Here is a 72089-nt window from a genome sequence, read left to right as displayed (position 1 = left end):
GGGAGATGTCAGTCAGCATATCAGACCGCTGTGCATGGAGGGAGGGGTAATGAAGCCCTGCCCTCTCAGCTCTCCTGGGGACAGACAGACGCAGTGGCTCGCTCGGCTCTGCAGCACCCGTATGGGGATGATGCTCTGTCCTCATCAGAGACATACTGTACTGTACTACACCTATGGAGGATGCTCTATCCTGATGACACCCACTGCTATCATGCCCTGCTGTATGGACATGCTCTAATCCTGACCAGACAGACTATACACACTCATCAGTGCTCATCACCACTCGTCTGTAAGGCTCTATCCCCGATGACACACTGGTATTAGATGAGTGCAGCTGTTAGATGAGTATGGGTCATTATTAGCACCCATTTCATGCCCTGTCCTGATCAGGGACATAGGCTACACTTAGGGGAGTGCTCTGTCCTACTCAGACACATCCAGCCCCTGTGATCAGGAGCACCCATATGGGGAGGCTCTGTCCTACTCAGACACATCCAGCCCCTGTGATCAGAAGCACCCATATGGGGAGGCTCTGTCCTACTCAGACACATCCAGCCTCTGTGATCAGGAGCACCCATATGGGGAGGCTCTGTCCTACTCAGACACATCCAGCCTCTGTGATCAGGAGCACCCATATGGGGAGGCTCTGTCCTACTCAGACACATCCAGCCCCTGTGATCAGAAGCACCCATATGGGGAGGCTCTGTCCTACTCAGACACATCCAGCCCCTGTGATCAGTGGGACTCTGATGTGCTGCCTGGGTCACATTCAGGAGGCTGATTCGTTACTTTATTGGAAGCACATCCTATCATTAGACCTGCGGCAGAGCAGAGCAGAGACAGGCGTGTGCAGCAAATAAACAGGCTGGCGACGTGCGTACGGCCCAGTGCTCCCTGCCTGGCATACCTGCTCTTTAACTCAAGCCCTCAAATTACCCACTGCTCAAATAGTGCACCTTTCTCAGGCAGAGTCGGAAAAACAAAATAATGTGTAGTTTGGGAGGTGTCATTGAAGGGTGCTTGAGAGGGCTGGTATTGAATGCAGAGTGAGAATGTTTAATCTTGCCGGGGGAACAGCTGCACTCATCTAATATTGTTGCCTCCTAATCTGGAAAGAGATGAGGTGAAACCAGGTGAAGTACACCGTCAGAATAGAGAAACACTGATCATCAAAATAAACACAGTCACGCCATTGTAGGAGAGAAAACACAGTAGGCATGCTCTTTTCTCTGTAGGGGTCTTAAAACTCTATATATTTGTTATATGCAATTTGAAATACAACTAGCTGTTTGAACAGAATTTTAGTTTGGGCCATTCTATGTTGGTACTGTACAATACATCCAGTTCCTTCATTTCATAAAAAGCAGGCCAGTACAGTTTCTGCTACTTTACCGTGTGGCTCTGACTATGCTTGAAACTTGTGATCAGTCATATAGAGAGTCACACAGGTAGGAGCTGAATTGAGACCGACTGTTTATGTTTGTAAGGAGTCTACAAAAGTGACAATGTTTTCCCTGTATGACCTGGTTATCATCCTAGCGGTACATTTCAGCAGGTATTAGGCAGCAACAGACTGGGAAGGCAACAATTCATGAAATCCACCACCTCCCCCTCCATGAGATGTGTGCATAAACTCCTTGAAGCACACCTTTAGACGTCATGGCTGGTCTGTTTGAAGTATCTCAGAAAGTAGTGAAGGGGCTTTTCCTCTTCTTGTAGCGAAACTGGCAGAGTTTGTCGTAATGGGCCTTTTTTGTTACCTCAGAGTGCCATGACAATCAGACTGTTCCTTAGGGGGACGAGAGTGCTGCGTGAATGGAGAGGAGAACATAAGCGCTGTGTTGCCTAGGTAACGTGGAACAGGACACCGCAGTGAGAGTAGGCGGAGAGGATTGGACAGGTACTGGTGTAACAAGAGTGTGGTTACCTGTACTGCTGTAGCTCAGCAGGAGGGTGTTAAAGGCTCTGTCTCTGCCCTTTCCTTTGGCTACAGTTAAGATGTAATCCACTTATTACACAAAGTGAGAACAGTTGCAGTGTATTCTGTCCATGCCTTGTGTGGGTTGAAAACCCTGCTTGTGTAGCTTGTGGGGGACTGCTGAGTATTCCCCATGCCGTACAAACAGCTTAATTCTCTGTTGTGCTGTTGGTATTTTCCTTGATATATGCGTGACCTCCCCCAAATGAAGAACAGCACGCAGAGGCCTGCAGTTGACTTCGAAGAACATCCTGGATTTATGTGCGCTTTGCACGCCTGTCAGCATTGTGAAAGCTTTGTTGTGGTAGTTTGATGAAGACTGTTTTAAGTAGATGAATTTGATGTCTTCTTTTCTTTCTGCCAATTACACCATGTTCAGTACAATGAAAAGCAAACTATTTAAAGTAGGCTACATTCCAAAGCAATTCTTAGCATTGCATCGGTGGTATTTCAGAGTAGCTTTAAATCAGTTGAGTGTCTGTTCCTGCTTCACTTAACTTGGGATGCCACTGGTGACACGATGGCTAGTTCTGGCCCACTGAAAACCTGATGAGGGGTATTTGCATGTAAGACACATATGGGAGATGAAGAGAGGGAGAGGAAGAAAGAGATATGTTTAGGTGTTTATGTTCTTGCATCTGTAGTAAGGGTCTATGATGTTGAGTAGAGCTCAGCGGCGTGATGAAGGCACTGTCAAAGGAATGTCCCACGTCGTGCTGGAGCTCCTTAAGAGCAGCTGTCCCAAAATCCGACAGATCATCCCTGTGCTCTAAAGATATTGGGGTCAACTCCACACCCTCTCCCCACAGAGGGTGGGCTAGGGGGCTTTCTGACATGGTGCCAGGGCTGGGCCTCCTCTACAGTGTCTCCTGGCTGGATGCACTGCTTGCCAGGGATTAAAGCCATTCCGAAGCTGCAAATGTTGCTCCTCTGACTTTTACTGACAGCAGCATGTGCACCTCATGGCCTTTGATGTAGCTCAAAGTACATCAGTGGAAGTGTTAGATACATGGATCATTTCTCATCTAACACTGAAGATTTTTTCATGAACTGGCTTTTGTTGCTGGTAAAGTGGCTTTTTACCTACTGTAACTTTGTGCAATGTAGCAAATGACTTTTCAGACATACCCCCATGGATACCCCCATTCCAAATGTTGGACTTGATATCCTCTTGTACTCATATGTCATAGTGTCATCATATTGAGTGGCAACAGTTTGAATGTCAGCTGATGTCATCTGCGAGTGCTCTGGCTTTGGATCGACATAGATCATCTCTTTATGTTTACAGAGCGTTAGAGTCTGACTTCTATGTTGGCTTAAGATATAGTACTCCTTGTCAAGACACAGTTGATTTAGTTTTTACACAGGGCTGAACACAAGGCTATCTGAGGCAGAAGGACAGCCAACAATGCTGCCTGAGTCGGATATTCGCAGACACCGTATCCTCACAAGACGCTGCGTCAGAGAGAAGGTTCTGACGTGCACACTTCTCTTTATCCGGTGATGAAGGTCAAGGATCCTCGTGGACATGTATAGACAGCTGTAAGACCTCAGATCGGGTAGACTACTTGACTTGTAGCTGTTTATTTGTCATGAATTCTAAGTGGATTGTTGTCATAAGGCCTAAATGTTGTTTTGTTTGCATCATTAAACCACACGCGATGTTACGACTGGATATTTTATCAGTTGCATCTTGTGTTTGCGGTTAATGCTTTCACTGCAAATAGCCTTGCGAAAACAATCTTACGGTTGTGTTCATTCTGATGCCCTTGTGACATTGTGTCTCAGACTAATCTGTTTGCTTTGTCACTAATTCTTTTTGAACTGTTGCGTTTTTGGTTTGCACCTCTGAGTTGTTGGTTTGGAGACGTGAACGGAATGTTAAGAGAAGAGGAACAAGGGATGGAAAATCTAGTGTAAATAGGCTGTGAAAGTCTGGAAGTGATGAATCACATGTAGCATTAGCTGAGGCATTTGAAACACCCTTTTTGGCTCTGATTATTAATTGCATAGTTGGTATACCAGACAGTCAGTTATATGATAAGCATTAGCAGAACTGCAATTTATGCTTTGTTCTGTGCATAGATATGAATCACAAGATGTATAATATAATTTATTATTGAGAGAGAGAGAGAGAGAGAGAGAGAGAGGTGATGGGGAGGACATCGTGCTAGAGAGAAGACCCATCTCCTACATCTGCAATTTACTCTTTGACCTTCGACCCCACTCAAAGTGTGGCGAGTGTGTGCATGCATTGTCTTAACTATGTCACTATTACTGCAGTGATCTTATCTCCCATGATTAATGCCATGTTAGGCCAGACATCACTACTCTAATGCTCATGTGGCCTCCACATCCTCCTCCCCATATCAGAGAGGATCTCACACTGACTGGGGGTGCCTCTGTTCTGTAGCTACAGAAGGGGGCCAACCACCCACCTCTGACCTTTTAATTAGGCAAGTGCTCTCCGGGGCCTGGGGCCAGGATGCTACTGCTAAGTGTGATCAATCAGCACCATGCATCATGGTTGACCACTCTTCACTCCATGTGTGAAATCTGAGTCATTCATTGACATCTAAGACACTCCCAAGGAACCCAGTTTGTTGTGAGTGAATTATTTAGAGAAAAAGAAAATGAGAGCATATGTTTTTTTTTTTTATTTTTTTTTTACATATGTGAATTGGTGAAAGGACGATAGAAGAAATGTTTTTTTTAAGGTAACGGTTGTGTATAATGTGGCATTGCTGTATTAATTTATGCACTAAGAATTGTTGTTCTGCATTAACATTAACATTAGAATCAACCTTCTACAATGTTGCTCCAGTTCACTCACGTGATATGAATATTTCCTGTTGAATTGTTCTGACTTAAATCGCTGAAATGGCTCATAGTGTTCCTTGCTAGTGATATTCTCTGCCTTTGTTTGGATCACTTGTCAAGGTCATCCCCTCCACTTGAATGCTATCGTTGTTTTTCCTCCGCTTTATTCAATGCAATACTGGAATCTAGCCTATGTGCGAAATTGTAACCGCACAATTCTTTGGGAAAGAACATTTTATTGCAGTGGGAAATACAAAGCTCTGTGTTGTAGCAATAGTATTTCAGGGCTGCTGTCCCCTGCGGACAGAAGGGTTCAACCAATCTGTTCTGCCAGAGGTCAGGTCCATCTGGAGTGGTGTTTACATTCTGGGGGACCCCCCTTCCGCAGGCCCTGTCCTCTAAAGAATAGTGTCACACACTGGACATCGTACAGTATTGTCTAAGTTCTGCATTCCAGTCAACCTACAATACTCAGCACGTTTGGAATGCCTTTCTCCGGGTCGGAAAGAGAGAGAGAGAAACATACAAAAGACAAGCTAGATTGATTTGCTCCCTTCCCTGTCATACTTATTAAGTTCTACACAGCACACACAAAGCTCCTTTATTTTCTCATTCTGTTTGGGCGTATTATAACGGAGATGGTTTATTGTTATGATGTGGTGAAGGTCACATCTGTTTAATTATGATTCTGTAGCTGTATTGCGTCTTTGTTGGAATGTCTGACAGTAACAAACACCTGGACTTAATTAGTTCTCAGAATATGTTCCCAGAATAACATATTAGGATTCATAGACATACTGTATTGATTTCTTAAAGGGCGGCAATGAAAGATATGACATTCAGGCCTTATGATTTGATTGTGCAGCTGTTTAGAATCCTTGCATTATGTCCGTTTTTGTGATTAGAAGCTTTCGGGTGCCATGTTGGAGGTGGTCAACAGAGCTACAGTTAAAGGCCTACCTCTAGTCAGTCATTGCTGCAGAGTGACAGTGTCTACCATGTCATCACTGGATTTGGAGCGGCTGACTGTCCATTTGGACTTGACTGTAAAGACGTGACATCTACGTCTTTCAAACACAGATTCAGGTCAACAACTCCACAGAGGCATCTCTGAGTCTATCTGATCTATTCGAAAGAATGTCAAGAATGCTCCTATGTCCATTCATACTGTGTCTATCGATGACCGTTTGCAACATGTCTAATGGGCATAAATCGGCCCATAAATTGCTACGGTAGTTATATATCCGTCTGTATGAATGAGGTTAGTTCAAAGGGAGCTCTGATGTAGCGGGACGGCTAAACAGCGGTTGTCATGCTAACCGCTGTTCTTACGGATGGGGTTTAACTTGGAATGCTGGCAGTGTAAACAAATAGAAAGCACAATAACGCGATGACACAGTCTCAGTTGGGAGGCACCAGGTTTTTGACTCGATTTTGAGATGAGTGAAGCGGAGACAGCAGAAGGGGGCCTGCGTTTTCATGCTTAAGCCCCTCATTTCTGCTCATAGCCCTTATTCATTCGAAAACGTCAATCGATACGGTTCATTTCAGCCGTCTCTATGAATCGATATGCGACTTAGGAAAGAGAGAAATCCAAGGGTGACAATGTTTCCTGCAATCTTTAGGTAATAGCAGGGGGGACCGAGGAGCTGTGCTCCCTGCCAATAACAGCTGGCTCCAGCTGGGAGGGAAGATGTTGCTATTTGCTCCTGTTTGGCTGAATGTGCTGTGTCAGGACTTCTTCTTCAACACGAGGTCTTACCAGAGCAGCATGGATCTAGCTAGTAAGTTAAGTGTGTGTGTGTGTGTGTGTGTGTGTGTGTGTGTGTGTGTGTGTGTGTGTGTGTGTGTGTGTGTGTGTGTGTGTGTCTGTGACTCTGTGTGTCTGTGTGTCTGTGTGTGATATATGAATGTCATGTCCTCCTGAACTCCCATTGTTGTGGCCATTGTTGTCTGTGGGTTGCGGGTGGGGATGAACAGCTGTCTACTGGGGAAGGAAGGCCACCAGCATGTCTGCTCCAGCACCACCAGCCAGACGCCACGGCCACACCGACTCTGTCTCTGCCTCGGAGACGTTGCAGGATGAGGAGGAGGAGTGTTTCACACAGCGGTTTTCCTGCTGGCTCATTCATTTCGAGAAGGATTAGTTGTGACAGTCTGGTTTAAATGTATTCAGCTTGAGCAGATGTCTACCTCCAACAATTCTACCTTTTCACTCTCAATAAAACAAGAGTACTGTGAGGAATCTCAAATGACCTTGTTAACGCCAGCTAAATATCAACATGCACTGCAAGACAGTCACAGCACAGGTATGCACAAATGCCCAAAAACACACACCACACACACACACACACACACACACACACACACACACACACACACACATACACACACACACAGACAATACACCCATGTGCCCACCCACACATGCAAACATTCCCACACAGAAATACACCCGTTTAGGATATCGGTAATACGAACAGTAACCGCCAACCTCAGAAATGATAAACAATGCCGTGAGTGTTAATTCTACTATAGCATTGTTCTACCAGCCATTTGCATGTTATGGTACCAGAGAATTCACAGTGCATTGATTGTGCTCAGTGTGTGTACTGTAATGTGGAGAGCCCACCAGTGACAGTGAGAGTGCTGTTACAGGGAGCACCTCCTCTCCCCAGCCCACTCCTCTCCCACCCCTCCACAGGAGCAGCCTATGATGTAATGTGCCTGCTACTGATAGAGCAACCCCCCTCTTCTGCTTCTGATTTGTTTTACCCCTCCCCTCTCCTATTCGCTGCTGCTGATAGTGGTTGTGGCTCCGTCTGCCTGCCTGCCCTTTCTGCCTGCCTGCCATCCTGCCTGTGTGTGCTGGTTGAGCTGCAGCCCTGGGCATCTCTGGGGATCCCTGCAGAGCTTCTGTTCCTCTGTCACCGCTCGACCGGGAGCTGCTGGTACACAACACGGCAAGACCTTGTCCTCTATTGGTGAAGGTAATTCCTTTTTGGCTCACGACAAAGAGATAGATTGTAAAGAGAGAGGAAGGAGAGGAGAGAGGACAGAGGCAGAGGGAGAGAGGAAGGGGACAGGAGCCTGGCTTGGTGTCCAGTCAACTGCTGAATGAATCGGTCTGGGGCGGTGAAAGCTTCTTGTCGCCGTAGCGCTGGGTGCCATGGCAATAGATTGAATTCTGCTCCCCGTGGCTGCTGCTGTCGCACCCCCCTCTCTCCTCCTCTCACTCCCTCTCTCTCTCTCTCTCTCTCTTTTTGTGTGCGTGTAGTAAGGTGTTGGTTTCCATGGTTAAGATGGGATGAATTCCCGTGCTTGCTCATAGGTAATTCAGCATGTCTCGTGGAGAGCTACCTTTGGAAAGGTGATTCCATTTTTTTTTGTCCCAGGCAGATTTTGTGAGGGATTACAGTAAGCTTGTTTTCTTCTTATTTCAATGCAAATTTAAAAAGAAGACAGATATAGGAATATTATTCTGCTTTGTAGTCTTTTTTAAAGCTTGATTTAACTTAATTGATCTTTGGTTAACTTTGGCTTTATGTTAACTGGAATGTGGGTTTCTATCTATTTTCAATGTGCATTTAATTGTTTTCAATTGTGAAGAAACTGGGCGTGTGCATGGGCAATGATGTACATGAGTGACAGAGTGGGATTAATCTGCAAGCATGCACATTTTTTTGGGTTTCATTTTGGACAGTTTTCTATTTAAATCATCAGAGGTACATTGATGAAAGTACTGGTTTGACGCTTCCTTCCCAAAATGCTTACGTCATCATTATGCCAGATATATTTTGGATTTCCCGAACAGATGCTTCAACGGTATGCTAGTTTTAAATTTAGCCTTCTCTGTGGTTTCCCTGCCTAAAGTCTTGTACTTTGTCTGATGCTATGTTAATATTTCATGCCTTGTCTGCTCCACATGTGTATGTGGCCATAACTAATTTATCCAGAGGATTTTCCTGTTCTACAGTGAGCAGAGGAAAATATTGTACTATCCCAACCCCCATTCTGTAGCCAGTCTGTGTAATTAATCATCACTTACTGCTGAGACTCACCATGTGGCTGGCCATTTGGGCCCACTATCTAATGCATTTCCTTCCATTGTGGAGGTGATTTATTTTTCTCTTCCAACTATAAACCATCCATATGAAGCCCTTAAAATAACTACTAGAAAGGTGTGAATCCTTTGTGCAGAGGAAACCCAGGAGAGAAGAATTGAGTGCTTTGATTGGTCAGGTAATATCATGTGGTTCTTTGGGGGGGTCATTCTATGATTTCCCCATGGGAAGAGGTCATGTTTACAGTGAAGGTAATTGGCTCCTTGAGCTACAGCACACACACAGTGCATACTTTAGTATCCTTGAGGCCATTTCTAGATTCCTCTTTTTTAGTGCGCTGAGAGGAAGCAGGCTATTCTCTGCATGTGTGCCACAGAGAGCTAAATGCAAGAGCAAGCCTCCATCCTGTCATTTTGACCTTCATTTTATCGCCTGATGGACAAAGTGGCGTTAACGGGGAGTGGACCAGTGCAGTACTCATTAATGTGTTATTTCAGCCAAATAAATGTCTGCTGGGAGTGCTCGCCGTCTGACAGTTTTGACACAGCACAGAACCTCCTGAAAGGTGCTAGAAGCCTCTGCTTTATTCAGCTCCACAAAACAACACAACTCCTCGGCAAACAAGATGATGGTTTTGAGCTGTGGGGTCTAAAATAATCGTTGATATTACACGTCCCTCCTCCAAGGAGAGGATTCTCTAAATGAAAGGGTTTGCTTATTACACTTGTTAGTTAAATATAGAACCACAACAGCAGGTGTTTTTGTGTAAATCTGCTCTTGGGAAAAGAATGAAACCCAGAAATAGACCTGTTATTGAAATGGTTACTAATTAAGAGTTGGGAGAGACCTGCCTCTCTGAGATGTGATGGGTTACTCTACTCACACACACAGGTCTTGGTCAGGTAGAAGGCCTGCATTGGACAGAATAGCTGCTTGTTGTACTCAGTGGTTGCACTGTGCATAACCCCCCCAAAATTGTTCTATTAACAATAAGGTACATCTTTGTCTTTCTTCTTCAGGCATCAGGCAATAAGGTACATCTTTGTCTTTCTTCTACAGGCATCAAGGTTATTATCTACGTTCATTTCCAATGCTCTTCCAGTGCTCTTTTTCAGTGGACAGTTTTTTTGAGGATTGAATAATACTGGAGAAATAAAAACGTTTGGCCTTGGTAACTCTTGAGGTGTCCTTGTTATAATGTCATTAATATTCTAAGCATAGTGTATGCTCGCTAGGATAAAGTTTATAGTTAATATGGCTGACCTTTAAACGGTTATTAAAATGAAACATTAGCTTTTCAGACCCATTGTTCCTAGACACTAACTAATTGCTGTTTTACAAGCTGAACTTAAGGAGAATCAGTATGCCGTACTGCATTCTTGCGAGCGATTTCCTATTTTCATTAGTCTTTTTAGGACTGTGTTTTCTCTGTTCTTTTTTTGCCGGCTCGGCCTTCACACCAGTGTCTGAATAGAGGCAGTTGGTCATTTATTTTCATTAGTCAGAGTTAATGAGTGTTTTATTTTAAGGCCCCCAGAGGCCTGGCTTGTATTAGAGACTTCCGTGTGCTGTGAAGCAGCTGGGTGCCTGGGATCACCAGTGGTTCTCATAGGCCCTGACCTCCCCTGTTCCCCAGTGCAGCTGCAGCCTCCGCCCCACCTCACGGTAGAGTAGAGCAGAGTACATCCAGTGCCCTACACAACCGCCAGGGACACCACTTTTCAGCTGTAGTGTTCTGGATTTGCCCTGATTTACAGGGATTAATTAGGAAATGCAGAACAATTCTTCATTGTCTCAGTTTTACATTCAGCACACTTAGTGCACACTTTTTTTTTTTCAACAAATAGTTTTAGAAGGGCACCTCGTAACCACAGCATCCTGTCTCAGATCACTGACCTGGAGAGGGGAACAATTTGCTTAATTAATTTCAGTCCATATTGGAGGGAGCAGGACAGGGGATGTTGTTATGTGCTGTCAGGAGGATTGAAGTAGAGTAGACATGAAAGGGAGCTGCTGCTGCCTTTGATATGGACATGGAGGGCCACCTGAGGAGCACACCACTCCCTCCTCTCCCACTACCGACTCCCCCCATCTGAATACTGAACAACCGCTTGTTCTCAGGAAGCCATGCCATAGATTCTCAATAGTCTGCTTTCCACCGCGGGGCTTACGCTATGCGTGCCAGTGTGTGCCAAGGCAATTGCTTTTCCACAATCACTCCCGGGCTTCAAACAAGGCTAGGGGTGTGGTTTAGAGGGAGGGTGGGATACTCTTATCAACCAAGTGCTTTAGTTGGCTAGGGAACTTGGTGGGTGGCAAGCATAATCCATAATCCAAGTAAGCTTGCTGTAACGACACAATTGTATTGACTGCTTAATGTTTGCTAGTGGTTTCTACGAGTTTGCCATCTTACAGAACGGCAGAATGTAAAAGCTTACTACGGGACGGGACTAGAAAGCCCAGCTGTAGAAATTCATGTAGGCTTGGTCACTAGGCTCGAAGCACCGAGCTTTGAGCACTAGCAAGCCGCTAGTAGGCCTTGAGACATTTCGATCTCTTGTAAGTCATATTTATTCAATATACAAAAGTGACTCTCTCACAAGTTGAGATGTAGTAGATAGTGTAGAGAGAGAGAGAGAGAGAGAGAGAGAGAGAGAGAGAGAGAGAGAGAGAGAGAGAGAGAGATGCACACATCTGATGTGGTGAGCACATGACTAGTGAGTGATGGTGCTGTGGACCGCCTGGTTGTTAGACTGGTGAGTGATGGTGCTGTGGACCGCCTGGTTGTTAGACTGGTGAGTAATGGAAGTGACAGAGTGTTTGTGAGACAGAGGAGCACGGAGTAAACACTCTAAAGAAAGGACATGGAATGAGTCACAGAGATTACCATAAACCTCTCACAGACATAAAGTATCGTCCTGGCCTGGCATTGCTAATTAATATTCTGTAATACAAGATTATGATAATACTGGTTAGAGAAAAGGGAGGATATGCCACAAAATATATATATATATATATATATATATATATATATATATATATATATATATATATATTTTTTTTTTTTATTATTATTTTTTATTTATTTATTTATTTTACTTAGGTCATGTTAGTACTCCACAGACCAATGATGACTAATCTCAGTGAAAATTCCAAAATGGTAGAATGTCCCATTTGGTCATTCAGAGACCAAGAACACATGCTTGAACTCGCGGTACAGTCCCCTATTCACCTCAATCTGAAAGGAACATGACTGATCACCTCACAGGATGCCACCATAACGTGAATGACAGGTTAGCTTCTGAGATTCAGATGAGTCATTCACCCCCAGCATTGTGACACGGTGCCACTCCTGCCTGTACTTTGAGTTCTGTCTTGTTGCAAGAATATCCTTGGGCTGAGACAGAAAGGTTTCATTATTACAATCTCTTGATTCTGTACAGTCTTTTTTGGAGACTAGCAGTAATTAGGGGAAGTGGGAAGAAGGGCTTTGGTTTCATAGTGTCTGGTAGGCTGTATGACTCAGCCAATTTGGGCATAACACAGTTTAATTCATCTTATTCAATGTTTATCTGTCTTGAGTTTTTGTTTTCTGAATTTATACAATTTGATACTGGAGGGGAGGTCAAGAGGGGCACAGAGTTGTTCTGGCTGTAGTACCTGTTTTAGTCTATAGAGGTCAGAATCAGTCAGCTACCCTATGGGTGTACTGTACATTCATTTGAATGGGCAATAGGTCGGATGCCCTGCTGCTAATTGCTATCAAAACATCAAAAGTAAGTTCCTCAGAACATGACGAATTGGATGAATGTAAAGGATGAGATACAGTGCCCTGTTTCATAACCAGTTGTAACCCTGTTTCATAGTCGCCCGAAGATAAAAAGTGATGTTAAATGTGTGCAATCACAGTGCGCACTAAGACCTTGATTTAACACCACTCCGATGACGTATGGCTGCTGAAGGAAAGGTGAGGGGGAGAGACACGGAGGGAGCGACAGAGGGAGGGAGAGGTTCCTACACAGCTGTCTGTAACACGTTCACACCACATCAATCTCCAGTGTTATCACTAAGATAAAAATATCAGTGTTTTGTCACATTGGAACACACAGTGTTGGTGAAACCTAAACCTGTCTTGGGGACACGGTCTTGAATACAGTATCATCAGGTAATCCCTGAGCACAGAGGTGATACATTAAGCAGCAAGCCAGCCCTCCTTTCTCATTGGCTCAACAGCCCCAGTGGTACAACAGAGACCTGTTATCTTGTGTGTTCCCATTAGGCTAATATGTGTAACATGGAGTCTTATCGCCATGGCAGTAATTTGTACTCTGTTTGTAATTCATTTGTTTCAAATGGCCCGTCAGCACTTTCTCTGGGTGTGAGACATGGAGAAGGCTCGAAGTAAGAGAAATTGGGGTTTTCTGCTTGTCTCTTGAATTCCAAATCCAGTATGTTCACTGCTGTGGGGATGTTTTGATCAGTTAAGGTATTACCAAATATGTGAAAGTGTGTTTTCCACTGTCTGACTTTTTGTCTTGTCTTGTATTTCCTCCAGACAGTAGACAACCGCTGTCTGGAGAGAATCCAGAGAGACATTTAGAAATCAGTACATTCATGGGGTCACAGGCAATAAAACCTCCACTAATCATCTCTGTCCCCTTTTGTTTGACTTGGGTTGATCCACGTATTTAGACGTCTGCGAGGCTTGTTGAGGGGGGTCACTCTGCCCTGTGGACTGTTTACAGAGGGAGTAAGGACGTCTGCTAGACCAGGGGCAAGTGTTCTAACTCGACACTCCTACACATTCATTATTTATTAGAGGTGTCGTCTCTGAGAGATGAGGCCTGAAGCTGACTGACCGTCCATGGCATCGCCGGTTTCCAGTGACGGCAAAATAAGACGTCTGCTAAGTGGCCTCGCCTCATGTGACCACGGAATCTTAGCCTCAACCCCTCGTAGCTCAACGATGCTCAGAGCTGGAATTCAGATTCTTGACACATCTAAACCTGGCATTCCATCTGCCTTTTTAGCACTGCCCAAAGTATATAATTAGCGCTCGCTATTTTAGTTATAGGAGTCCCCCTCTCAACCGTCTGCTAGTGTCTTACACACGTCTCTGTGTTTGCATGGATTCTTATTATAGTTTCCAAAAGTAATTTTTCTGACCAAAGACTTTGTCACTTTTTTTAATTGGTGTAAAATTGGACATGACCTGTTTTCTAGGCTCTCATGGTTGTTTTGGTATATAAAGGAAGAAGCTTATGTGATGGCTGAGTGATATGACTTGTCTATTTTCAATTCCATCTCAGCATTCTGTGAGGCGCTCACCCAGGAACAACAGCATTCAATAACGGTATTCAACAGAGAGCCAAATCCAAGCTGTGTCTATTTAGCATGGGGAGTATGCGGTTTCACAAGACAGTGGCCCCTTTTCATCGTATGAAATGGTCTCTTAGTTCTCAATGAAATTCCCACAGAGACTTGTTAGCGTCACCGTTTCAGTGGAGCCCTCAGTGTCATGGCCTGGAAGCTTGTCCTTGCCAGTGTTGTGTGTATTATTTTAGAACCGCTTCATGACACCATCCTGTCAGGGATAATGTCATACGCTTCCTTTGCTTCCTCTGATTTATAGAGAATCGAACTCCGGTAAGTGGGTTCCCTGAAACGACCGTCACTACCAGTTCACTGGTACTGTGCATCATGTTCAACAGAATCTCTGCATAAAAAAGAGAAACGCAGCTCTAAAATAGGATCCTTCATCATTTCTGAGTAACCCTTCCAATTGAACTGACCGACTGTGTGTATGATATTGTCTTTGTGTGAAATGTTGAAACTAAAGTTACCGTACATCCTTTCATAAAGCACAAAGAGCACTGATGTGCAGTGATATGGGACTTTTAATCAAAGGGACTTTTAGAATAAAGCTGTAACAGGATTAATGGTTTGATAAAACACATCATATAGAAACAGAAATCAAAACTAAGAAGACACGCCTGTGGGAGTACTGTATCTTGTGTCCTGCGATTAAATCAAAGGTTAGGTTCTTACCATCATTCTAAAAGAGAACTCTAAAGAGCAGAAATCCAAAACCAAGGGAAGACAATTCTGAAAGTGTAACCAGTGTCCTAAGTCTCCCCTCCTTCCTCTCCCTCTCTCTCTCCCTCTCTCTCTCCCTCTCTCCCTCTCTTGACAGTGTATGAGGGTAGGGGAGGGGCTAGTTTGTGTCCAGTACTACGGCAGCGTGTCAGACAGTCAGAAAGAGAGAGAGAAAGAGAGAGAAGGCAGACGGAGCAGGCAGCTGGAGCTTTAAACACTACCTGCTCTACTGTATGTTGGATAATCTACTGGCTATTCCCTGAAGGACTTCTTTTTCTGTCTTGACTCACCTAAAAGGAAACCTTTTTTTCTCTCAAGACAGTTTTGGTTCAGAGCTGTGCTAGACAGAGAGTAAGTACTATAGTACCTGGTAAACACTGCTATATAGAGGCAGCTCAGTTGTATCCATTAACTGTCCAGTGCGTAGGCTCTGTTTATCATTGATGTGTGTGTCCTGGGGTTTTGGTTACCAAGTGAAATGAGGACACTCTGTCTTGTCATTCTCTGTAGTCTTATGGGCTTTTTTATGGCACTGTCTGCATGTCTGAATGGGGTTTGCTGTTGCTGCTTTCTCTCTATCTCTCTATCTCTCTATTCTCTCTCTCTCTCTCTCTCTCTCTCTCTCTCTCTCTCTCTCTCTCTCTCTCTCCTATCTAAGTACATGGGGCAGAGTGGGTGTGTGCTGACATGAGACAGACTCTCTCCACAGTACGTTTTTATCACAAGGTGATAGCAGGGCAAGGGGGTCGTTAAAGAGCCGTCTCTGCATTTCCGTGTGTGTGTGTGTGTGTGTTTAGACACTGGTGCTTAAGGACAAGCTGCCTTTTGACTTAGTATTTTCTCTGGAAACACCAATTTACCTGGGTGTGTTCACATTTAAAGGGCTGCCGGCTTGTGCGTGAGTGTCCATGGCAGAGCAGCGGTTTTCACAGTGGAGCTGCCGGCTCAAGTCTCCACCTCTTTGAGCCGGTGCACAACTCTGGCACAGTGAGCGTGTGACTGGGGATGACTGGGCCTCTCTCTGCAGATAGGAGAGAGTGAGTGAATGTGGCAGTGCACTCCAATCCTCTCCCTGCACTGGAACTTTCCGTGAACTCGGTGGCGTGTGGTAAAGTCGGCGTTGTAAATGAGGGGAAAGAAGAAAAAAGAAAAAGAAGAGACATGAGGTCTCATTTAAAAGTGTGTCGGGGTGATTATGGCTTTCCTGTGTGTGTGTGGTGGAGGGGCTCTGTAGCAGGGTTGTTGTGGTGGCTGCAGGCTGTGTTGCCAGTCAGGGGTAGATGATGTGAGGCTGGCAGGGCCATGGGCAAGCCAGAGGGTGCAGGTGTTAGTGTGTGAAATTCAACCCTCTCACCCACACTCTGCTGGCAACAATGTCATGACTAATGCCTGCCAAGGTGCTAGAGGTGTGTTCCTGACAACAGAAATGGAAAGTAAATCCAGCCTATGAAGGAGTCAACAAACCAGCCTTTGTTATAATGATTGGTATGGCTTTCTTTAGAAAGTGAGGTTTTGCAAGCACTTACTTTACCGCTATGATAGGCCTGAATAATATGCACAGGTAATTCTGGGATGTGCCTGCTCATTTGTTCCTGTACTGTAGGCCTACCTTGTGGCGACAGCCGGACATTGGAGTTAGCCATCCTAACCACATCCCTGATTTAACAGACATACGATAACTAAAACAGTTTCATAATAATGCAGTATAAAGTAGAGCATTCGTGTTTTTTTACAAACGGAGAGGCAGGGAGTTCCTCTCACAGTGAGTGGGTGGAATGATGGATATCTTCTTTGAAAACAGAGCAAATTTTGTTTTCCATCCTGGTTGGAAACATGTTGATTTGTGTGTGTGATGCAGCTTTGCGAGGAAGAAGAAAAGCCTGCCTGTGCTGATGACCTTGCCCCGGTGTTTTCTTTTGGTCTGATCCGTAAAGACAACAGCTGGCAATAGCATTCTGGGTAGCGAAGCCTTGACAATGAGCTGCCTGTATGACACTGTCAGAAAGAGTTTGGCTCGTTGGTAGAGGACGGTGCCTGTTATATCAATACCTCCAATCCAGACTCCAACGAGTCACTTCTAGCGTCCAAATAGGGAGATGGAAATTTCATTATGTGTAAAAGTCAATATACTTTTGCAGTAATGTAGGGGGCATAACCTATAGTGTATTTGTGAACGTGAAGTTTCTACAAAGGTAAAGAGTTAAGAGTCAAGTTAAGAAATGACATTAGAATACTGAAATGAATACACATGGAAGTTGCGAATGTAACAATGTATGAAATGTGTGAAGTCAATGTAGTACTACTACCACCAGAATATCCATATCTCTCTCTCTCTCTCTCTCTCTCTCTCTCTCTCTCTCTCTCTCCCCCCCCCCCCCTCTCTCTCTCTCTCTCTCTCTCTCTCTCTGTGTGGTGGAGGGCCTTTTTTGTGCTGTTCCAAATAGGAGCATCTGAGCGGAGGCACAGAGCTAAGAAAGAAAAACAGTGCTTCTGTGCAGTGAAGCCTCTCAATGTGAGTGCGCTGGACAACCTGTTACAGATTAGGCCTAGTGATTCAGTCCAGAGAAAAAAAGAGAAGAAATAGACCAGACTGTAGTATCTCTGCTCTGAGTAAGCCCCTTCCTCGGCCCCACTGGAGCACGTGTTTCCAATCACAGTCATCTTATCCCAAGGGCATTTTCTTCAGTATTAGGCTTACTCTGATGCCCCCTCTTCATTTGGCTTAGCTCTACACCTGTGTGTGTGTGTCTTTGTGTGTGTGTGTGTGTGTGTGTGTGTGTGTGTGTGTTTGTGTGTGTGTGTGTCTGTGTCTGTGTCTGTGTGTCTGTGTGTCTGTGTGTCTGTGTGAGTGTTCTTGTATGCTTGTGTGCTTGTGTGTGTGTGTGGATCCCAAATTAGGTCATGCAATTGTCTCTGATCTTAAAAAAAACAAGGAATGTAAATAAACGTCAGTCCTCATAGCACATCCCCCTCGCAAGTGGAGTACTACAGCACAGTAAACTGATGTGAGTGAGATAAAACACTGTCTCTCCTAGCTCTCATCAATCATCATCATGGCTGCCATGTCTGTTTGGGAAACCCAGCTGTGGCAGAGAGGTGCTCTGATAACCGCTGTCCTGCTGCAATGGTGGATCCTGTAGCCTGAGTGTGAGAAGGGTTAATAGTGGGCAGGAGTGAAGGGGGGTGGGGTGGGGGGGAGGGGGGGAGGGGGGGTGGGCTGTGTGGAGTGACCAGCCACTTGTAACCTAAAGGTTAAACTTGGGCCTTCAGGGAGTCCTATTACTGTGTACTCACTGATGGGAACTCTGCAAACATGCATTTCTGGGAGCACAGCGGTCTCCTCTGTTTCCCCAGTCCAGAGCAGTGGGCATGACGTGGGAAATGTGCCGCGGACATGGATCCTAGCCAGATCGCTCTGTTTGCACGGCTGTCTCCAAGACCCTCAGATATGGCTTTTAACCCCTGTGAGACATGAACAAAAACACGCCACATGCGTAAGTGGTGCGTCAGGGTTTCACATGTTTCGCCAGGGGGCTGTATTTGAACTGTACACAAGCCTGTGCAATACCTGTGGAAAGACATGTGGAATATGTTTACATGGGCGTCAGCGTTTCTCATGTGTCTGTCGCGTGAGAACCGCAAAATCGCCTTTTCAGGGGCGCTGTGTCCATCACCCTCGGGTTCCCACCTGTTCTTCTTGCGTGTCCATGTTACACGCTTTATACAGTTCTATTTAAAACATTGGTGAGATGTGGAATGTAGAGAGGTCCGTACCTCTCTGGCTATTGCTGGACCCTAGAGGGTGGGGTGTGTGTGTGGGGTGTGTGTGTGTGTTTGTGGGGGGGGGGCTAGCTAAATGTGTTAGTGTGTGTAAATGGTGCGTACTGCAAATGTGTCTGTGGTAGGTGTTTTGTTGCGACGAGGTGTGTCTGTGTGTTCCTCTGACACCCGTGCAGGAGCCGGGATGATGAATAGAATCAGCCTGGGCAAGCCGCCCCTTCCCCCACTGCGGTGATCTGATATCTCTGAGCATTCCAGGTTGTGCCCTTTCCTCCTCTAATGGCGTTCGCTACTGACCCTCCCACACATTCCAACTGCAGCCCACTGATCAGACACTTTTAATTGCTTTTTTACACTGTAAACAAGTCCTATACTTTTTTCTTCTTTTTTTTATGTTCTTGTCAATAAGGTGTAGTCAATATTTAACTCGGACGTTTAATTGCACAATTGTGTTGTTGTTGGATGAGGTTGTCCTCCTATAACCTTGGAAGTCCCCAATGGAGATTGTTGGGTCACATGTTGTTCTGTTAGCGTTGGAATCCCGGCTGATAGTTAGGAGTGGGAGACCTGCACAGAGGAGGACAGAGAGGGAGGGGAGATGTTGGTGTTTGGTCGTTTCATGCATAGCTGGAATTCACAAACAGGGGAGTGAGGGAGTGGGTAAGGGGAGAGTGCTGGTTTTATCCCTCCCAGTGCATATCTCTCTCTCTCTCTCTCTCTCTCTCTCTCCCTCTCTCTCTCTCTGGCTGTCTGCAGGCATGAGGCATGAAAGAAGACCAGCGCTGCTCTCTGCGTCGCGTCTTGCTCTGTGAGCATGACGCAGACCAGAGCTGCAACATTTTACAACCCCTCGCAGAAAGTCAAAGTCTCTGCCAGCTTTGCCTTTCTTATGGTAATGCTGGCGAGCCCTGACTTCAGTTAGCCTTGTGTTAGGTTAGCACATGACAGCTCATGACCCACTTAGCAACACTTTTGCTCACGCAGTATATAAAAAGATACGGCAGTGCACTTTTTTTGCACACCCTATATAGAAAAAGATATGAAACAATCGAATTGTACGACATGATATTTTTTTACAATATGATAACATACAACGCTCTCTGCTTTGCTGCACAGCCTGTGCGTGTTTAGCACTACAGAGACAGAGTGAGGTGAAGTGGAAGGGCTGTCTAAAAGCTTCTTGTGGCAGAGTTGAAGTTATCTGAGGGCAGGCAGTCAGGGCAGGTGTTCCAGGTGAGAGCCACAGAAGGGACTGTACAGTGCAGTCTGAATAATTGATCGGACTGGATCGAAGATGTGATATATTAAGACACAGGGTAAGACATCCTGTGCCCTTTTAAAAGACTAACATCGTATCCCCAGTGTTTCCTGTGGTGTGAGTGAGTGTAGGGCTCAGATCCCCCCAACCCCCATGCCCCCCAGCCCCCCAGCCCCCCCCCCCCCTCCTGGCAGCCCCTGTCCCCGTCTGGCATCTGTCCACCAGTGTCTGGGCAGTCTGGGAGACAGTTATAGATATGGTGCTGCTGGGTCCAGAAGGCCTCTTAGACATCTGGGGAAGTGAAGCTGCTTAGCATGCAGGTAGCAGCTCACAGGAACTAACACTGTTGATGCTTTGATGCTCATTTTACCCCCACGGCTGCCAGCGATGCAGGGGACGGAGGAAGCAGCGTCTGGTCTAATTGGTTCAGGTCACAGAGATATCTTCATGCTTCCTGCCCCATAATACAGCATTGCTTTAGTCTGTCAAACACTTTTTCCATGCTCATTTTGAATTTATGTTCTATAGAAAGGGATGTCTGATGCTTTTTTTATTGTTATGGGATTTCCAAAAGAAAGAGCTATGACATGTATCTATTTTTCTGGTGAACAAAGCAGTAGACCCTCATTTTCTATGTTTTTTTTAACAGATTACCCTGAAGTTGAAGGATGTTTTGGGACATTGGGATGTTTTTTAAATGGCCTTATATGGCTTCAGAGAGATACGCTCATTGTCTGAATTATGTCTTCTTGAAATGAATGTTTGTCTTCTTTGCCCTCTAATCAGCTGAATTTACTTTGGCTTACAGGCAGAAAACCTTTTGTTTATTCAGACACCGCTCTAAGGTCAAGGGGATCTCTGTATAACCGGATTGCTACAGTATCTAGTCTACCTGGATTTAGTCTACCTCATAGATTTACCTATGAATTAGCATAAGACGTGTTTTTGTACTCCTCAAGCCTGGAAATGCGGTCCTGTCAAAGGACAATTATGGTTTGACGTGCCTCGACCTCTGTGTTGTGAAAGTAGGTGAAGGTGTCTGAGGACGTGTGATTCTTATATGATCTTGAAGAGGCTTGTCTTTCCTGTAACAGATCATTTCACTGCCATCTCTCCATGACATCAGCTCCCACCTCCATGCTGCCAGATGCAGGGCCCAGAATGCTGTGTGGACGTGTCAGGACTCTGATTGGATCTCCCACCGCACGCACTCCACTGTAGGCCCTTCACTGCAAACAAAGGCCACAAGAACTTCAAGGGTCTTTTTGAAGTTCACTCCACTCCGTACTGCATAACTGCATTAGCACAACACCCACTGGCAGCAATGTAATACCAAGGCTATGGGTTGTAATGATTTTTGTTAAATGTTGTCCCTTTGGGTTAGGGTTAGGGTTAGAGAAATGGAGAAACTGCATTTCTACAGCCTCTTTTCACAATCACATTTACAAGTTTCAAGTAAGCCATTTCATGCATTCTGCACTGTTTTGGTTGACCGCACCATGTGACCTAAGAGATCTGCCCATATTTACCTGCAACCAGCTGCACTGTCATCTGATAGGCTGCTAATCCCCTTATTATGCTTCTCTGGTTAAATAGAGCAGTCAGTCAACCTTTAAAGGGGCAATCAGGGATTAGTACATTGATTTTGGGACTTTTAAATTAAATATTTATAACCATTGGTTCTTGAAGAATGCAACTTAGAAATGCCTCATGAACTTAGTTCAACTGTCTTACCCCTATTATTTTGATCTCATGGATGGTCAGTCATTGCATCCATAGCTCCGTTTATTAAATTGAGAGTGATAACATTTATCCAACCCCATCCCTAAACTGTTTACCAAAAAAATGCCAGGGAGATGGTTTTTTTTGTTGTTGTTTGAATCCCAGATTGCCCCTTTAAACAATCTACCCGATAGATCAATGTGACCCCTCATAACTTTTTACTGTGGATTGTGAACCGAAAATAGTGAAGAAATGCGACAGCTAAAGCCCATTCTGAGATTATTTTCAATTTGGCCTAAAACAAATTTTTTTAGGACCAGCCATGGTCTGGGTTGTTATTACGCTTTCGCATTGCACGGCTAACATGTTGACACTTTGAGTGACGAGACCTCATCTCCTCCAGATGGATTGCCAACCAGGCCCTCTGGGGTCAAAGCCAGTTGTCTAGGATGCAGAATGCCACTGAGTGGAATTTACCCTAAATATCTGTGTTGTAAAGGATTCATGAGATAGCAGAGATGACTGGGATACCAAGGCCTTAGTGACCACTGAGTCTGTGGGCTAAGGAATGAACAGCATGCTATTGATCTTTCCCAAAGTGAGGTCACTTGCACGTGGGGGGCCCAGCACCCCACACATGGATCTCACAAATGAGGTGAAACACCGTAGACACAGACTTGGCCAAAAAGACGTCTGTCTGCCAGATAAAGGCAACCAAGGGGCTTTGGCTGGTGCTTGATATAATCTCCCACATATGTCAAGGCTACAGTGCAGACAGAGCAGAGAAGCAGAGGAACAAGAAGAACCACAGACATCAGCAAGTCAGAGTGTCTGCTTGTTGCTGTTGCCCCAGGATCAGTTCTACTTCCATTTGCATATCTCTGTCAATGGATTTAGTGAACCTGATTGGAAAAGAATATCTGACAGTCAATCTTTGCAGTGTAACAGGGTTTGGAGTTCTTCCTCAAAGTGCTTAGAGAGCATGTTATGCCATCAGCAGCCAGCCCAAAGAGAAACCTCTTATCATACTGAGCACAGCCTGAGTACAAAGGTGGAGCAGTATGCATATTATAGCAACTTTAGGATTCAGCTTAAACTTGGACAGCTATGATTTTAATATTACTGGTTTCATGGTTGTAACAGCTTTTTTATCATTATGCGAATTATCGTCTACTACACAACTCGTCCTATATCAAATAAGAACAACGAGGAGTGCATTGTTTTGATAATATTGTATTATAGTGTTATTGTATGCAACTTGCCCCTTTCAGTCATGATGAATGATCAATCTTATCCTCAATGCTCCAGTATATTGCTCATATTGAGTCAGTTGCTTTCTTTGCACTTCATATATGGGTATTAACAACACACACACATGCAGGAGGAGTGCCATGTCATTGACAGATAGCGTGCCGCCCCTGTACTGTATGTGTCTTTTACTGAGACAGTAGGAGGTTGGGGGGTCCATTGATTGATATGGAGTGAAGGTGATGTGATGTGCTGCTGACCTGAGTTCAGCGTAGAGATGGACACCGGGAGCGAGAGTGATAGGTAATGGGAGCACCAGAGCTGTAGGAGCGGCTCTCTGATAGACACAGGGGCGCAGGCATCTGTCAGGAACCGTCCGTGGGAGGAGGAGGAGGAGGGAGGTGGAGAAGGAGGGGGTAGAGGAGGGAGAGGAGGAGGAGGAGGAGGAGGAGGAGGGAGGGGGGGTGGCTGAGGGCTGTGTCAGTGATAGGCATGTGGAGGAGCAGTGTTGTCCTGAGCCCTTTATCAGCCTTACGCAGTGATGGATGGGCTAAGCACACTGCCCATCGGCCAGTAGCCTGAGCGTCTGTCTAAGCCTCTAAACCACTGGAATGTGTGCAACTGCTCTCTTTGGACATCAAGAGAGGACAGTCACGCTGCTTTTGTTTACTGCAGTTCAAGAATGCCATACTACCTTTTTGATTTCAAAGTGGACAACAAAAGATTGAATTCCAGCTCTTTGAATGAAGTCTATGGTCTCATAGCTTCGGTGTACCTCAGTGACTCAGGCTATTTCAATGAAGTCTGTGATGTCATCAAGCCTAAATTACAAATAGCGCAGTGAACTGAGGCACTGTGGCCTCATTGACTCACATTCTGAAATGCTTTTTAGTCTGTCTTTTGTTTACTGTTCTATCTATCTATTTACTCAACATTTCACCTCATCCCTAATCACCTAATGCCTAAGGGTGTTTTGTTGGAGATTCATTTGAATATATCAATATAATTTATGTTGGTTCCATCTAGTAATCAATAACTATTGATTGTTTGAGTGACTATCCCATTATAAGATTGCTAAATTGAACATTGATTGATGTAAATTGAACATTGATTGTGTTTGTATATGTTGTAAAATCTTGATCTGTAATTTTAAAGGGAATAATTGCAATAAACCTTTACAGCAATAATGAAATGGGGTCCTGCCATGATTAGGCCAATGGTTATAAAGTCAGTCAGGACTGAAAGAAAACAGGAACTAGTACACTAGCATGCTTATCAGCGATTCGTCCGGCAGGGTCAATATTGCCCCTACAGTAAACGCAGAGAGAAAGATATGGGGAGATAATTCCAAACAATTGGAGACATTTAGAACGGGAGCAAGTGTTTCAACAGGCCTGACCTACTTACTGCAGCCAGGACTTTAACAGCTCCTCACCTGTGTCTCGCAGACGCCATGACCCCTCATAAAAAAACAGCAGGGCTTGATATCTTTAACAGCTCACTCAAAGCGCTATGGAAATTTAGCACTGAGCACACTTGAGAGGTTGTTGTATAGTTGAATGGATAGCTTTTACTGCTATTTTTCTAATGAAAGTCTATTGAGTACATGGAGTGTTTTCCTAGGTATTTTCTCTGGCAGACTTGTTTCTTTATATCAGTCAATATCTAACACTGTAGATCTATGGTATTTAAGAATAATCTATGAATTTAAGATTGTTCAGCTTCCCAGATCTGGTTTGCCTTTAATCATATGAGGCATCATGAAGTCCACGGCCCTGTTTGCCCTTCTGAAATCCCAAGCCTTCAGTCTTGTATTATGGAGAAGGGGAATGGAGAGACTTCTCCATAATCCTGCAGTCAGCGGTACATATAGCGTCTGTGCATTTCCTCACTGGATACCCAGAGATAGTTAGCCAAGCTCTGTCCCCTACCCAGCACAAGAGCCCTGCGCCAGGGGCCAGTCAGTACTGGAGTCAGAGAGGAGGGCTGTGGCCTCAGCCAGCACTTAACTCCTGTCCCACTACTGCTTGTTAAACTCATCTGAGATGACACTTGCTCAGACAGCATGTAGAGCATCCCTGTGAGTGTTGGACGCCAGGAGGCTCAACAGATTCTCTCTGATGAAAGTGTTCTGACTTTTCTAACAGCTGCTGATGAGGATGGAGAAGGGGGAATGCAACTTTGATTCAGTTGAATATATCATAATCACAGCAGCACACTCAGGGAAAAGGCGATAATCGGTGACTTTGCATGTATTCGTAAAGTACAATTTGTGAAAAGTGCACCAGTTGGAGCCCAATCAGGGCGAGCTTTGATGGAGTTTGAGAGAAGATACTGTAACATGATTGCAATAGGCGAACCCCTCTCTCAGTCATTTCAAAGGACTGAGATCGCAGCCAAGTGTCGTTTTATAGCTCAGCGAATACACTTCCTTATCTGGGTCTGAACAACTCCTGTGGACTCATTCATGCCTCAGATCCCATCATACAAGCCCCCTGTGTTGACAAATAATAAAGTTGTAAACCGTATAATTGTATTCTCATCACAGTCAGTGTGTATCATCAAAGCAAAGGCCAGCATTAATTATTGATCCAGGTGATTAAATACAGGAAGGCTTTTATTTCAGCCATCTAAAAACATGTCCGGTGGACACAGCCCCTCATGGGCCACACATTATACACACATTATACACACATTATACACACATTATACATTGTATACAATTGTGTCATGCATTGAAATATTGGGATTTGTGGAAAAGAGAATATAATCGCTAAAGTGTTAGGCATACCAACGGGGAATATCTGTTGCTCATGTAGGGCAGGGAATTGTACATCTTTTGTTGAATGAATTTTGAATACGATGTTTGATACACCCTTTTGAGTGGACCTGTGTTTGAGACACCCAGGAGGATCCATCGAATTCAGCCTTCAATGTTCTCTCAGAATCACTTATCATAAACTCACTGGGGAACACACCATGGGGGACACGTGCGAATGCATATCAAATAGAAAATGGTCCCACATACATATTGTGTGATACACTGAAGCGGAAGTATAGCTGTCTCTATGCACAATACAGGGTGTGACAAGGGTAAAATATATATAAAAGAATTAGGCCACTTCAGCAGAATCAACAAGGCACCTTCCAAAAGTAGATCAGCTCTCAGTACAATTCCTTTAAGAGGATGTGATCATACGGAAAATGGGTCCTTCTCTTACTTTTTCTCAGTTTCCCTCTGCATTAAACGTGTTTTGAAACTTTATTCATGACAACACACGAAAGGTTTTAATCCACATTTAGACCCTGCCTGATGTGTTTTGACAGGGAGATGTGGCCTCCGTGCCAGGAAAAAAAAAAGTCTTGGCTGCGATCGGAAGGGAGGTTGTGAGTGCCAACTCTGTCTCACTCAGTTCATCCAACACTGCTCACAGGACAAAACTGCCCACAGCACAGATCTCAATGGGCATATACAGTAATTAGGTTATTTCTTTGATCAGTTAGGATTTTTAAGATCCCCTGATATGATGATGTCTACACCAACAGAACCTCTGGTAAAGAACTGACATGGTATAATCGATGGCAGAAAAGTATGATCTTTTCAGGCAGCGAAATAGTTTCGCCTTTAAACAGGATGCCATATGTCAAACGTGCATACTCTCTAAGATAGATCAGGTCTAGTTCTCCTTCCCCCGTAATATCAATGTACTAGCCCCTCCACAGAGAGGAGCCCCTGCTGGTCAACCCTCACCTTCCACAGCCCTGATAGTGATAGCAGGCCTGCCTACGGACACAGCAGCATAGCTACTTTACATTTCATCAGTGAGCTGCTTCTGCTGGCTCCACATCTGTTATGGAAATTTGCACAGGGGGGGGAATTGGAATGAAATGGAATACCATCTCCAATATTTTCACTTCTGAGAGCTGGTTGATTCAGGCACTTGTGTAGGTTTCAAAGACAGAGGTGATGAAATATTCTCATCCACTTTCACAGCCATATATTACATTAACCCCATCAATACACTCGCAGTGGCTGATATCCTCAAATTTGATGCATTTTTTTTGTAGTCAGCAGTTGTAATAAAATTAACATCGACTGACCATGTGTCAAAAGTCCCGGGGGTAGAGGAAGCTTGATGAATTCTACACTCCCTAACCTTAAGTTCAAAATGTCCCGTATCTCTGTTCAATAGTTTAATAAGTTTTTAATTAGGCAATTAAAGGCCTTTTGAAATAGCATATGGTCATAATTACTGCTGGATGGTTCACTCAGGAACGAATGAGCCATTAATTACTCTAAGCTGGGTCTGGGGATTGGACTTGAAATGGGCCAAGCAGGGATGACTTGGCCTTTTTCAGACCCCACAGTCACCTCATCACAGAGACTGGCTGCAGAGTTTCCACTCAATACATGAACTGGAGAAGCGTTCCAATGAAAGGAACGATGATGTGCGTAATGGGAGTAGTATCCGGAGGACGACGTGACGATATCTGCTCCTTCGTGGAAATTCCGGAATTGCTTTGTCAGTCACTCTGTCCCCGATACTGCGGCTCGGCTCTGAAGTGCTTCTTCAATTCCGTAGCTCTTATCTTCTCCAGCAGTATCTTCAGATCTGTGTGACTGGTTGGGAAAGACGCTGAGAGTGTTGCCGTAGGACTGTGTCAACGCTCCGCTCCCACGGGGCCATGATTCAGCCTCTCCATACGTCCATATGTGCTGTCTTCCTCTACGCATTAAAGCCCCTCCTGACAGATGACACATCCTCCACATCACACATCTGCTCCCTATCTTCCTCCCTCCCTCCCTCCCTCCCTCCCTCCCTCCCTCCCTCACACATCTGAGGCTCCTTCACCAGCGTGGAGAAGCAGAGGTGTTGATCCCAGGCCTAAGGCCACATCTGGGAACATGTGACTGGTCCGGCCCAGGTGGTATGACTGACGCAGGTGGCTCGTGCTTGTGTTTACAGGTGTGTTTGTAGATGACAGGCATGCCGGAAGCGGGAGGGGGGAGTCGGGGGGGTTATTTATCAATCAAAGTTTTTTGGTCAACAGTCTCAGTCACAGATTGGAATTCAGGAAGCCTTGACCCCTCCCTCCCCGACTGGAATTGTAAACCTGATAGTCATACCACCTGTTTCAGCAGTAGGCTCTAAGCACTGCTATTTATATGACTCATGGAGTTTATATGGTGTGCTGGAGTATCCTGGGAGAGACTTGTGTGCAATACAGTGATATACACTGGGTTTAACTGAAGCCACTGTACTCCAGGAAATGACTGGTACTGTAAATGATATGGGGAGTTTCCCAGTTTGGTAAATATAAATCTTATTTCCTCTTAAGTCAGCCCCTTCTACGAGGTATTTTGATACTGTGAGAAAGATATTGTTCACATTACTCTGACCTTTTCATAGAACTATACCATTTAAGTTTGATGGAGTTAATCTATCAAATTTGGCTGAAGGCTTTCACTCTGTTTTGAATAAACTCACGTCACTCAACCACTACATTGGCTTTCTGGAAAGGCAACGGAAACATTCATGTTTCTAAAGATAATATCATTAAGACACTTCAGCATGCTGGCTGACAAGCTGTCAGCTGAGCCTCCCTCATAAGCACTCCTCTCCATTGATTTGCTGCTTTGTTGGCCTTTGTTTTATTTTCATCTCAGCCTTGTGAATGAATCAGTTCTCATGTGTCTGTCTGGCTACAGTATCTAGTTGCTTCCAGTAGACAGAGCACTACACAGTGACGCTGACAGTGACTGAGAAAGGACCGCTTGATTTATGGGTCACCTCCTCCCCCAATTAATCCCTTACAGTGAATGGACAGTCAAAACTGTTTCCATTGCTCATACCGTGGTACTCTATGCAGTGTCTGTCTGGAGAGAAAGCCTCTTTGTGCCACAATGTAGACACTTTACTCCTACCACTTAATATGAATCATTATCTGTATACAGGAGGAAATTAGATGTTTATTTTGCTAAAAAAAAAAAGAATGTCAAATGCTTGGATGTATGAGACAGTAAAGTATCTCTCTAAAATTGTATCCAAAAAGGAATGCCTGCTAAGTGGGAAACCAAATGTTTTTTTTGTTTTTTTTTAAACTTTGACATTTACTAGCTCAAAGGAGTCCTCAAACGTGATTGTATCCTAATGAAGAGGCTCTCGAAAAGATAAGGTATCATGACCTCAAAGAGATTATAGTAAGACAATGGGAGGATTCAGTATTACCTTCAGATAAACCAGAGTGGAGAGATAAGGACCATACATAGCTCCATATTAATCTCTGCTATCAGAGTTGCTTTCTCACTCATGTTGAGTTCGGCTCTCCTCGTGTTTCAGCTGAACTCACGTTGATGCATACACGGATCCACGTCTCACTGTCAAACAATAGGAAGTTCAATGGAGCCAATATTGCTCATTGGTCAGTTGGGATTCCAGTTTGCTCCTCACAAAGAGCTAATGATGCTAGTGGCTGGCTCCCCTGCTGATGTGGCTTTCACTACAGCCTTGCCTACTGCACGCAACCATCCACACATCGCTCAAAGGCACTTGGCAGGAGGTCCTGTACAGCCAGACTAGGTCTCTGAAAGGGGGATACAGCCAGGGCCAAGGTAGGATTATGGGTTTTTAAAATCCTTCACATTTGCATAGACTTGTTGTTGTTGTCTTTGTTGCAGTTGGGTGACAAGTAAGTAAGTGTAATTTGAAATGGGAGACCAGCGGCAGTGTTGACAGAGTAAAAACATGTATCCCATCTCATCCAGATGCTCCTGATTAATTCATTAGGAAGCCAATATGAGGTGCTCCATGTGTGGGCATGCACAGGTGGCAAGGCTCTCTTCACCTGAGGGGCTTTCTGACATTGATACATTTGTATCATCTGTTATTCAGCATTACCTCTAAACAAAGCCTCTCTATATCGACAATAAAAAAACTGTTCAACACAATAAAGAAGATGACAAATACCTCTCAGGGGAAAACTAACTTGTAACTTAATTTGCCCGTCTATTCATAGTCAGTGTTATTCCAAAATAAATGCACTGTGAGAGTCAAGCGACAGAATCCATAATGAGTTTCAGAGTAAATTCCCCAGTGGGAATCTCAAGTGTGTTATCACAGGTGTAAAAGTAACCCTTTTTTGTCTCTCCCTCTTTATTCGGTGTCTGCCTCAGCATTCTACCTCCTATAACTCACTCTCCTGTTTCACACAGAGAGGTGGTTTGGCCCCAGACTAGCATCAGGCTGATTATTGACTGGGAGTCAGGAATATCTCGATAGAAACCAGAAATAGCTTTGCTAGTTTTTGATATTGACTTGCAAACTGCAATGTAACAGAACCCCCTCTTGGTTGTATTTAAAGGACTGCCCCCTGGGGCACCAGTCATAGAAACCACTTCGGTGAGCTGCCTGTGTGGAGGTAGTGTGGCTGTCTGCATCAAGTTACATACTGTCACTAAAGAAGCCTTGCCCTTTTCCACACCTCTGTCACACCTATGTCACATTGTTGATGTTATTGTACAATTATTACATACAAGTTGCCCTTGTGGTTTTGTCTTCCTGCTTTCTTATGTCTTATTGTGGACTACGTGGGCAGAAGGGTCAGTCAGTTTCTTCTCTTGGATTTGCAGAGCACATAAAAGATTGACTATCATTGATCCATTAGTCAGTAGAGAAGTGCTGAAGCTGTGTGCAAACATATTTAATCACTGAAGCTTATCCTGTGGGCATTTGGCCCTTTCATTTCCATCAAACCCCACCACAAATAGCTGGCAAACAACCTCAACTCACTTGTTCCAATTTCCTCTAATACGTTTTCAAGAGGACATAATTGAAAGCATACAGGACCAGAAAGGCTTTTATGTACCATGAAAACAAAATGTCTTATAATATGATCAATTATGATTAAACACATGGTCACTTTCCTCTTCTCTTGCTGCAACATAATGGAATCAGAACAGCTAATATAACCGTGTTTCCTTGTGTTTTCTTGTTACTGCTTACTTCATGTATGCTACTGTATGAAATGGAAAAAAGTAAAGTAAAAGTAGAGTAAAATCTCTATGCTACAGCATAGCGAGACTGTCAGACTGCCTCTGACAGCCTCTGCAACAGGAGCCGTTATCTGAGAGGGACACACCTTTTCATTGTCTTGGAACAGAAACAACAGCAACTAATGGCTCCAAGAAATACTCTAGTTGCATTTCTGTGTCACACAGACACACATCCAGCAGATAAAGACAGCAGCTGTCAGGGCTTGAGGGTGTTTTGTCATAAAATGACACTATCAAATTAACCTGACCTTCGTAGGCTACCCCGCACAGGGAAATGTATGCCCTTAAGAGCCAAGCTAATTTATGACTCACTATGTTGTGACTCATTACCAAATGATATCTCTTTATGCGCTCTTTATGTGTTTACCCTTGGAAACGGAAACTGAAAACAGAGCCACACAACCTGGGGTCTGATGTTAACGTGTTGTGAAAAGGTCAGCCTGAGCCCCGGTCGAGAAGAGAGGCTTTGTCTCTGTCCTGTTGCGCTCTGTTTCTGTCCAGCTGTCAGGTATGATCTGATAGGAGCGTTAACGGGACAGATGATGTGTTTGTTTTCTTCCAGGTATAGAGTGCACTCTGCCCATCTACTAACCGACAGACGTGGCCATAGGCTATGAAATGAATATACATCCACTCAGTTACGTCAAACAAAACAAAAAAAACAGAGGAAAAGTACACTCAACCTGAAGTACCTGTCCTGCTATGTAGCCAGTAGCCTTTATGGCTGAAACCTTTGTTAATGCTGAAACATATGTGTGCTACGGGTAACTAAATGTTTTGTTTTTTTCAAAGCAATGTTCCATGATTCCAAGAGAGAAACCCTGCACACTGTACACTAATCTGAATGAATGTTCTTTTGTCCATGTGTGCAGATCTCAGCAGAGACCCAGGGGTGGTGTGTGTGCATGGAGGCTGATTTGAGGAGGCTGGCTGCCCTGGGAGGCTCGTTCTGAAGGTCAGAGGTCGTCATTCCAAGCCCAGCGTCGTCTGCAGCCTCGGGTGGAGCTACTCTGCTTCACTTTCACAACAGAGCACAGGTCTCCCATTCAGGAGCGGAGCGCAGACCTACAGGAAGAGAGGGAGAGGGAAAAAAATAAACACAGGGGAAAGAAAAAGACACTCTTCATGAATTCCCCAAAATCCTGAAAGGCAAACACTGCGCCGTTGCCTGGCAGTCCTGAGGAGCCATGTGGACAATAAGTATGGCCTCGCTCTGTCTCCCCGCCCTCACTCTACTCCTACTGGCCGCCTTTGTTCAAGCAGCCGCCACCGAAGACGATGTCACTCCACGCCTCAGCTTCTCCTACAGTAAGTGACATCACCTCCATAACTCCATACAACGGCCCAGGGTCCTTACGGTCATGTATCTATGTCTGTGTCGTCCTCCTCTTGTGTCTTCAGTTCTCCTTCTGGATCAGTCACAGTGAGAAACCTCTCTACATTCCTTGGAACGCTAGAGAAACAAAGAGAGAGAGAGAGAGAGAGAGAGAGAGAGAGGCCACCGTGTTTACCCTGCCGGTGTGCCCTCCTCACTGACCCGTGTGTGTAGATCATCCATTTAGTGAAGAGCATGTAAGGGAGCTGGCCTCCTGGCTCCTAGGGCCTGTGTCATTCATCTATAAATAATAGAAGCGTGCAGTGTGGGGTCATCCTACCAGGCTCGTCCAGGGTGCTGAGAGCTCTGGAGGTTCCTGGGGCTCAGGCAGGGCTTTGTGGGATACTTTCCATGGACAGTACCGCTAGGCGTTGACGTTCATAAACAGACAAACGAGAGCAGGGCTGTTCCTTTCTTAGACCCTGTGTCTGTGGGCTCAGGGGTGTTCACAGAGGGACGGAGCTGGAACACAACATTTACATAACTGGAATGCTGCTGGGAAGCCAGTAGCATATTTCAGGATAGGGCTGCCCTGACTATGAATGTTCTCCTTCTGAAAGAGAGAGGATGTTCTAACTGTTGTAACTTGATCCAAGATATTGTATTATGGCATTTATTCTCAGTATTCTAGGCTCCTGTCAGTGATAATACACACACATGGTGTTTGGTTCCCATTGATTGACTTCTGCTATCATTGTAAGATATTTTAATGCATTTGCAAAAGCTAAAGGAACATTCACAACTGAATGCTCAATTGTGTGAAATGTTTCAAATCCATGCGGTTTAGACTGTGCATTGCCCCATGTCTAAACCTTAATGGTTGTAAAGCCAGCTTAATCCCATGCAATGAATGGCAGTTCCCATCAGTGTGGGTCTGTCAAGTTTCAGCAGGTCAGAGGTAATTACAAAATGAACAAGGGCTTGTACAGGGACTTAATCAGGACAATGTAACACAGTCTCCATAGACATGAGGTGAGGTCTTGCACTTTTCTTACACTCCTATCTCTGTTACATACTAATGGTTTGTTTACACAGTTGACTTAAGCACTATGATTTGTTTATACATATCAACACACTTCTGCTGTCAGTGCAGATGTATTTCTCCTCATGTTCACCTGAGCATAGGAATCATGAATGACATGACAAAGTGCTCTTCCATTCTCTGCATCTAAAAGTGCTCCCTGATTATGAATCTGTATGAAGTTTGGCGGGTCGTGGTTTTGCAAGACAGAAGAAAAGGGATATATATATACACCATTTAGCTGACGCTTTTATCCAAAGCGACTGACATTGCAGCGAGTGCATACATTTTTCAGTATATATGGTCCCAACGGGAATCAGACCCACAACCTAAGCATTGTTAGCGTTGTTAGCGCCATGCTCTACCAACTGAGCCACAGAGGACCACCAGGATATAATGGCAGTACAGAGGATGTTAGCTTAGTGATGCTCTGCCAGGCTTGATGACACTTTTCACACAAAGCTAAAGCAATGGATGACTCCCATGCACATTGATGTGATACATATATTATATATTATAATATATTATTATTTGACACCCAATTAATTAAATAGGTATATACAGCAGATGGTGTTTGGAGAGCAGGGGCTCAAGCTTTAAATGAGGACATCCCTTTAAATCCAGCAATAGATTGTTTTGTTGTTGCACCAAAGCATACTGTAGCATCTCTGTGTTTATAGAAGAGCCTAAACTTTATTTGAGCGGGGGCATCAATAATGATGCAAATCCACTGTGCCGGTATTAGGGATATAGCTTGTAATTGTAGATCCCCCATGACTCAGCTACTGGGATCAGTTGTAGTTCTTTCAGCACACACTGGCAGGGAAACCGTCTGCTCAGACTGCATTGTCAAACTATCTGCATCTAACTTAAGCCCAGTGTGGTTCATGTGAGCCCAGGCATGGATTAAAGTGGGTCACCTAACCCTCAGGTTTGAGCCCTGCCTGCTTGTTTGAGCCTGCATCCCCTCTCCTGCAGGACCTCTATAGTAACAGGTAATCTCTTTCACCTGCCTACCTCCACAAAGCCCACAGCACTGCTCTGACGGAGCGTTTCACAACAGCACACACCATCAATCACATGCTGAAAAGGCCCTTCAGCTTCACACTTCTCCTTGTTCTGACAGAGAGACACGCATTTTTTAGGGTGAAGCACGGATCTTGAACACTACCATAAAACACGTCAAACCAAAATGTCATTGTTCTGCTCAGTGTTTCCCATGAGAGATGTACAGTACAGAACTGTTCAGGCCAAGAATTTCTTTTCTTTTCCCTTGTGTTGGCAGGTCGTGTTCTGTTCAGAATCATTGTTTCTCAGAAGATTCAATTATTCAATTAGGTATCCCCCGTAAGCACATTTAGTGGTTATGTAGAGCTGCAAGACAAAGAGGATCACGTTACACTACCTCTTGCTATTGTTTTTGGAACCTTGCTTTCTTCCCAACAGGGTCAACGTAAGGAAACAGCCTGGTTTAACTACAGTGGGACTCACACACAGCTCTTAAACTCAGAGAGGGTCAGCAGTAAAAGGGAACGGGCTTCCCACTCATGATAAAGTCCTCCAGTTACACTCATATAACCGTTTACTAGCTGGAGCACTAAAACCGACAAGAAAGTGCTGAGGTTCCCATGGCAAGTGACATTTAAACTAGGCCAGTCAAACGATGCAAAAAATGTTAGCCACTTAATCGCATTGATCGTTTTTTTTGATCGGGTCAAATTTAGACCTAAATAAAGACGTTTTCATTGGAAACAAAACTCTACATTGGGTTGTAGATGTCACAAAAAAAAGAGAGAAAAAAAAAAAGAAAACACAAAATAATCTGCATCAGATGTTTTTTGATTTTTTTTTCAAAAACTTTGGCAGCCCTAATTTAAACATATCAACAAAAACAACCCACATAGACATGGGAGAGAGAGTGCTTGGGAATAGGCAGAGAGAGTGGTGTACACTACACTATATGAGTGCCCGGTGGTGACAGTGTCCTCGTAAGCAAACACCCTCATGTAGAGTAAACAAAGCCTGATGTTTATGACCATAGAGAGGCTGATTGCTCGTGGCTTGGCCATGGGAGCTGCCGTTGCGTGCTAACGTCAGTACCGGTGCTCTACCATTCTCCTACCTGTCACACTGTTTTACTGCATCAAAGCAACGTTCCGTGCTATGAGCCTCAGGGACACGGGTCCTTCAGAACTCGCTGGGCTCTCCTTGCCATCTGCTCATCTGACTCCCCCCTTCCTCTCCCCATCTGGGGAGGCTGGTGGAGGTAGACATCGGAGGATGGGCTCATTGTAATGCACGGAATGGAATAAGGAATGGTATCAAACACATGTTTGATACTGTTACTGATTCATTCCATTCCGTGCATTACAATGAGCCCCGTCCTCTGATGTGTACCTCCGCCAGCCTCCCCTGCTGCCCATCCACCCTTTTACCCACCCGCCTCTTTGCCTCCTGGTCCTATCTGGCTGTCTGTATGTGAGCCTGACTGCCTGCCAGCCTGCCAGCGTGCCCATGGAGAGGACAGGCCAGTCCCTGCTCAGCCCCAGCGGCAGCAACATTTTCCTGGACAGACTCCCCCGCCTTCCCCCCTCCCCCTGTCCCCCGCCCCCCTCCCCCCCGTCCCTCTCCGTCCCTCCCTCCGCCTTTAATGAAGAGTCTAATCTGCCATGAATAATGAATGGGGATTTGTGTGTGTTATGGTGTGAACATTCGTCTGGTTCTCATTATGCGCCTATCAGGACGGATCATGGGTTCAGCCTACATCTGCTTCTCGCTCCTCTTTTGTTCCTGCCTTTTAATGTGGACCATGCTGGAGAGCTTAGTGTGCTAGAATGCCATTTAAAGGGACACCTATAAGTGGTTTATGTAAGCTCTCTCTGCCCGTCGATCTATTCAACTCTCTGTTAAACACTACGCATGCAGTCACGGTCTACTTCAGCACAAGGGCTTTGCCCTCAGCACTATTAAGAAAGATCATAATTAATTGTGAATGCTGCTAAGCACATACACAGAAAGAGCTTTGTTCTCATCCCATAGGACAGTGTTTAGGCCTGTGGAGTCACTCTCATTGAAGTAATTCAAAATGACGATCTTGTCAAGTGAAATCACCGATCTACCAAGCGAAGATACTGTATATGGTAGAATGGCACAGTGTAACCTTGCCTATATGATCTACTTTCCTTTATGCGTGAGCTGGTGTCCATGCCTGTGTAATGTGTTGCAATGGGAGAGGTCTGGCCTTGGGTGCTTAGACCAGCTCCACTAGACCACGACCCCTTGCCAAAGGCATACTGGCCATCAAAGGCCATGTACAGCTATGTACAGCTTCCTGGGCCACTGTCTAGATGAGTTGTGCTCCTTGAAAGAACAATACTATCCTATTAGACTGTAGAGTACATATGACAATGTTTGTATACAGTATGCATATAATGCCAAGGCAAATAGATATGTGATTGATGTTTGAGCCTCATATCAGAGATGACAATGTTATAGGCTTCCCTGTACATAAAAGGTCTAACGTTGCAGCAGTATCATCCATCTGTATCTAGCATGAAAAGCAAGAGCATTGATCTTAATATCGCCAGTGTTTACGAGACCCACCTTTTCCAACTCACGAGGGAGCGTCTCATAAATCACACGTTGACATGCCCTGTGAAAACACCCTCATCGCTCCCACACTCTCATCTCCGCGGCGTTGTGGTAGGGACATCCCAACTGTGGTGCTGAACTCAGCATGCCTTCACGCCAGTCTGGTTGAACCCCCACTGTGCTCTCAGACCGAGGGGACTGACTACACAAGGTCATGGCATGTTACCGATGCTCCAGTTCTCCCTACGGGGGTGGAGGAGGGGGTCATGGAGAGGTCCCCAGTCGACGGCTGGTTAACGTTGTGGAGCACCATATTGAGGTTGAACCGAGGTCAGCAACATGCAGCTTTCTGACCAACAGCAGACCCGGGGTGGCAGTGTAACATTCTTTCCCCTCTGGGAACGGGTTTAATTACAGCTGAGGTGCAAGTTATGTTGTTTGCGAATTGCAGGGGTTTACGACTTTTGGAAATACTTTTCCGTGTAAATGAGGAGTTTCATTTCATTCCTTTTCCTAATAAAGTATTACGATGGGCATGAAAACCTGTTAATCCACCTCCATGGTGAATACCTACAGCGTTCAATTAGATGTTCTTTTCCTGTTAAAAACTCCACTAAACTCAACTCACTCAAAGCTGGTATTCTGTGTTGTTCACATCATTAGCATGTAACTTCAGAGTTCACCGCCTGATCTTGTGGCAAACAGCCTCCTCATCCTCTGTTTACAGAGCTCGTGTTTAAACTAGCTTGAGTTCTCAGCATCACCATGGTGCTCACTTAGCGCTACCATTCGTGAGCTAGCTACCTCATGCTAACAAGAGGGACCCCAAGCCGTTCCCTACACTAACAGCAGCCTCACAGGCACAGCTTGCTAATGAATCTCCTGGTGGCCTGATGTCTTAATGCGCTCCAGATGCCATACGGAGCCTCTGTCTCTATCTCTGTCTCTGTCCCTTGTCTACCCTGATCCTGCAAGCAGCTCCAACTGTCATTGATATCATAGTTAATGCTTCTTCTTTGTCACCTCCACACCATTCCACTGATAGCAGCCGCTCAATAAGGTTAATTCAGTTAGAACTGTTGATAGCCTTGTGCCCTATGTTAGCATTTACAATGGACCGGGGACTGTAGCCTGCTTTCTCCTTAAAGGATTACAGTAGGATGATGGGGGGGTTCTGACCTTGCTCTGTGGTCGGTCCCCTCTGGGAGAGTTCCTGTAAGGCTGGAAGAGCCTCTTAGTGCAAGCTGTGTCAGTGGTTACAGAATTGTTTCCCAGGAGTTGGGTGGGTGTGTTGACCACTTCCTCTGTGAGTTTAAGCATAATATTGACAGTTGGGTGAACTGTATCTGTACTTTTGCAGTCACATCCATTTGAAAAGAAACATGGGAGAAAAGGTCTGGCTGATACCAGCGCGCTCAAATAATAGTCCTGTAAGAACAAGTATGTTGCTGGCATAGATTTATGGATTACGTGTGTGTGTGTGTGTGTGTGTGTGTGTGTGTGTGTGTGTGTGTGTGTGTGTGTGTGCGTGCGTGCATATGTGCATGCGCGCGCGTGTGTGTGTGCGCGTGTGTGTGACATCTGCCTACTGATAGTGACATGAGACAGGTGTGGAACTGTGAGATGAAAGGGGAATATGAGTGTATCTGGTACAGGTGGAGCAGAAAGACCCACAGGAATATCAAACATCACTTAGCCCCTTAGGATACTGTGTTTTCATGGTCTGGTTGTGGTTGGCAAGGGTTAGCTTGCCAACCACAGCCAGGGTTGTTCTTGTTATTGTTCTCTTCCCGCTCCCTGTGTCCCAACCATGGCTTCACCTCTCCAAGCATGACCTCACCTCTCCAAGCTTAGACTAATCCTCAATTAACCTGACTCATCTCTCACCCCACCCCATTCAAAACTCTAACTCTTCCACTATGCACATTTTTACAGTGTTTTTCCAGCTCTCTCAGATGTCTGTGTTTATTTAGGCTTACAGTACCCTGCTATTTCATTACACTTCCTGGACACCTTTCATGCATTTGTTTAACAGTGTCAGTTTCTTTCTCTTGCTCCCACAGTACAGAAACACAATGGTGGCCTGAGACAATGTTGTACTCTACATCAATTTTTATTGTTTCGGACATCAACTAAAGAAAAAGCTCAAGTTAATTGTTACGAGATGGCACTGTTGATATACACTCACTGAACACTTTATTAGGAACACCTGTACACCTCCTCATGGTGGAGGTGGTGTAGTGGATTTCTTGGCATACTTTGGGCCCGTCAATACCAATCAATCATCGCTTGAATGCCACAGCCTATTTGAGTATTGTTGCTGCCCTTCATGGCCACAATTTACCCATCTTCTAATGGCTACTTCCAGCATGATAATGCACCATGTCACAAAGCAAAAGTCGTCTCAAACTGGTTTGGTCTGGTTTCATGAACATGACAATGAGTTCAGTGTTCTTCAGTGGCCTTCCCAGTCACCGGATCTGAATCCAATAAAACACCTTTGGGATGTGGTAGAACGGGAGATTCACAGCTTGAAAGTGCACTTGAAAAATCTGCAAGAATTACGTGATGCAATCATGTCATCATGGACCAGAATCTCAAAGGAATGTTTCCAACATCTTGTGGAATCAATGCCACGAAGAATTGAGGCTGTTTTGAGAGCAAAGGGAAGCCCTACCCAGTATCAGTATAGTGTTCCTAATAAAGTGTTCGGTGAGTGTATAAAACCATGAGAAAATGGTGCTGGTCAGAAATGGTACCTCGGCCTGGTCATATTGTTCCAACCAGATGTTATTGACAGATAGCCTACATTACAACCTTATGGATGGACTTACTAGAAACACCATAAGCTCTTGAGTCTGGTTAGTTAGTTTACGGAGCTCCACATGTAGGGTGTGTGCAGAGATTTGTGCTCCTGTATGTTTTGGTTGTGAAGGTCTGCTCTGTGTGTGAGCGATAGGCAGCGCTCCATCACAGATTACCATCTGCAGTGCTAGGCTGTGCCCAGCTCTCTCTCTCCCTCTCTCTCTCTCTCTCTCTCTTTCTCTCCCTCTCTCTCTCTCTCTCTCTCTCTCTCTCTCTCTCTCTCTCTCTCCCTCTCTCTCTCTCTCTCTCTCTCTCTCTCTCTCTCTCTCTCTCTCTCTTTCTCTCTCTCCCTCTCTCTCTCTCTCTCTCCCTCTCTCTCTCTCTCTCTCTCCCTCTCTCTCTCTCTCTCTCTCTCTCTCTCTCTCTCCCCCGGATGATACGCTTGTTCTGCCCTGCTTAGCGCTTATCCCCCTTTGTCCAGGGTGGCCTCTTGCCATGTAAGTCTCTTCATCTGGGGCATGTTTATGGACAGACGGCTGGAAATGGGGCATTAGACGGACCTCCTTCATGATTCCATAGCATGCTCTTGGTCTCAATACACATATATGAGATTATTTCCAGGTCCTCTGCTGGTTTGACATAGAATCAAATGAAAAGGCTGTTTAAACAGACAGCATATTTCGTAACTTTATTTCACACCCGGTTATGATGTCATTCATCCTCTTAATGAAGACAGTGTGCCTTGTAAGTGGGAGAAAATAACAGAAATAGAACGTGTTTCTCTCTCTCCGACTCAGACTGCAACATGAATAGACAGAATCTGGCCCTGTTTTAAAGGAGAACGCTGCTCTATGTTGTCCCATTGGCACACAGTCAGTGATGTGTACTGGAGATACATGAGGTCCATCACTGTGTCCTTGTAGTTCTGCATCATTTATATAAACAAGAACAATGTGTGTCTCTAATGAAGAATGCAAACTTCAAACCCCTGCACACACAGCTGTGAAAGCTGATACCCCCCTTCCAGAAGAGAGGCCGCTGAATGAATCAGGCTGCCGCTGCCGTAGTTGGATGCCCTACAAAATGAAGCACTTTGATCTCCCCCACTGAAGGACAGATTACTCCACATTCGCCTTTTAGAGGGGATGTTCCATGCTTCTAATTAACTTTGCGCTTTTTGGACTAAGACCCGTTGGGAAATTCACTGCAACAAAATGTAGAGAGTTCCCTAAAAGCCCCACGTAATTAATTTCCCCCTAAATGGATTAGTGAGCCAGGCAGGGTGGATATTACCATCCATTTAGCAGTGTCATTTGCAAAAATGACATTTAATTACATAATGATGGTAATGATCTCATATTGCTTCCAGCTGCCCCTAGTTTGAGCTATCTATTCACTGGCTTCTATTGTATGTTGTTCTTCTAAGGCACTTGTGTTGTCAATGCAGTGTGGGGTCACACAGGAAGTGCTCTGAGCCATACAAAGCCCCCTCCCCCTCTCTCCCTCTCTCTCTCTGTCTCTCTCTCTCTGCCTCTCTGTCTCTCTGTCTCTGTGTCTCTGTGTCTCTGTCTCTCTCTCTCTCTCTCTCTCTCTCTCTCTGCCTCTTTCTGTCTCTCTCTGTCTCTGTCTCTGTCTGTCTCTGTCTGTCTCTGCCTCTCTGTCTCTGTCTCTGTCTCTCTCTCTCTCTCTCTCTCTCTCTCTGAGGGTGTGGATCAGGGGCATGGGAATGGTGATACGGTAAGAGAGCTGGCACACACAGACAGGAAGGCCAAGGTGCGATTGGCAGGAGTGACAGGGGGAGGCTTTCTCTTTCAGTACCAGCCAGCAGGTTAAATAGGACTGTGATGAATGCCTCCAAGCCTCTCTGTGAAACAGAGAGACTAGGAGCTGTGATCGTCACAACGTTGTCTGTACGGACAGAGTCTTATCCAAATGAATGTTCAAAACAGTTACAGAACAATCCCTGTGGGGACAGGGGGAAAAAAACTGTGGCGAGGTCATTTTCAAAGCTTCGGTCGATGCATTTCCCTTTGCATACATACAGAATTGTCAGGCACATCTGCCGATAAAACCCCAAAAAACTATTTTAAAAATCCTGGCTTGTAGTCATTTTTAGATGAGCCATCTGTCCAGTGTGAGTGCATTACTGGACCTAGCCTCTATTAACTTGGTTTCCACAGTTTGCCTTTGACATTGTGGGCCTCAATAATGAGATGTCCTTTTGATAATACTGTAGCACAGTGGAGCTTGAGAACTGCGGGCAGGATACTTAAAACACAGTCCCCCAGGGTGGAGGGGAGGGGGGAGGGGGGAGGAGGGAGGGGGAGAGGGCTCAACAAGGCCAGGGCAAACTAGTGATGATATGTTGTGCCTCTTCAGTCATTACACAGTGCCCACTTGCCTGCCCTTCCTAACACCCCCCCCTCTCCCTGGCCCCAATAGACACTAGAAGCACAGCTCCCTCCCTCTCTTGAGTGCTTCCTCTTAACAGGCCAGGCTCTTCCCAGAGTACCACCACAGCGTTTCCAGGACTGCGTCGTCATGGAATGGCCCCCGGGAGTCAACCTCAGACTCTCACACAACAATAGAGTGGATTCTGAGACTGAGACTGTGGGACTGTGGGACTGTGTGTGTGTGTGTGTGTGTGTGTGTGTGTGTGTGTGTGTGTGTGTGTGTGTGTGTGTGTGTGTGTGTGTGTGTGTGTGTGTGTGTGTGCGTGCGTGCGTGCGTGCGTGTGTGTGTGTGTGCGTGTGCGTGCGTGCGTGTGCGGGTGTGTGTGCGTGTGTGTGTATGTGTGTTACAGAGCACTGTAATAATGACCTGAATGAAGCAGTCTGTGCTGTTGTTGACTGACCCACAGTTATTCTATTGCAATATTGGGGTTTGTGGCCCGAGGGCTTGAATGGGCTTTATTGACAATTGACAAATCATATGTTGTCTCCTTGAGGTCAAGTGGTCAGACTGGGTCAAGTGCTATCACATGTTGCGGTAATCACACTGCCATCTCTTTGCAGTGCCTCATAAATGCTGGCAAGGTTGTTTTTTTCTCACACACATTTTTACAAATGAACTTCACTTTTGTAAAAATGTCTTTATAGAAATCTAGAATCTTCACTTGACATGTCTTGATCATTCTGTGCCAAGTGAATAGATGTTACTCACAAAATAAGAACAGCTTTTACAGCTCTCCTGGCAGCTGCACGTCTTCTGCCAAAGCCTGAGATTCCATATGTTCCAATTTCCTGGAAACGTGTTGAATCGCTCAAACCATTGATACATTTCATTGGGACTTATAGGATCATTTTCATGAATCAGTACACATTATTATCTTAGACACTTGACCAATGATCTTGGGTTGCAATCAAGTTATCAGCATGAAAATGCTTTTTTAAATAATTTATGAGCACATGAATTCTTGAAATGCCTTATATTTTCTGAATACAACCTTGTGGAACATGGGTAAATATGGTGCGCCAGTGAAAGACCATGCTCACTAACACAACAATACTCCTTCAGTCTAGTTTCAGTGGGACACAATGCACACAGGGAAGTGATTAATGGTTGCCTGCAATTATGAATGTACTGTAAAGCATCACACTATTCATAACCCACATGGATTCCCTTAATAGTAGACAATTACCCGCCTCATTGTGTCTCCCTCAGCGGTGGTTGGAGCATATGACAGTGGTGATCGGACTCCTGGGAGTAATTGTCTAGATATCCTTCTCTGTGAAAAGCTCTCTAAGCCCTTGTTTTGGTTCAAGCTCTAGCCTTTGTCTTTGCCTGTGTAAATCACCATTAAATTTGCCCAAAGCTCTAGGGGAGGAGAGGAGAAGAGAGGAGAGGAGAGGAGAGGAGAAGAGAGGAGAGGAGAGGAGAGGAGAGGAGAGGAGAGGAGAGGAGAGGAGAGGAGAAGAGAGGAGAGGAGAGGAGAGGAGAGGAGAGGAGAGGGGAAAGGAGGAAATGGCCCAAGCGTGGAACAGCCCTCCATTTCATCCTGTAATCACACAGAGAGAGCAGCCCCAGTGGGTTTTGCTATGTAGAGAGGATCCTCTTGTGGTTTTACAGACGGATTTTGCGGCCCCCCAAAGGCCCGCTGTTGCTGCAGTGATGCACTGCTATTACTGTATAGTTTACCCTGGGGGACAGAAGTCTCTACCAACCTCTTGCCCTGTAAGTTGGGGTTATATCAGGTTGAGAGAGCAACCACACACACACACACACACACACACACACACACACACACACACACACACACACACACACACACACACACACACGCACACACACACACACACACACACGCACGCACACACACACACACACCGACACACACTGTATCTTCTCTTATAAACTGGTGTGGAACCAACTAAATGGTAAAACGATAAATCATGTATGGCACTCCTCTGTACTTTTAAGTTTCTACATAAGTCCATGTCCATTTTTACGTTCTTAATGGATGTTGGCTATAGTGTCCTCAGCGGATCACAAAGTAGGCTTTTATACACGTGTCGATTATGTTTGCATCACAGCACGTTCTCCACTTTGTTCATATCGGAGTGGAGTCAAGATAAATTGTTTGACCCGGGCCGACTCAGAAGACCTCTAGCCTGCAACCGTGTGCCGAATGTGGAGCTTTGACACCAATGTGGAGGGCTTAGAGTGAGAGTCAATGATTTGACATGTGGCTGCAGGCGAGAGTGAGGGGTTGTGAAGGGGAGTGAGCACAGGCCCTCCCTCTGCAGCCTTCCTCCAGAGGTGATGAGAGAGGGTGACAGGACTGGAGGCTGCTGACACACACACGCACAGACACACGCAGACACATACAGACACGCTCACACACACACACACACACACACACACACACACACACACACACACACACACACACACACACATACAGACACACACACACATACAGACACGCACAACACACACACACACACACACACACACACACACACACACACACACACAGACAGACACAGACACACACACACACACACACACACACTGATTTATGCACACACACACACACAGCCACACAAACATACACAGACAGACACACACACACACACACACACACACACAGACACAGATACATGCACACACACACACACACACACACACACACACACACACACACACAGACAGACACACACACACACTAACACACTCCTCCAGCTGCTGCTTTTATTGTGGACATCCTGGGGGCCAGATCAGCTTTATTCAACCAAATCAGGTGACGACGAGTCCTGGCTCTTTCTCTGCATCTCAGTGTATTGTAGCTCCTCCTGTAACACTGCAGTCAGCACAGACAAGAGAGCATGCAACGCCAGACAGGGGGGTTGTCATGGGAATGGCACAAACAGCCTGAAGGAGCTCTGTCAGTAATGACACGGTGCGCCGGTGTCTCTGATTAAGAGACAACGTCTGTCTCCGTGCTGCACATGATGTTTTGTGACCACACACAGATACTGTACAGACCACAGGACATATTGGAGCGTGTTTGTAGACATTGCACTTTTGAACAGGTTTCTCATGGCAATTCAGTTGTGTACTGTACTCAACTCTCTCTGTTGCCATTCATATCATATAGGCCTACGAATACTAATACTACTACTACTACTATGACTACTATGACTACTAATACTACAACTACGACTACGACTGCTACTGCTACTACTACTACTACTACTACTACTACTACTATGACTACTATGACTACTATGACTACTATGACTACTATGACTACGACGACGACTACGACTGCTACTGCTACTACTACTATTACTACTACTACTACTACTACTACTATTACTACTACTAATACTACGACTACTATTACTACTGCTACTACTACTACAACTACTACTACTACTACTACTACTACTACTACTACTATTACTACTACTAATACTACGACTACTATTACTACTACTACTACTACTACTACTATTACTACTACTACTACTACTACTACTACTACAGGAATACTACGACTACTATTACTACTACTACTAATACTACTACTACTACTACTATTACTACTACTACTACTATTACTACTACTAATACAGTGCATGAGTGAGTGCGTACTGCAGGCTGATTTTGTCATAACACTTTTTTTCTTCTTTCCTCTCACTTCTGTCTCTCTCTCTGTCTCTCTCTCTCTCCAGATGCAAAGGAGAGGTCAGCCAAAAGATTCACAGTAGACGGGGTCTTCAATTACACCTCTCTCCTCCTCAGCAAGGAAGATAACATGCTCTATGTCGGAGCCAGAGAGACTCTTTTCGCCCTCAACCTCACTGATATCAGCAGAGCCAAGCTACAGAGGAATGTGAGTACGCACGTGTGCGTCTGTGTGTGAACGGTCAAGTACCTGTTGTTTATTTGTTTCCGGAGGTTACAGACGATGCCTTTCGGGTGTTTCATGTGACTGACTGACATCTGTGCTGTCCTGCAGCTGACATGGAGCACTCCTGAGGGGAAGAGAGAAGAGTGCAGTTTCAAAGGAAAAGACCTGCAGGTGAGAACACTGTTGATGGGTGACTCAAGTGGTTGTGTTTACACTTCCATGCCAGTTCTCAGACATTCACAGTACTGACAATGGACTCAATAACACACCTTAACCAGTGGAAGTTTCCATTGAAGTTGAACTTTTCCATTCAGCAAGTGATGGCTTGAGTGATTTTTTGGTTTGTTTCTAATTCGACAGATATAGTACCACCTCCCAGGCCTCACCCTGGGAGGTCATTTTAGTCAAATTATGATGTGATTGTTGGAAGTCTATTCTCTAGTATGACTCATTGATGACTTGATTGATTGGCTGGGGGGGGGGGGGGGGGGGGGCAGAGGCTTGTGGACTGGGATCTTGATGAAGATACTCTAATCAGCTCTCCGTTCTTGGACAGTCACTCAGACGTATGTCACACAGCTGCCAAACGTCCTCCCAGGCTATTTGGAAGCAATTAATTCCGGCCAAGTAATGTGGAGATATGCTTGGATGGTAGCCCAACGAGCCTCTCTCTCTCTCTCTCTCTCTCTCTCTCTCTCTTTCTCTCTCTCTCTCTCTCTCTCTCTCTCTCTCTCTCTCTCTCTCTCTCTCTCACTCCTTCCTATCTGAGTTACCCTCCAGACTGCCTTCTGTAGGGGACTGGAGGAACAGATGAATCATCATAACCATGCTCTCTCTCCTGTGTCTTTAAATGCAGACTGATTGCTTCAATTACATCAAGATTTTACTGCGTGTGAACAGCACTCACCTGTACGTGTGCGGAACCTACGCCTTCAGCCCCATCTGCGCGTACATAGTAAGTGCACGTTTGATTTCCAGTGCACCACTCCTCTCTACGCCTGTGTGTGTGCTGTAGGGAGATTGAATTAGCCATATCATTCACCCTGTCAATCAAGATGCTGCTGCTCCACTGCGTGTGATTCGCCCCCTGGAGGGCTGACTTATAATTGTATCCAAATCAGTGTACTCAGCACTTGTACTCGTCACAGGTGTATTTTAGAGGAAGCCATTTTTTCTCGGGGGGGGGGGGGGGGGGGGGGCAATGCGGGATAACATTGATATTTCCATTTAGGAATATCGACCGTCACCGAACATTTGAAATATCTGTCGCTATCTCCTCTGCTCCTCTCAAGACATGTGAGAGAAAACATGCTACAGAGAGAGTCTCTTCTCTTGGCAGAACTTTAGGTTCTGACCCGGGATTCCGGAGGGCCTCCACCCACGTCTCTCTTATCAGAATAACTAAGTCTCAGCCCACACATCGAGACATACTGTATACACTCTGTCCCCTCTCTGAGCAGCACTCCCCATCAGCCCCATTATCCCATCAGCTCCAAATGGAATCGTATAATAACATTTACATAATAGAGATACTAATAGAGATATCAGGTTAAGAGTCTGTATGGCTCCCAAGAATTGGTGGTGATATGACCCACATTTTCCACTGACCCACCAAAAAAAGACTTTGAGCACAACCCAGACTTCAACTGTGACTCGAAGGGGACTGTCTGTCGTCTCCATCCATCATTTGGGAAACACTGCTGTGGAGAACTGAGTGGCCGGCAGGCAGTGGTCAATGTCAGTGTAGATTACAGTCCTGCTTCTTCTCATGCCTGTGTGTGTGTGTGTGTGTGTGTGTGTGTGTGTGTGTGTGTGTGTGTGTGTGTGTGTGTGTGTGTGCGTGCGTGTGCGTGTGCGTGTCTGTGTCTGTGTCTGTGTCTGTGTCTGTGTCTGTGTGTGTGTGTGTGTGTGTCTGTGTGTGTCTGTGTGTGTGTGTGTGTGTGTGTGTGTGTGTGTGTGTGTGTGCGTGTGTGTTCTCTCCAGGACACCGCAGACTTCTCCCTGGTGAAGAGTCAGACTGGGGAGATTGTAACAGAGGACGGACGCAGCCGCTGCCCGTTCAACCCTGCGTACAAGTCCACCGCTATCATGGCTGGTAGGTTCACAATGTGGGCCAGTCGCTGTCAGGGAAATATGTCGTTGGCTTTCATAACATTACATGCATATACAAAACAGTATACAAAAACACAATTACACAGACTGTGGCTTTATACAAAAATACACTTAGGCCGTACAAAAACATTGTTACTTGGGCTGTTGATAGTTCCTTTCAAGAGTTTTAGTGCAATGTATACTGAAATGTTTAGGTCTATTTATGTTTCTTGGATTAATCAAGTGTTGATTTTACTGTACCAGAGAGTATCCTTTTGTTTTACAGAAACAGAAACTGATATTTCAGATACAAGGACAACGATTTAAACTTGTCTTTTGGTCTTAATGTATTTGTCTTCATCTTCTCCTTCCTGGTGTTGTAGATGGAGAACTGTATGCTGGTACAGTCAGTAATTTTCAAGGAAATGAACCTATCATTTACAAGAGCCTTGGCCAAGGCGCCGCCCTAAAAACAGAAAACTCACTGAACTGGCTTCAAGGTAAGGGTCAATGTGGGCCGCTAGCTGATAGCTGCTTAATGTCCTGTCCTACTGTTTGTAAACATAACAGATAAGATAAACTTAACATACATAAACAGTTTATCCTAAACATATACAATTATTATTTCAGGCTGGACATGAGTATGAAACTGACCATAGTTCTGAAATGGTTGCTCAAAAGTGTTTGCAAATGTGTGCCAATTTGTTTTACGTACAAAAGATACCGATATTCCTCATCACCAAATTCCATAGATATTTCTGGACGTAAAAAGCATGTCTGCCGAATGCATGGGTATGGGTTGACATTTAAAACCTATGTTTTTCTTTGTTGTTGTTCCAGACCCGGCCTTTGTGGGCTCTGCCTACATCCAGGAGAGCCTGCCTAAAGGCAACCCAGTGGGTGATGACGATAAGATTTACTTCTTCTTCAGTGAAGCGGGAAAGGAGTTTGATTTCTTTGACAACACCATTGTGTCGCGCATTGCTCGCGTGTGTAAGGTGGGTGACGCTTCAACGGAGATGGCCTATCTAAAGGGGGTCTTTTCCCCTTGAGCGAGAGACCACCCCCGCCCATTTCCACTCACTATATTGGAATCTATCAGAGCGGGAAAGGGGTGTGTGTCCGTGTGTCCGTGTGTCCGTGTGTCCGTGTGTCCGTGTGTGTGTGTGTGTGTGTGTGTGTGTGTGTGTGTGTGTGTGTGTGTGTGTGTGTGTGTGTGTGTGTGTGTGTGTGTGTGTGTGTGCGCGCACGTGTGCCTCCTGTGTGTATTTGTAAGTGTGTTTGAGGTGAGGGATTTAAGGGTGGGAGCAGTTCACAGGCTTGTCTGGGTGGGACAGAGGGGCTCGTGTTACAGAATAACATTCTTCCTCTATGAGTCTCCGCCTGTTCAGACCGTCCTCTCCAGATCTCTGCTTCCCTCCACTCTTACCACATTTCAGTTAAGAAGTACTCATCCATAAGGATTCATAGCCAGCCTGAAATGGCTTCTCCTGTTTCCATGCCTTTTCCACATTTGCCTGTACACAACGATAGAAATGCACTTAAAGCAGCTGAAGTTCTTCATGTGAGTTGAAGAATTTCTATCGGAAAGGTTGAAAGGTAATTTATGCCAGCAGTCTATTGTAGAGTGATTACTCTTTTTCTGCAATCATCTAATCGTTAACCTCATCTAGAGAAGCCCCATGATGACACAGTGTCCCTTTGCTTTGACAGACGGATCATGGCTTTTTCTGCAGCTGTGATATGACCAATCAAGGGACAGTGTGAAACACTAGATGGCAGTTTAATGGCCACCACCCCTACTCCCAGGCTTTGGATTTCTAGCCGCCAATCTTCAGGGGGTAGCTGGCTGCTGATTTGAATCTTGTTACATCAAATTTCTTTGATCTTGGAGTGTAAGGGACAAGGAGGAGCTGTATGACTCAACCAACAGTACCTTATCCTCCCCCATACAACAAACACACGTAATGAATCCACCAAAGCCCATTATCAAACTTAATTAGAAAACATTAACCATGATGAGATGCGCTATTGAGCTATGCTTTGGGGCCAGCTCAGAAGTCATTTTCAATTGCGTCTGTGGCTTTTTAATTTCATTTCCTCAGCTGCCCTCTCGCTAAACTCATTTAAGCAGTCTACACTTAGCAGTGCAAGGCATGTTTTGCATTTTAAGAGCCCCCATACGATGCAGTTTGAATGGAGGGATATTTTCCCCTGTTGATATTTTTCACACAGGTAGCAGGCAGCCAATAGTAATGGTATTTTGAATGCGTTCCAGGCTCTGCAGACTGAAAGCAGAATGATTAGGATGCAGAGAGGCCTCTTCAAGCTGTCTGCAGGTTGTCCTCTCAGTGGCAGTAAAATGGCCACCTGTCTGTATGCCACTGTGAGACGCAGGCAGGCCACAGGACACACCCTCTGCCCTCTTGTCAAATCAAACCCAGGATGGAAGGCTGGAAAGCTGTCACTCACAGGGAACACAGACACACAGCTCTGAGCGTCTTCTGAGTCCCTCTTATTCTCACGATGCATGAGTTATACTCCACTCTCTCAATGTAGCTTAACTCTGAATTACATAAATGTTCATGTAGAAGACCAGACCTGCTGCTGAGGTAGACATAGGGCCCTCCTATGGCCAGAGGATGAACATACAGATGACCGAGAGGGAGTTAGAGTTTGTGCCACTTCTTGTGTGCATTAGAAACAGTTGCTATGTCACTGCTCTGCTGCTGTACACATCACTAAAGCAGCAAAGCCCTGTTTCACTGAGAAAGTAGTGTTTCCCAGTTTGGGAGTTCCCCTTGAAAAGTGGTTGGTCTGGGTAATGCAAAATTAGTTGGTTGTAGAGTGGTGAAACTGAAATCAAGGCATCCCAAAAATGGAAAAATAAACATAATAATAATATGGTAAAGAACGCTTTGTCATGGAGGAGCATTGTGGATAGAGATTAATGGTATCATATACACTCAATGAATGTATTTCGAGCGTAGTACACGGTACTAGTACTACACCATTAAATGATGTGTTTAGTCTAAGCCCATTTCTCTCTCTCTCCTCCTCCTATCTCTCCTCATATTCTCTCTTCCCGTTGGTCCGTGTCCCCGTTGTTTTTTCAGGTGTCTCGAATACAGCATTCAAACTCTGTTAATGAGCTATTGCTACCTGCCCTGTTATGGCCATCAGCATTTAAAATGAATTCTTTTCTAAGTTCATGAATTTGGTGCTTTTGGTACAATATGCAGGAGTGGCTTTAGGTACATACTCTGGTATTAAATAATACCTAGATACAACCATGGGGAGCAGAGAATATATGTTGCTCATTATCTGGCTGGGTTACTGCAGCAAGTAATTGCTTCAGAAACTCAGCATTAGTCACGTGTCATTTCCCTTTCCCATTGAACAATGTCATTTCCTCTGATTAATGCAAGGCTGAGGGGGACTCAGATGAAGGCACATGTTAAAGGGCTCTGGGTTATGTACTGTAGACTAGCCTCCATGTTGTTTCCCTCTAGTCTTCTGAACTGCGCTCTGTGAAAACAGCTTATTGCTACTTTTGAATCTCCTCAGATCTATGTCTATGGCAGGAATTGGAATAATTGCTCCACTCTGCACAACAGATTCAAGTGAAAGTAAACAGATAATTGAGTCTGGAGAATGATCCCCCTTTTTTTCGATAACATGTCCTTACCCAACCTCTAAACAGCCAGCAATTTGTGACAAGTATCGGCATAACGCTCATAGCTATAAGGCTCAAAATTATTTTCACATCAAGTTTGGAGTGACGTAATTGTATTAAGTATTCCTTCATGTAAAAGTCGTCTAGCTATTTTTGTTGTTTGACATGCCAACTCAGTGTCTCCCTCACATAGATGACCGCAGACTACGAGGAAGGGGTAGTGCCAGGGGCATAGATTTAGAGTGGTAGTGTCAGTGAAGAGGCATTGTGTGAGAGCAGTGCCCTTTTCTCTCTCTCATTGAAAAGCATTTGGCCTCCCCAGTGCCCCCAGTGTTTGTATCCTATCCAGTTGTGATGTTGTGTATTGTTTTCTTGACCTAGAAGTCCGCTGCCTGAGGGATAATGTGTATTATGGGCACAATCTGTTGTACTCGGTCTGATTTTACTAAGGGATGCTAATGCTTCTCATTTAAGTCAATTCAAACAGTTACTTGTCTGTGTACAGAGGTGGTATCAATTCTGGTAAACTGATGAAATGGGAAGATAGGGAGAATTGCCTTTGAGATATAATGGTTTGAACATTAAAGGTAGAACTCTAACTTAGACTTTTTTTACCCAAGTTAGGTGCCATGACAATCTTCATGTGTCAGGTAAACAGAATTGTATCATAGCTAAACTGAGCTATGTGTTCTCAGCTATTTCTACCCAGGGTTATTACCATTGATCTATATACCTATATCTATATCTATCTATCTATCTATCTATCTATCTATCTGTCTATCTGTCTATCTGTCTATCTGTCTATCTGTCTGTCTGTCTGTCTGTCTGTCTATATATATATATATATATATATATATATACAGTACCAGTCAAAACTTTGGACACACCTTCTCATTCAATGGTTTTTCTTTATTTTTTATTATTTTCTACATTGTAGATTAATATTGAAGACATCAAAACTATGAAGGAACACATACAGAATTATGTAGTAAACAAAAAAGTGTTAAACAAACCAGAATATGTTTTATATTTTAGATTCTTCAAAGTAGCCACTTTGCTTTGATGACAGCTTTGCACACTCTTGGCAAGTTTGTGTCCAAACTTTTGACTGGTACTGTATGTGTATGTATATATATATATATGGATCAGTGGTTTTTACCATTGACAATGGTCATTGCAGAGTCGAGCAGCTGTAAACTTGCATGCTTGCGCCCTCTACTGGACACTGGTGTCCTACCACAGGAGCTCCATGTAATCAAGCCTTCCTTGTATCCCAGGGTGACAAAGGAGGAGAGAGAGTGCTGCAGAAGAAATGGACCACCTTCCTGAAAGCCCAGCTCCTGTGCTCACTGCCCGACGATGGCTTTCCTTTCAACATCATCCAGGACATGTTCATGTTGACGCCCAGTTCAGAAGACTGGAAGAACACTGTGTTCTATGGAGTCTTCACTTCACAGTGGTAAGGGTTGGGTTAAAGAGGAGCACCAGTGTGACATACATACTGAATATGAATATGCAATGGCGTATTGATACATTTGATTTACTATTACATTACTATTACGATTATATGGCGAGTGGGGACCTTGTCACAGTTGACATTGCACTCATCTACTCATACAAGCTACTCATACATGCTAGTCCTACAAGAGCAGCTCTCTGTCAGTTTATAGCAGATTGATGATGACTCATTCGTTGGCAAACAGCCACCTCCTGCCTCCTCGATGTGGTGTAGTTGAGGATTTATGGATCAAAGTAGAAGAGTAGAAGAGGAGAAGAAAGGGATGATATCGAATTTTGAGGAAAAGGAAAAAGAAGTCGACAAATCCTGTGTGTTCCCATCCCAGGTACAAAGGAGCCTCGGGGAGCTCTGCAGTGTGTGCCTTCACCATGGACCAGGTGGAGAAAGCCTTCGACGGGCGTTACCGAGAGGTCAACAGAGAGACCCAGCAGTGGTACACCTACAACCACCCTATCCCTGAGCCACGGCCCGGAGCGGTGAGTAGCTACTGCCCTCTGATGGATGCCAGACGCAGTGCAGTGCATATCGGCGCATAAGCTGCAGTATGCAAAAGCCAGCCACGTGTGTAGATTTGATGTGTTCTAGCCTGCTCCTCAGTCACATCTCCAATCTGGACCGAACATCAGTGCTTAAGCAGCTATCTGTCTCACTGCTGTCACTGTCAGTCCTCTTCCCAGAAGACCTGATTCCTATCAGAGAGCTGCTGCTGCTTTCATTTCCTGGCAAGCTTATCACCGCCTGATCAATGGAAGGCTACAAACACATATTGATGAGGCTGGGTGGGGGGAGCAGTATGACATTGTCGCACGGTGTGTGTGTGTGTGTGCGTGCCTGCGTGCGTGCGTGCGTGTGCGTGTGTACGCGCGTGCTCAAAGCGATTTCCCTCTGTTGCCTCCGCAGTGCATCACTAATTCCGCCAGAGAGCAAGGCATCCCCTCCTCCCTGCACATGCCAGACAAGGTGCTGAACTTCGTCAAGGATCACTTCCTGATGGACAACGTGATCCGCAGCCAGCCCCTCCTGCTGAAACGCAGCGTACGCTACACCCAGATAGCTGTCCACCGGGTGCAGGCTACCCACAAGGCCTACAACGTGCTCTTCATCGGCACAGGTACTCTTACTACAGGCCTGCCCGGCATGCTCATCTGACAGAATCCATTCTCCTCTTCCCCCCTATGAGAGGCTGACCTGTAGCCTAGCCTGTAGCTCGCAGACACTAACCATGTTTTATCATATTACCGTGTCTTTGCCAGATGATGGGAGACTTCACAAAGCCATCAATGTCAACAACAAGATGCACATCATCGAGGAGATGGTGCTTTTCACAGACCCCCAGCCTGTACAACACATTGAGCTGGACTCTGAGAAGGTACGGTACAGCGGAGGGTCCCTGAAAATGGAACTCTAGTTTATTTCTGTCCGCTTTCATATCGTGAGAGTGATAATGAGTTTACTAAATGTCAGCGCTGGCAGCTTAGGGATCCCATAAGCCGTGGAAAGAGCCTAAAGGGGAGCTCACGTTCATTGAGATAATTACATGCAACTTCCTCTCAGGAGAGCTGGAAACAGATGGGTTGTAAGCTGCGTGTGACACATGAATCCCATCCTCTGTACTACTGTAGCGTGCCCCTGTTTACTTCTGATGATTGCATTTCTTCAGGGGTATGGTGTTGACGTTGTATTAGAGAGAAGAAGTGACTGTCTGTGTGTGTGTGTGTGTGTGTGTGTGTGTGTGTGTGTGTGTGTGCGTGCGTGCGTGCGTGCGTGCGTGCGTGCGTGCGTGCGTGCGTGTGTGTGTCTCCCCGGTCGCTGACGGCTCCGGCTGTGGTCATCTCCCCTCTACAGGGCCTGCTGTTTGTGTCCTCCTACTCTGGGCTGGTGGAGATCCCAGTGGCTAACTGCACCAACTACCAGAGCTGTGGGGAGTGTGTCCTGTCCAGGGATCCCTACTGCGCCTGGACAGGGAGGCAATGTATGGATGTGAGACAGTCTCCACCAGAGAGGTAAACAGACACTCTCAGATCACCATACTTAACACCTCCAGAGTGCACTCAGGATCCTCCAGATATGATTCACCAGAGAGATGATGGCCCTGCATTAGCATGATCACAGCGGTAATGGTACAAACTCTGCGTAGGCTGGGCTCTCATGATGCTTTCTCAGAACACTGCGTCATTGTAACGAGAAAGCAAGTACTATGAGGAAGGTACTTTTGTTTAGACTCATGTGGCCAGATGTTCTAAATGTTCTGCCTGTTTTTCAAAGGTAATTAATGAAAGTGAAATTTAAAAAAATGCATCTCTCTATGCTCTTGGACACATCTGTTTAAATACAGTTTTATATTTTGGCTTGAAAAACGTGCACCTGGTGCAAACACTTACAGTAGTAATTCGGGCCTGTAGCATCTGTTAAGTCCTTGTCGGTGTAGATTGATAGTGTCAGTTTGATCTGCTTTTCCATGTTCCATTCATCTCATTCTCTTTCTCTGTCCTCAGCCACTGGCAGCAAGATGTGGATGAGGCAGACACATCAGTCATCTGCAATAAGACTGCGCCCAGCCCTCGGTTCTCTAAACCTCCACCCACACGTATGTACTTTACCATCAGCTCCTGATTGACTAAATCCTCTCTGGTCCATACCACAATACTCTACTCTGGGACTGCGAGATGCTCTGATTTTACATTTACATTTTGATTACAAATGTATTCTGCTGCCTCTTACCGTCTTTATCTGTATGTAGCTTGTTTGTAATTTGTTCTTTCTCATCGCACTCTTAGTCAGCTACTGTACCAGGGTGACTTAATGACACAGTTTATTTCATATGCCTGAGAGAGATAGACAATTAGTTTTACCTGTATAAAAGCTGAAAAGGCTCTTTTCCCTTGTTATCCACAGGCATGTCCTCATGTCAGGTGATCATGATACCAGCCAACACGTTCAAGGTGCTGCCCTGTAAGCTGCGCTCCAACCTGGCTGAGAGGAAGTGGGAGTACAGTGAGAGTGCAGGTCACTTCCTGTACCCCAGCCCTGAGGGCGGGCTAGTGGTGGTGGCCCAAGCTGACAGACAGGAGACCTATGAGTGCTGGTCGGTGGAGGAGGGCTTTAGGCAGCTTCTGGCCAATTACTGTGTGAGGGGTGAGGTGAGGCAGGAGAGCACCACTCTGTTGGGCCGATCACGCACCCCACTGGTCCCTCAGGAGGAGGTCATCATCCTGCCCGGAGAGGCGCGCTCGCCGCAGATCAACACCAAGACCTACTGGAACGAGCTCATCGTTGTCTGTGCCCTCCTGGGCTTCTCCCTGGTGGTCTTCTCTCTGTTTGTGGTCTACAGGAACCGCGACCGCATGAAGTCCATGCTGAAGGAGGGCGAGTGCCCCAACATTCAGCAGAAAAAGCCCAGGATAGTGGGGAAGCCAGCAGAGAACTTACCCCTGAACGGCAACACAGTGCCGGCATCTGTCTCAGACCACAAGGGCTACCAGACCCTCAATGACAACTACATCTGCAATACGCCCCCACATGAATCCTCACCTGACAACACCAGCAAGAGCTTCTCTGAGTCAGAGAAGAGGCCTCTGAACTTGAAGGAGAGCCACGTAGAGATCTCCCCCACCTGCCCGCGGCCTCGGGTGAGACTGGGCTCAGAGATCAAAGATTCCATTGTGTGAGGACAGCTTTGATAAACTTATGAGGAAGATGAAACAGTTCTGTGGAGTGACTAACTATAACACTGTAAGGAAAGAGTGTGCTTATACAGAAGGAAAAGAAACACAAAATGAGGGAACACTGAAAGGCATCAAACTCTTTGCAGAGTGACATTTCATGACACAGATTTTTGCACTTTGTATTTTTTTCATTTTGTCTGTTCTCAGTTCTCATTTCCTTTTTTAGTCACTCCCCTTTCTCCAGTGCACTCAAAGCACGGTGGAGAGGAAGCATATCCAGACTTGCCTTCAGAAGCTGTGTTATGATGCCCATGGTGGGCACACAGCTGATGTTGTCCTAGTATAATGGTTCACGCTATTTGTAAGCAATGCCACTAAATCCGTCCAAATTACCTACTGGCATTTCTTTGAAAAGCAGAGTCGTGCTCCCCACCGGCATCAACTGATAGTGACCTTAGCCTTCATTGAGAGAAGGAGAATACACAATGTCTCACACACCAGAGAGTACACAAGAAAAATTAACTGTACATACATCTTTAGACATTTCACAGATGACTCATTTACAATAGCTGTCCATCCATGGCAGTTTCAACTTTGGGACAACTTAGATGCAGCATAAGCAGACCAGACAGGCATCTGAGTGGATTCCAAAGGGCCAGAGAAGGGCTGGTCGCTCTACAAGGAGGTGGAGCCAAAGAGCCAATGAGAGAGAAAGGAGGGAGAGAGGGACCATCAGGAAAGAGCACAAAACGGGACTGGGCTCGCTGGAGAGGTGATGTTAAGGCCCTTTGCCCCTCCAGGAGCTTACAGGATTTAGTGAAGTAAGTCAAGACTTAATGACTGACACCTCTGGTGAGGATGGGTAGAGAAAAACAAACTTGATCTGAAATGGAGAGTAACACTGATGGGATCTTGTACACCCAAGATAGTAGAGGGTATGGTGTCTAGGATATAAAATCTGTGTGAGGTGGACGTTCACAGGGTTTAAATGTACCCCTCTGAGCGAGGAAGACTCAAGACCAGGTATTACTAGTGTTCACTACGGAGCAGGCAGACTATGCAAAGCACACAATGTAAAGAGGAGTGAAAAGTCACGCCAAGAGAATCTTACCGTGAAGCACAAAGGTGTCAGCGCTCTCTTCATTACTGATGATCAGAGGCATTATACTCACATACAATTAAGTATGCAAGTGATTTTGAGCCATTTTTGTGTCATAGAGTCAGAGGATAAGAGAGGGGATATGGTTGATCAGTTGATGGAGTAGGTCAGGGGTCCAGGTTTGAATTGGTTACTGATTAAGACAATGTCCACCAGGAACTCACTCTTTATTTTTATTTTTTTATCCAAATAGCCACTAAAGCCAGGCTGAAGTGCTGAGATAGTATAAGAACCGGTGTCCCCAGTGGCTCTTTAGCACCAGGGTCAGAGACCTAACTAACCCAGGACAGCAGCAGATGTCCCAGGAACCACAGGGAATGTGTGGTAACCAAACAGACAGTGTAGTGTGTGATCTGCCAGTAGAATATGTTGTTGATTGTGACACAAAACACTGAACAGAGGTAACCATTGCCTCTCTGTGTTCTTTTACAGTATGTAAACAAACTGATTTTATGTTGTGCCAAAAATAACGCTTTTTTAAATGATGTGTCTTATGTTTCCTCCCACCCAACACTCTTGTGTTGAATGGGCCTGACTGACTCAGCATGCAACACCTTGGATGTGCTTAGGACACTCATAATGTCGCCTTTCAGATCAAGCTGCCATACTGAACTACCATCACCTCACTTCTGGTGGACTGACACTAAAGACTGCAGAGTGGATTTTACTAATATGGAGTCTAGACTAGCTCTGCAGCACTGGACCAGTAAATGGAGGAATGTGTTGTTGTTGTTGTTGTTGCTGTTGTTGTTGTTATTTTTAAACCAAAAACAGAGATTGTTGTGACCTGACCTGACCTGACCTGACCTGACCTGACCTGACCTGTCCTGCAGATATAAAAACAATCCATAAGAGAAGCAAGGGCTTTCATTCAGGCATTATAATACTTCATTACTGATCATAGCTGATTATGATTGGAAATAAATAATAACGTCCAAATTTACAATTTAAGAATACCCATTTCATATTCCAAAGATGTATGTCATAGTGCAACATTGTGGTAAATACAAACTTTTGCAACATCGTGTTGTGGAATGTAGTGATAAAAGTATTCCAAAACTATTTTTAAGTAAAACAATGCTGTGTCTTATTTAAGTTTGTTCTAGATGTGTGCGATGGACTTACAATAACTTTTGACAAAGTAGCTGTGCAAAAAGCATACTGCTGATGGACTGTCCTGATGGCTGAGTGTATATATGTACATTAGTGTTGAAATGGAGGGGACTCATGTAAAGTGTACAGTGTGTATCATTGTGGTCGATGTGCAAAACCAGCAAACACCTTAACTCAGAATGCGTTGTTGTTGCACAGAATGTTAGAATGCCTTCATTTGGAACAGGAAGAGGTAGTCTGTAGCAAGTTCGGGACAGCTTGTTCAATGCCTTCAAGCTAAATTCAAGAATCAAGAGTTGTGCCTCTTGGGATACTAAACGTATTCTCTTTGACCATTGGATATTAGATTATCACTAGGGCAACCAGGTAGCAGCAACACACCTGCATGCTACCGAAGTTATAACAGGATACACGGTAGAACTCTACTGGGCAATAGTATACAAACAAAATATGTGAGTGACCACCTTTAGATGATGACCAGTACAGTATCTGCACAAATAGCTCTGTTTGAATGGCTTTGACCTCAGTCAGATTGTATTTTGTGTTGACAGTGTATTACACTCTTTCAAACCACTGTATTTTGAATTCTAGTCTCAACCTGTACAGAAGTCCAATAATCTCTAGGCTATATATAACGCTTTTGGGATCCATCAGGGTTTCAAACACGCCAGTTGTAACACTCACACAAGAGGGGATGAAGCTGAACGTGTGTCTTTACAACTGAAACATGTATAATTTTCATTTTGTGACTCTTAATTCATACAACACGAAAGACAAAGGTTGTATTCAACGTGAAGAAATGGCAGCTTGAGTCTCAACAATAATATATGTGTTGAATGCAGAACAAAAAAAACACGGTAGAATTAGTGAACAAGTAAAGTAGATTCAGACTGGCAGCATACAAAGTTTGATCACGGCTCCCATATTGATATAGCCTTCTAACATACCTGTAAGATTTATACAACTGCAATATATGCTGAGTGGCAGTACCACATCTCTGTCTTTTGTCTGTTGAAGAACCACTCCAGTCAAGCCTTCTATTTGTGACAGTTTCTCAGACTCATGTCAACATGACTTGTAAGTTTGTATGTATAGGTGTTTTGTAAATTGAGCTGCCAATGTAAAAAGCTGTTGTGAATTGTATTTTTTGTATTATACATCACTACTGTTTCAGTTGTTTTTATTGTACTGTATATAAAAGCACTTTATTTTAATTTTTCAAATAAAGATAAATGGATACATTTTGATTCATATGGTTCATGACTATATACATCTTACACATACTTTAGAGTAATATTAATATTACACAACACTAATTACTCTAGTAACAACATTGTATTAACATTTTACATAGTAACGTAGTACTGTAATGGCATGGTACTGTCTATGGAATTGACTCATTACACAAGTGGAATAAGGTTCAGTCATTTTAATACTAGTAGCACAAACCTTTTTTGCCAGTTTGTTTACACTGCCACTATGTGGTTACAATGTTATTCGCAGCAAAAAAATCTGATGAAATCTTGTCAGTTCATATATTTTGTATTAAGTTCATATCAGTTACCAGAGGATAACAAATGTGGATAAGAAACAAAAAGTGACTCAGGACTTCTCCTATTAGATTGTTTATTACCATCCTTGAAGCCCACAACATTCTCCCAGGTGTTTAGGTACATATGTGTGAGACATTTTTATCTCCTCTATCCTTTACTGCATGAAAAGTTAACAGTGACTGTGTCCTCTGTCAACACATCAGTCATATGAAGGTGTAGTCGAGTGACAGAGTTGTCTGTTACATAACACTGTAGTGAGAGCCGGGTGGTAAATTAAGCATGGCTGGTAAAGTACGTATCTCATGCAGGGTGGGGTTATTAACTCTAGTGTACACATAGTGAAACAATGGCAGGCAGGTAAGTGTTCTTGATAAAGAGTGCAGTCCACACCTAAAAGTAAAACAGTCATTTGATGTCATAGAAATTGTCCCACATCCTAGCTTGACCCCATATTTCCTATACAAATTAAATTTAATAAGCACTTTCATCATATTTCAAGCCATCTAATTTGAACATCAAAATGGCAAAATATAACATAATTGGGCGGAGGGGGGGGGGGGGGGGCACAGTCTCTGTATTTACACACTGATCATATAATGATGTTATGAACGCGAAGCCACGCCTGCAGGCCCTTTAAGCCAATCAGTGGGTTTTCTCCACTGTACCTGTGGAAGAGAGCGGTGTTAATTAGCGTGGGAAAGTCACGCGTCAATTCATTGATCTGATGAAAGGCACCCGGAAAACTCGCTGATCACACTGCTGAACAAGATGAACTGACATGCGAAGTAGCCGTCAGAGAAGGAAATCATCGACTGATCACAAGTAGAGTTTATTGCACTTGTTTAAGCCTGTATTTGAATTTAGTTCTTTTTTTTTTGGGAAGTGTTCTTGCGAAGTTTTATACGGTGCGATAACAGTCGAACTGAACTGTGAATAATCGGAATACGCAGCGATGGACAGACCCGGCCTTCAGAGACTATTTTCAGCGTGTGATGTTAATAAATCGGGTATGATCGAGTATGAGGACTTCACAGTTGTTTGTCGAGAACTAAATGTACCTGAGGATGAGATCAAAGCTTTGTTCAACAAATTCGACGCGGATGCAGATGGATGTATCAATTACAACACTTTTTCGTCGCGATTCCAAGAGGTTTCTGAAACCTTGAATTTAGCCTCTTTCGGTGTGTCTCTTCAAGGACAGAGGACTCCGTGGGACGAATTTGAGAGTAGAATAAACTGTGAAATGTTCCTCTCAGGAAGGCAAGTTTGGTGCTAAATTACACCTGTCAGACAGGAGACATGACCTAAAGGGTCTGGCTACAGTGGCCTTGTCTGTGCAGCATATTTTTTCTCAATGAAAGTTAGGGAGAGGTGTACAACATGATTTGTGGGAAATATGTCGTACGTAAAAATAAGTAAAACCATTACTATTGGTGACCTGAAATAGTAGGAGTATGTATGAAAAGTGTTGTGATTTCTAAGTGGTGATATGTACATAATTGTATGTACATAAATACATCAAATAAAAGCTAAGAATCTCTACTTTAACCTCATAGTAATTGCTTGATTTCAAATCCGAACTTTTGGCGTATAGAGCAAAAAGAAGGAAAAAAATGCTTCACTGTCCCATGACTTACAGAGGGCACTTACCAATGGTAGTCTTACTCTCTTCTTTCAGGCTGCGGGATCAATTGGCCGATTTATACCAAGACCTCTATACCTCCTCACAATATCTGCTGTTGCAGCAATATGAGGCTGTCATCCATGCTCTTGTAAGTGAAAGCAGGGACCACAAGCTTGAGAGTGAGCAGCTGGAAATCAGTTTGAAGAGGTAAGGACTCTCTCAGCACAGCATCATCATTTGGCACAGATTTGAGGAAGGGTGGAGTGGAAGCTGCATATGATGAATCCTAATTTGGACTGGCACTATAGAGGACTGACATCTAAAGTATTTATCTGAAGAAACACATGTAGTGCTGCACTGTCCATAATGATTTAGTGCTGCTGTCCAATAATAATCATAAAGTTCTATCAAATGAGGCCTGTGCATTCAGTTTGAATCAGTTTGCAAACACTGATTATCTATATGTTGATGTGATTTATATACCTTGACATTATGGAAAACATGCAAAATGTACAAATAGTCACTCATGACTTGTAACCATAGCTGGGATTTTAATCACCGTCGTCGTTCAGGCTGCGTTCCATGAGCGAGGGATGACACTTCTCTCTCAAGGAAGTAGGAAGTCTCATGAGTTTGACTCATGTTCCACCCATTATCCCCAGGAATGGTAACCTGAGCTGCGCCCTTTGAATATTTCCATTTATAGCCTGCACTTATTGTTACAAATTAATGTACCTGTACAGCTCAAAAGTGCTCCCAAAAATGTTGGTTTACCAGTCTGTGAAAATTGCAGTTTGTTTTATTAAAATCTCACTCTTCATAGAATCATAGGCATCTGTGGTATTCGCGTCCCAAGAGCCCTCCCTCCCCTGGCTCCACTGGCTGGCCCAAGTACAGTCACCTGAGGATGACAGGGCACATTTAACAGAGTAGCTTGAGAGAGATCCCGCTCAAAGTAGACCACTAGATAAAACACATGGGCAATGGATACAAAGGGACATGCTGTGATTGGACCCAGAAGGTGCAGCGCTATATGGATAGATGTTGAAAACATCAACATCTTAAAAACTATCACTTTATTGACTGATTCATCATTTAGCCTGGGATACTGTTTGTTCTGGGGGGTTTTTGCACTGCATAGACATCCAAGGTAGAATTTGAAATGGCTTCTATTCTTCCAGAACAGAGGAGCTCAACAGCAGCCAGCTGGCGGAGCTGGAGGAGGACCAGCAGCAGCAGCTTATCCATTTAGAGGAGAGGGTGAGAGATGAGGTGAGAGGCGTTTACTTATTGTTAGTGATATTACCAAACATTGTGTGAGAAATGTGAAAGATTGATTTAAAAGGTGCATAATTTGTAGTCCCTCAGTATCATGAAGTATTGGAAGTGCGGAATTGGAAGCAAAAATGGTTTTAAGACAGGGAGGTCTATATAGCAAAATAATGAATTATTTAAAAAAAAAAAGAGTTGTATGGACTATTATATCAGACCGACAGGTGGGTATTTGAAGAATAAAATGCAGTAAGAATGTCAATATTTTTCAAGAGGCAGGGACATTCCGCCCAGCAGCATTCCTCCCTGCTTCTTGCACAGGTGTTTACCTGCATATTTGTGGTGAAGGAAGTAGCCGCCAGCTCCAACTCTCACAAAGGCTTCTCTGTCAAGTTTAGTGAAAGACCCTCTTTAAGGCCTGAGCTAATACAGTTCTCTCTCTCTCTCTCTGCCCCCCTCCCCCCCCTTGGGTTTCGTGGCTGTAGGAGCGCAAGAGAATGGGGGGAGCCATGGCGACACTCCAGAGAAGGCATGAGAATGAGGTAGCAGACCTCCATGCTGCTGTGGACAGGTTGTTAAAGGTACAGTAGGTGTAGCTACAGTACAATCATCTTCTCAGACGGCTCTGAATATTCAGCAAACACTACTCAGTTGATGCTGAATAAAGTATGTCATCAGCTATATTTATTGAACATGTTTCTATATCCTAGTGCCAAGAGGAATCTGAACTCAACACTTCTAGAGAGGATGTTGACAGACTACATAACCAAATTAGTGAGCTGACACAGGTGTGTTCGAATGAATGGAGGGTTCAGGGGTTATTCTGTGTCTTGACGGATACAGTATTTATATTATTCTGTTCACATTTGAGCAATATTCCACGTATTCTCTCATTATTCTCCTCAGGAAAATGAACAGTTGCGGGGCTCTCTCTTGAAGGCACAGACAAACATATCCATTCTGCAGGTAGAGATGGATAAGCTGAAGAACATGTATGCAGACCAGAAAGTTCAACATGAAAGGTGAGAGCAGAACACGCACTCTATGCTCAAATCCAATGGATACAGTCCACATGACTCAGCAAACTTACACCAGTTGATTACAGGGCACAGATGCTGTATTTATCCGTTTGTATTCACAGGGAAAGTGATGACCTGAAAAAGATGGTGATAGAATACCAGTCTTACGCCAGTCACATCGATGTTCTCCAGTAAGTCGTCTGACACAATTGTTATCCTATTAGTGAGTCATGTTTCTGTTGCATTTCAGCCAAGTATAGGCCTACTGTTTGGACATGCCTTATGCTCTTTGTATGAGGAAGAACATAGATCTGACACAATCTGAACGCTAAAGGATCAACAAAGCATCTGATATAATCTTTTACATTGACTCCTCCCTGTTAGGGCAATGAACAAAAAGCTGTATGACAGCAATGATGGATTGCGCTCTGCCTTGGCCAGTGATGTGGCATCAACTAAAAAGAGGGTAAGTCTCAGCTGCTCCCATTCAGGATAAGTTTCAGTTGAATATGCCACCTCACTGAGTTGGTAGGGTGTAAGGTTGTATTTAAAATAAATAAAGAAATAAAATGTTATTCATTCATCATTTCTGAAATCATGAAATGTATAGTGATGGTCAGCAATCAGATGCTTTATTTGGACTTTTGTTGATTTGTCTCCTCACGTTTTGCTTTTCTGATATGTGCATGCTCCTCTCCACAGCTGTCCCCCAAAAATGAAATCTCAGCTCGGAGAATGAAGCCCATTCGACAAAGCACACTTAACCAAAGCAGGTACACGCATTCTACCAGAAGTAATGATTTGTCATTGACTACTTTTAACTGAAGTCTTATCGATTGTTTTGTGCCTGTTTTGATGAAGTTCAGAGCAGGACGGCACTGGTGTGAACTCCAGTGAAGTGAATTACTCCCATGTGGCCAGTTGGGCTGATAAATACCTGGACAGTGGTGTTTCCCTGCCTATGGACACAGCTGAAAGCTCAGGCAGCGACTATGACAGTGATGACAGCAGAGGTTCTGTGGAGACTGTGCACCACAGTTATTCATGCGTCCCATCAGAGGTTGAGGTAACGGCAACTGTAAGGTTTGACCAAGTACTATTTAGATGCCTCAGTACATCAGGATCAAAAGTCAATAACTATTGTATTTAGTTAAGATTTTCATGGTCATTTACTTATCCTCTCCCCAGGTATCGGACATAAAATCGGAGGTAACCGTGTCTCCCAGCAGAGCTAGTTCCTTTGCTTCATCTATACGAAGACGCTTGTCTGCCTTCCCCCTAAAGGTATGGCAATGAGACGGATATGATTTTCATGTGTTGTAGGATATATAGTGAGTCCTGTGACTACTGGTTTTTAAAATAATATTTACCATTCTTTCATAACAAATGCATGTTTATTGGTCCTAAGCAAACAGAAGCAGACATTCTTGACGTTGAAACGGAGGGCCCTGCTCCCATGTACCGTCTGGTTTTGGCCGGAGACGCAGGATCTGGGAAGTCCAGCTTCCTTCTGAGGTTGAGTCTCAACGAGTTCAGGGGAGATATTCAGACAACACTGGGTAAGTAGTACGTGTGTAGAACAGTACAGTAAAGAGAGTGTTGCTGTTTCGTCACAAACTAGAGGTGTCTACCATCTTCTGAAATTAATATTGTGTATTTTCCTCCTAGATTAAACATTTTTGCAAATGCCTTTTGACCATGACATAATTTTGATCAAAGGGGTTGATTTCCAAATCAAGAAGATGTTGGTGGATGGGGAAAGGACTAGCCTCCAGATATGGGACACTGCTGGGCAAGAGAGGTATGTTTATGTGACACTTTCTAGAAGCCTTATCTTTTATATGGTCTTATCTACCACATTATAATGTGGTTATATAATATATCCTTATATTATATAAGGATATATAATATAAGGATATATTATATCTAGCTAAGTTGCTGCTGTAGTGATTTGAGATGCTGGACAGATTCCAAATGATGATGCAATGAACTTTGTCAAAAGTTGAATGTTTTCTTCCTGCTACTGAAGGTTCCGCAGTATTGCAAGGTCCTATTTCCGCAAAGCCCATGGAGTCTTACTGCTATATGATGTAACTTCTGAGAGCAGCTTCCTTAATGTCAGAGAGTGGATAGACCAGATTCAGGTACAAACCAAGACTGTTTTCTTTTGTTTACAGAAGAGTACGGAACAATTTAGGGAACAATTCACAAACAGCGCATAACACAAACAACACATAACACAGTAAAAAAAAAAGGAAGAAATAGAATTAACAAACTGACAAACAAGAGGGTTATGCCATGGCTTTTATGATCCTTGGTGTTAAGAACACGTTGAATTGGATTTCTATAGGATCGCATGGAGAAAATGGCTAAATGGGTGTCTTATATTTCCATAAGCAAATTATCATTTGAGGTCATTGGGGTCTTTGCAATAACATATGAGAATAATCATGGTTACACTTCAGTCAGGAACAAACATTGTCCTTGTTTTCCCAGGGATCTACAGATGAGAAAATCCCAATGTGTGTGATTGGAAACAAAGTGGATCTGCGGGCAGAGCAGCCAGAGGGAAGCTGTGTGAGCACTAGTCATGGGGAGAAGCTGGCTAGGGTAGGACCTCCCGTTACTATTCAATAGAACAAGGCCATCATGTGGGTCAATCCGGTGAATACTAATCACAAATTACCTGATGATTGCAGGCATACAGCGCCCTGTTCTGTGAAACCAGTGCCAAAGAAGGAACCAACGTAGTGGAAGCGGTACTTCACCTTGCAAGGTAGGAAATTAAATCGTTAGAGCAGTGATTCTCAATCCTGCTCTTGGAGAACCGCAGTGGGTCCTGGTTTTTGTCCCAGCCTAGCAGCCTAGTGCTATCAAACCTGAAAACTGATTTTCAAAACCTTGATTAGCTGAATCAGGTGTCACTGCAGAGTTGGGACAAACGCCCAGCTCTCCAGGACCAGGCTCCATTCTCCACCATGAAAGTATGAAAAATCTTATTTCTTTCAACAGAGAAGTAAAGAAAAACGTGAAACTGAGACGGCAGTCTGACTCACAGGTAAAGTTGAGTCTGACCACCAATCCAAAGAAAGCGCTACACAACTGCTGTGGAGTATAACCACGGTGCTATTCACCTGATATCACCACATGGGATGAACGCATGTACAATACGGAGGCTTGAGGGGGTGGAAGGCTAGCACTGTGATGGGAGTTTTCATCAGTTTTCTGATGTAATAGTTGTGCTCCATGTAAGGAGTTAATATGTAAAATACAAATGTCTAGTGATTTACTGTAAAGTTATCAAAGAAATATATTTTTAAACAGTTGGATCCAAGTGGTTGCCCAATTTTAGGATTTGCTTTAGTAGAAATTAACAAATTTAGAATGTCAGAAAGACTAGAGGCACAGTTAAATAACACAGTTAAAATGTACTCACTCAATAATTTACAACTGCTTTATTCACATATCCAGATGTTTGCACTTAGTATTTATTTCACGTGTATGTTAAATTGTATCTATGTTTTTATTGAATAAACAATTTCTGTACAGAGGTGCGTCAGTTTGTTCAAACACATTACTTTTATAGATAAAAGATGGAATCCAAATCTAATCTTTCATCATTTGCTGTTCATCATACAGTACAGGTCTGTTATGCCCTTGATATAATAGTATAAGAATAAACATGGTATCGACAACCATAAACAAAACATTTTATTGGGATATTTATAGTCAATGAGGGAATACAAAAATACAAGATTGTTTTCCAATGCTAAGTAGTGGAGTTTGACATTCCTGCCCTTTACATTGTAAATACTGATTAATGTTGAGCCTGAGTCCTTAAAACCGTTAATTTTCCAAACTTGTCGAGTACAACTTCCACCACAAAAGACTACTAGGGTTCTGAAAGCTGGAGCTTGGGACAAAAACAACAGGTCGTCTTTGAATAAAAAGGTAAAATCTTAGGGATCTGAGCTTAGGTGTGATTGGCCACTCCTCCTGTGGCTATTTGCTTTTCTCATCTCCTGGCTTATCATTGGCCTTTTTCTGTTTCTGTTGCATTATGTCCGCATCCCTAAGGAAGAACAACACAAAACAATTAGTCAAAAACAAATGTATACAGTTCATAAATGTTGTGTGGAAGAACACTCCGTTCTTCCACCTTTACTGGCCGCTTGGCACCTCCATCTCTACGAGGACCTAGTGGTAGCTCAGCCCGGTTAAGGCTATCTCTGTTTTTGCTGCCAGTGGTGAAATGAGCTTCCCACCACTGTCAGGATGGCAGAGTCACTACCTATCTTCCACCGGAGACTAAACACCCATCTCTACTCCTCAGACCTCTCCCCTTCCTAGCACTTCCCAACATACCCACTTGGGCTGAACCTGAACTTTTGCACACGACTCCACTGTCAGCCCACGTTCCTTAAACCTTGAATTTGTAGGTCTAGATGAACTTGCAGCACTCACCTCTGCTTCCTCGCAGCTGCAGACAAGCCATCGTCAGATTTCTTTGACTTGTCACCTTGCTTCTTGGCATTTTTCGCACGGGCAAGTTCACGTTGATTCCCCCCTGCGAAGGAATTGGTTGGAGAAACCCAGTTGTGAGCAGAATAATAATTAATATCAGTTGACATAATAGCATCTGTCTACTTAATGTTAATCTTATTTGACAAGTTAAAGCCACTACTACTGTATGTGCAAACTGCATACCTGTCTTGCCACCACACCAGCAAAAAAACTAAAATTGTCAGAATGTAAACAGCACTCAAGGTTTGACATTCCAGAGCAGCATTGCTTTGTCTTTAGCCCCACCCATCACGAGTATTATTGATTATTTTAACATGTGGATGTTGTGCAAATATAAAAATAATACTTGTCACAGATGGCGCTACTTTATCTACTGATGACAACACCAAAGCAATGATGGAGTAGGCCTAAGGAGTCCTTGGTCTGGATTTACGGTAACAGTTGTAATCATCTAATTTTCAGGAATTTACAACTAATTTTCAGGCATATCAAAGGGTACATTTCATTATTTGAGATTACTGAAAAAGTTTACAGACTGTGGCTTAACTGAAACGGAGACCACCTACGGCTGAACGGCAGGAGCCTGCTTGCGATGATTTGTTATTGTGCGTGGCACTTTAGCCTGCTACCCTAGCTATGTGCTAACTAGTTGTACAATACATCATCTTCTCATCATTTATTCAAGAAAGCTAGCCAAATGAAAAGTAGACATGCGAGTCATATTCGTATTTGAAAACCATAATCATACTAAATCTGACAAATTCTAAGCATTTTGTATTATGCCTATATTTATTGCATCCTCCCAAACTGGAGCTAACGTTAGCTAAACATTTGCATTGTCTGTTAACGTAATATCTGCTTGGCCTTACAGGCCACAATTATTAGCTTACTTAGCTACCTACAAGTCTAAGGTTAAGTAACACATCATATGAAAACTGAAACATATGCTTCTGACATACTTACTGGTCATTTTTACTGATTATGGTTCAGAACGGAGAGAGCTCTCAAACCTGCCAGCTGTGCACCATCAATATTCGGTCGTATAGTACGTGTAGTACAACCTCGATGTCAGGTCGCGATAGAAGTTCTGCAGAGGAGACTTTCTATGATTGGCTAGTTGGGATACATAACATTTAAGAAATAATGGAGTTGATAATACTGTTCGTAATTGATTATTCAATGATCATACAATGTTGATATAATTACAATTATTGTTATATAAAAAAAGAAGAAGAAACAAACAAGGGGGTTATGCCATGGCTCTGTTTATGGTCTTTGGCGTTAAAAAAAAAACCTTTGAATTCAATCCTTTGAGTCCAAAAGGATCACAAGAGAAAATGGCTAAATGGTTGTCTTGTATTTCCATGCGCAAATTATCATTTGAGGTCATTGGGGGTATTTGCAATAACATGAGAATACTCATGTTTACACTTGTTTACCAGGAATCTACAGATGAGCAAATCCCAATGTGTGTGATTGGAACCTACTCTGAAAATGTATTTAACTAGATTACCAATTCCATTACAAGGAAATAAGTTGTAACTAAGTGAACTATACTAACGCTCCCCTTGAGAGAAATATAGTTTGTCAAACTAAAGCTACTTTTAAAAAGTAATTCACTACATCTAAACTACTTCATCCAACACACAAAAGTTACTAAAGGATGACCAGTCCATGTGACAGAAAGCGTGCGACTGAATGATCTGAAATCACTGGGAGAGAAACAAATGGTGAGATGGAGCAAAGTGGGGAGGCCGGAGGCAGTGAGGGGAAAAAAGTAGGAACATTGAAGTTCAAGGGCTGGAATAATAGTTTAATTCCAATAGGGTTTTTTTGTTTTCTTTTGGAAACATGTAGTGAGTAGTGACAGTAGCTTACTAGTCAAAAATGTGTTAACTACAGGAAACACTACTAAGATTTTAATTAAGTTTACTTTTCACCAAGCTAAATTTAGTCAAACTACTCCCCAACACTGTTGGAAACAAAAAGTGGACCTGAAGTCAGAACAGCCAGAGAGAAGCTGTATGAGCACTACACATTTACATTTATGGCATTTAGCAGATGACTTTATCCAAAACGACTTACAGCAAATACATTTGTCTAAGTAAGTGAATCATCTATCCATCAGTCATTATAAGAACAAGTATTCTATGCTAGGACCAGGGGCTATTGGCAGTCACAATGCTAGAAGAAAGGAAGATTTATTAAGATTTATTATTATTATTATTTTATTTTTTTAAATGTATTTACAGGAGAGAAACTTGCACAGGGGGGGTAGTGGGGATGAAGAGGTCTTTAGGAGGGACAGTTAAGATGTAGCCTGAGATGGGTCTTCAATCTACTGCAGAAGATAGGTTGCGACTCTGCAGTCATGACAGCAGTGGGAAGCTCGTTCCACCAGCAGGGCGCCAGGACAGTGAAAAGTCGTGACCGAGTAGCGCGGCTGCGCCAGGTGGCCGAGAGGCGGCGGTGCCAGGTGGCCAGCCGAGGTGGAAGAGCGGAGTGATTGGGCAGGGGTTTGGGGGCTGACCATTGCTTGCAAGTACAGAGCGGCTGTTCCCTTTGCCGCCCGGTAGGCGAGCACCAGGGTCTTGAATCTGATGTGAGCTGCTACCGGGAACCAGTGAAGGGTGAGAAGGAGGGGGGTGACATGGGAGAATTTGGGGAGATTGAACACCAGACGGGCGGCAGCATTCTGGATGAGC

General features: G+C 44.3%; 2 protein-coding genes across 3 annotated transcripts; both read left to right on the top strand.

The window, feature by feature from the left end:
- The first annotated feature begins 15143 nt into the window (after window positions 1–15143).
- Window positions 15144–60634, top strand: sema4ba (sema domain, immunoglobulin domain (Ig), transmembrane domain (TM) and short cytoplasmic domain, (semaphorin) 4Ba). Its single transcript, XM_083667354.1, has 15 exons — window positions 15144–15309; window positions 31892–32327; window positions 45991–46151; window positions 46278–46340; window positions 47026–47124; window positions 48153–48264; window positions 48644–48760; window positions 49101–49258; window positions 53214–53395; window positions 53781–53931; window positions 54356–54566; window positions 54709–54824; window positions 55301–55458; window positions 55951–56042; window positions 56351–60634. Exons 2-15 carry the CDS (start codon window positions 32207–32209, stop codon window positions 57121–57123), a joined length of 2514 nt encoding a protein of 837 aa, XP_083523480.1. The 5' UTR covers window positions 15144–15309; window positions 31892–32206; the 3' UTR covers window positions 57124–60634.
- Window positions 60635–61707: 1073 nt separating this feature from the next.
- On the top strand, window positions 61708–68408 carry rasef2 (RAS and EF-hand domain containing 2). 2 transcript variants are annotated; one of them, XM_083666291.1, is made up of 17 exons: window positions 61708–62205; window positions 62624–62776; window positions 63751–63841; window positions 64327–64422; window positions 64552–64629; window positions 64748–64863; window positions 64983–65051; window positions 65245–65326; window positions 65563–65633; window positions 65722–65938; window positions 66049–66144; window positions 66269–66419; window positions 66580–66661; window positions 66890–67004; window positions 67357–67470; window positions 67560–67636; window positions 67873–68408. In XM_083666291.1, the coding sequence occupies exons 1-17, from the start codon at window positions 61898–61900 to the stop codon at window positions 67976–67978; spliced, it is 2022 nt and encodes a 673-aa protein (XP_083522417.1). In that variant the 5' UTR covers window positions 61708–61897; the 3' UTR covers window positions 67979–68408. The 2 variants fall into 2 exon arrangements, with proteins under 2 accessions (XP_083522417.1, XP_083522418.1); XM_083666292.1 differs by having other exon boundaries at window positions 61710–62205; window positions 65722–65926.
- Window positions 68409–72089: the final 3681 nt, after the last annotated feature.

Source organism: Argentina silus, assembly GCF_951799395.1.
Source record: "Argentina silus genome assembly, chromosome: 3".
NCBI lineage: Eukaryota > Metazoa > Chordata > Actinopteri > Argentiniformes > Argentinidae > Argentina > Argentina silus.
This window is presented reverse-complemented; position numbering and strand designations above follow the sequence as displayed.

Coding starts and splice junctions, on each gene's coding strand:
- rasef2 (XM_083666291.1), top strand. CDS start 61,898: ATGGACAGACCCGGCCTTCAGAGACTATTTTCAGCGTGTGATGTTAAT. Junction 62,777..63,750: donor CTGGAAATCAGTTTGAAGAG/GTAAGGACTCTC, acceptor CTATTCTTCCAG/AACAGAGGAGCTCAACAGCA. Junction 66,420..66,579: donor AGATATTCAGACAACACTGG/GTAAGTAGTACG, acceptor TTTTGATCAAAG/GGGTTGATTTCCAAATCAAG.
- sema4ba (XM_083667354.1), top strand. CDS start 32,207: ATGTGGACAATAAGTATGGCCTCGCTCTGTCTCCCCGCCCTCACTCTA. Junction 32,328..45,990: donor ACGCCTCAGCTTCTCCTACA/GTAAGTGACATC, acceptor CTCTCTCTCCAG/ATGCAAAGGAGAGGTCAGCC. Junction 48,265..48,643: donor GTCCACCGCTATCATGGCTG/GTAGGTTCACAA, acceptor CTGGTGTTGTAG/ATGGAGAACTGTATGCTGGT.